This window comes from Leuciscus leuciscus (genome assembly GCF_965113295.1).
Source record: "Leuciscus leuciscus genome assembly, chromosome: 7".
Lineage (NCBI taxonomy): Eukaryota > Metazoa > Chordata > Actinopteri > Cypriniformes > Leuciscidae > Leuciscus > Leuciscus leuciscus.
The window spans coordinates 28815020-28866512 of NC_138731.1; the positions used below are offsets into that span (position 1 = coordinate 28815020).

Below are 51493 nucleotides of genomic sequence, written 5' to 3' on the forward strand. Positions count from 1 at the left end.
CATGGGGAAGCTGCAAACCCGTAAATCTTTCGTTCATCTTCGAAACACAAATGAAGATTTTTGTATGAAATCTGGGCATTTTCTGTCCCTCCACAGACAGCTTTGCAAGTGACAATTTGACGCTTCAAAAAGTTCACAAAGAGATTGTAAAACGAATCCATATGATTTGAGCGGTTTAGTCCAAATTTTCTGAAGAGACACGATCAGATGAACAGATTGGATTTAGGCTTTTATTCACATATAAACATTGAATTTGCTGTCATAGAATGTCCTGTTTGTTAGTTTGGATGATACGGTTAAATATTTCCTCCTTAAATCACTTCAATGAACTACCAACCAGCCAACTAGCTACTATCAAGTTGAGTAGCAGCACACTAGAAAAACTCAAGTAGGCCTACGTTTAATCTGTACTTCATTTTAATTAGCTAAACCCGGACAAAGATCACTGACATACCAGCCCACAGCATGCCATGCTAATTCTCATTCATATTCACACTTGCTCAGACTGGGGACAAAACCAGGGGTGCTTTCACACAAAATGATCAGAACTGTCAGCAAGTCTTGAATTAAAACACCCTTAGAGATGTAAAAAGCTTGTCACCCCAGCTTAACAAAGTGTTCTGAATTGTGCATCCCCACTAGGCTTTGAGAGAGAGAAACAAATGGAAAACAGCCAAAGCAAATCTAACACATGGAGCTCAAGTTTATGAGTGTGCACAATATTGCTTGAGGTAAAGCAGGTGCTTTTCTCTTTCTCCATTCCAACATACTCTAACGTCACATCTTCAAATGAATAATTTAGCATTCACTAACCTGTGTTTCATACAATTAGAAATGCCACACTGTCCTGTCCTCAACAATTAGAATAAATGAGCCCCTTCCGTGGTCATAAATCAACTCATGGCCTACCGTTAGGAAAATGATTATTAAAATATAATTGTCAGGTCTTAGACAGCATGCATTGTGTAACTGTCCTTTACTCAGCCCTGCCGCTTACGATCAAGACGTTCAAAAAGGCCATTCACTCAAGATGACGCCGCAGTTTTTCAATTAGGGCAAAAATTTGACTTGAAATTTTAATTACTCTCGCACGTTGTTGCTAATGTGAGCACGTACCACGTGACAGGCAGGGTTTGAATATTCCCTTGTGAGAATATCCTGAATTGATTTTCATCTGGTCAGTGTAGGACAAAGTAAAGCCATGATGTTCAACACAAATTCTTTGTTTCAAATGCAAATACAAAGAAGCAAATTAATATTGATCACAAGCGTTAATCAGACATCATGTCTTTGAATATAGGCTAAGTCACAATTCAATCACAGTAAGTCAATGATGTGATATCACAACGGATTTGTTTATGTTTACACACGTATTTGTATCATATTTTGATCTTTACCTCTAAGATCCTGATCTTGATGACAACCTCCCATTAATAAAATGAAGCAGAAGAAACCTACAATTAGAAATACTAAAACATTTCTTCCTCATTCTGTGACATTTTAAGGTATATACTGTACTATGAAAGTTCATTAAAAGAAACTGAATAAATTAAAGAGTCTACAGTTTTATTCCTCAGAACAGTAATACATTTTTGCTTCAAACCTTTTCATTTACCACCAGTTGACCTCAGATCAGGTCAGCTACTTTTGTTTGTCTGCACTATCGATCTAACCGCCTACATGCCTGCATCATTTTTGGATGAGGATTTTTTTCCTCTGCCTCTGGGAAAAAAGGAGGGAAAAAAGAAAGTGAAAGAACAAAAATCAGAACACACACACACACACACACACACACACACACACACACACACACACACACACACACAGACACACACACACACACACACACACACACACACACACACACACACAAAGAAAAGGATCCAACCATTCATTTCGGCCCCTTTCATCAAAAATGAGTGTGAACAGTCTGAACACTGATGATTGAATTAGCGACAATGGTCGCGGCGAGAGCCTTAGCAAAGGACTTCATTCCAGCCTCACCACCTTCATCTTCACTGAGCCTAATGCACTTCTTCCACTTCTTCAGGCCCCACTCCATCCTTTAACGTGACCATTCACATATCATGCCATTAGCCCGTTCTTTCCTCTCATTTTCAAGACCCCTGTTAATTCGTCCTATTTCCATCATATTTTCATTACACAGAGCATATATCAGTGAACATGTCCTGACATGGAATCACTCTTGGACAAGAGCCCAGAATAACTGGGCATGACAATCAATGGAAGAAAAAAAAATTATACTGATAATTCAAACACAAATTTTAAAGTGTGGCTTAAGTGTCCAAATTCTTTTTGGACACTATATGCCTATGATTATAAGTAAATGAAGCTACAAACAGAAAATAAACAGGGAGAAAAATCATTCGGTGAATGTGAATATAGACTCAAGAATATGGATTACCTAAATTCTGTATACTGAGAAATTCAGCATCACCAGTGCTGAGTGAGAGTCTACATACTCACAGTGGAAATGAGAGATGGCAGTGTCAGGGCCGCTTGTTTTTGGATGTCACTGTGACAGTCTCATTGGGGTGAAGGGGGTGCATATCCTCTCTTTCTGTCACAACAGAATTTGTGTCACTATCCCACTGTCAACAGGGTGAGTCACCATAGCCTAAGATACTTGTCTGAACACAGAATGTATCAGTGACTCAAAACAGCTGCCTTACCATTTTTTCTACATTCATGTATTTCATTTTGAAAGTTTGGGCAGCACACATCAAAGGGCTCATGCCTTTTAAAAAGTACCTAAAACAATCCATTTTCATTAACATGGAGTAAAGGTTTTAGATGGTAATGCCAAGATACTTTGAATTATAGCATATTATGAAAGACTGCCTTATTTTGTATGGTACTCCAAGGTATAGGCTACCCAACACAAAGTTGGAAAACATATTTACCTGCTGCATGTGCAGGTGTCAACCTTAATGAATGCTTTATATCGCTGGGAAATGATAGTAGGTGTTGGCATGTTTGTTTCAATTGATTGTAAATATCCACTTCATTGAGCGCTTTTTTTGTTCTTTGTTTTCTAAAAGGTTGCGTTACTGTTTTATGGAGTGACAACATCCAAAGATTTAGTAAGTTGTTTAGTAAGAATGAGAAATCGCGAGCTGGTTCAGATCAGCTCTGTTGAACCCATTTGACCAATTCAATAATAAAGAACCGACCCAAAAGAGTGACTTGAATCGGGCATCTCAAGTCCTGAGGATGGCAGGAAACAAGGGACAGAAAACATGATTGCTGAAATGTGAGAGAAAAATGGCAATCCCCTTTTCCAGAAAAGGATTTATCCGTAAATTAATGGGGTTTGTACAGAGAAATTGGCTTGGCAATTCTGAGTATTTGCGATCACGTGGGAGTACACGTGGGAGTTCACTTATGTTTTTCCTAAACGAAGCGAAATGCTTAAGTAAATATATCAAAATATATGTTTTTATACGTAGGTTTGTTTTTGTTTTTATGTTGATCTGGCATTAAATGCAACAAAGTGACTGAACATCATGGGCGGCATCCGAAATCACATACTTCCCTACTAGTAAGTAAAACAGCATGTGAACATTGTGAATGTACTACTCTCAGATTCATACACAAATTATAGAACACGCTTTTTAGTGGTTGCGGAGTAAGTACTTATTTAAAACAAGTAGGCCTACCTACTTAAGAGAGTATGCGGTTTCGGACGCAGCCATTCATTTTCTGTGTGAGAAGGGCATTTCAGCCCACATTGTTTCAGCGTTATTTAGACAGTCAGCATTGTGACTGACATAACCAATAAAACCTTTTGAATTGGCTGTGCCGGGGTGGTTTGTCTGTCTTGGTTTGGTGGGGGGGAATTACACATTTGTCTACATGAACAGCAACAACCGTTGACAATGCAACAACATTAACCAAATTTGATGAAGGCCCTGTCTAAAAATGTATTTTGCCAAATTGCATGGCTTCGTAGTTAATAGACATGGACTGGAAACAACAAAAGTCCAATTAAGGCTTTAAGACCATTACGAAATAATGAATTTGAGGCATTGGAATTTATTCAGAGGTTAGGTGGAAATGACCCAGTCAACGCAATCCACCCTCTTTCACATTTGAATCACAAACAGCACTGTGAGCCCCAACTATACCTTTTACTAATTAGATCAAACTTTCAGTTGTCCATAGACAACAGCTGATTTAGTAAATCATCCCTCCAACATTTTTTACCAAAGTTCCATTAACATCAGTGCCCATCACAAGCCTTATGTAATTTACGACAGCTGATGAAGTTCCCATTTATCCAGCAAAGAGAAGTCTTCCAGGTCCAACCCATAGACAGGTATAGGGCACTTGTAATCGACTTAGAATTTACATAGGTCACATCAGTAATTGAGTAACAATGGTGCCAGAGACTTTGAGAGAAGGAACAGACTCCTCCCTTCAGGGACTTCTTTGATTTGCATATAAATGGGCGGGTAAACGCATGTCTGCCATTATCAGCCCGCCTGACTGGCTAAGAGGAAAGGTTAATGAGTGCCTGCCCCTTTTCGATTAGCATGGCAGCATGTGTTCCATTTCAGTGCAAAAGACAAACGTGACAATAGGTTGAAAAGAAAACATTTCTCTCATTCAGAGGCAATAAATGATAAACAACTCAAAAGACAAAGCAGAGAAAAACAATAGTAATTGTCTCCGATAAGACCTTGTTAACGTCAAAGTAGGCGTACCTGTGAAAAAGCAAACCAAGACTGCTAATGATGATCAGGATTATGCTTCTTACTGTTTACATTTATGCATTGAACAGGCTAGGCCCAGCAGAGCAGGCATTTATTTCAGATTAAGCAGCTGTTTTCACAGGGAAATCATATACCGATCTGTAATTCCAAAAGCTAGAAGGCCAAGTGGGAGGAAACGGCTTATTTTAGAGAAGCTATTCCAAGGATGTAGCTCTTTGTGTTACTGTCATTTGGTGCCTATGACTCACAGCTTTATGAAGTCATTACACAGCCCTCAATGTACGAAATGTACTTTGTACATGCAGAATGCATTGGCCACGTGGCAGTTTGTTTGGTCAGTGTATGAGTGCATTTATTTATTCAGCTTTCAGTGCTATGACAGCTGGTGCAGCTTAAGTAGCTCATCTGAGTAAAATTAGACCGGCTCCTTAAGTTAACGTCAACTAAGTTGGGCTACTGCAACCAAACAGACACTGGCTGCATCCGAAAACGTAGGCAGCTGACTTGTTGCCTTGCTGCCCTATCGGCAATGACTTTGCAAGCAGAAAGGTACTTTGCACATGAAGGTACCTCACAAAACTGATTTTGACAGACTTCTGAGGCAGCCTAACGGTTTAATGATCTACAGCAAAATAGAGAGAGATTTGGTGACAACTACGCAAATATTGAATTACTAAAATAGTAATTTCTTGCTTGACATCAAAAGTAATAAACATTTGTCAAAAACTTACATTTACACATGCACAAACTGACCACCAGCCACAACTTTCAGATGCCATCTTTCCTTTTTACCTACTCTGTCACCGAATGGAAAGCACAGGATTGTGGAATATCAAAGGCAGAGAAGGATACATCTCTGCTGCCTTCAAAAATCGATCAGATAAAGATATCTCAGGAGACGGGAAGTGAAGCTTACATTGGATTGGGACGTGCCTTACCAGCTAACAGGGAACGTTCCCATAACTTTCACTAACGTTTTGTAAAACTTATGTAAATGTTAGTAAAAAACTTTCCTGAAATAATGTTTCTGGAACGTTCTTAGAATGTTTATAGAGTTAAAATACATTCTCATAACGTTGAGAGAAAAACGTTCTTAGAACAAAGTTTTTAGAACGTCCTTGTGATGTTATTTGATCTTGACTGATGTTCTCATAATGTTGAGTAAAAACGTTCTTAGAACAACGTTCATGGAACGTCCTTGTGATGTTATTTGTACTTGACTGTACTTCACTCATAATGTTGAGTGAAAACATTCTTAGAACAACGTTCATGGAACGTTCTTGTGATGTTCTCATAATGTTGAGTCCTTGTGATGTTATTTGTACTTGACTGTACTTCACTCATAATGTTGAGTGAAAATATTCTTAGAACAACGTTCATGGAACGTTCTTGTGATGTTCTCATAATGTTGAGTCCTTGTGATGTTATTTGTACTTGACTGATGTTCTCATAATGTTGAGTGAAAAAGTTCTTAGAACAACGCTCATGGAACGTTCTTGTGATGTTTTCATAATGTTGAGTGAAAACATTCTTATAACAACGTTCATGGAACGTTCTTGTGATGTTCTCATAATGTTGAGTCCTTGTGATGTTATTTGTACTTGACTGTACTTCACTCATAATGTTGAGTGAAAACATTCTTAGAACAACGTTCATGGAACGTTCTTGTGATGTTCTCATAATGTTGAGTCCTTGTGATGTTATTTGTACTTGACTGTACTTCACTCATAATGTTGAGTGAAAATATTCTTAGAACAACGTTCATGGAACGTTCTTGTGATGTTCTCATAATGTTGAGTCCTTGTGATGTTATTTGTACTTGACTGATGTTCTCATAATGTTGAGTGAAAAAGTTCTTAGAACAACGCTCATGGAACGTTCTTGTGATGTTCTCATAATGTTGAGTCCTTGTGATGTTATTTGTACTTGACTGATGTTCTCATAATGTTGAGTGAAAAAGTTCTTAGAACAACGTTCATGGAACGTTCTTGTGATGTTCTCATAATGTTGAGTCCTTGTGATGTTATTTGTACTTGACTGTACTTCACTCATAATGTTGAGTGAAAATATTCTTAGAACAACGTTCATGGAACGTTCTTGTGATGTTCTCATAATGTTGAGTCCTTGTGATGTTATTTGTACTTGACTGTACTTCACTCATAATGTTGAGTGAAAATATTCTTAGAACAACGTTCATGGAACGTTCTTGTGATGTTCTCATAATGTTGAGTCCTTGTGATGTTATTTGTACTTGACTGATGTTCTCATAATGTTGAGTGAAAAAGTTCTTAGAACAACGCTCATGGAACGTTCTTGTGATGTTTTCATAATGTTGAGTGAAAACATTCTTATAACAACGTTCATGGAACGTTCTTGTGATGTTCTCATAATGTTGAGTCCTTGTGATGTTATTTGTACTTGACTGTACTTCACTCATAATGTTGAGTGAAAACATTCTTAGAACAACGTTCATGGAACGTTCTTGTGATGTTCTCATAATGTTGAGTCCTTGTGATGTTATTTGTACTTGACTGTACTTCACTCATAATGTTGAGTGAAAATATTCTTAGAACAACGTTCATGGAACGTTCTTGTGATGTTCTCATAATGTTGAGTCCTTGTGATGTTATTTGTACTTGACTGATGTTCTCATAATGTTGAGTGAAAAAGTTCTTAGAACAACGCTCATGGAACGTTCTTGTGATGTTCTCATAATGTTGAGTCCTTGTGATGTTATTTGTACTTGACTGATGTTCTCATAATGTTGAGTGAAAAAGTTCTTAGAACAACGTTCATGGAACGTTCTTGTGATGTTCTCATAATGTTGAGTCCTTGTGATGTTATTTGTACTTGACTGTACTTCACTCATAATGTTGAGTGAAAATATTCTTAGAACAACGTTCATGGAACGTTCTTGTGATGTTCTCATAATGTTGAGTCCTTGTGATGTTATTTGTACTTGACTGATGTTCTCATAATGTTGAGTGAAAATATTCTTAGAACAACGTTCATGGAACGTTCTTGTGATGTTCTCATAATGTTGAGTCCTTGTGATGTTATTTGTACTTGACTGATGTTCTCATAATGTTGAGTGAAAAAGTTCTTAGAACAACGCTCATGGAACGTTCTTGTGATGTTTTCATAATGTTGAGTGAAAACATTCTTATAACAACGTTCATGGAACGTTCTTGTGATGTTCTCATAATGTTGAGTCCTTGTGATGTTATTTGTACTTGACTGTACTTCACTCATAATGTTGAGTGAAAACATTCTTAGAACAACGTTCATGGAACGTTCTTGTGATGTTCTCATAATGTTGAGTCCTTGTGATGTTATTTGTACTTGACTGTACTTCACTCATAATGTTGAGTGAAAATATTCTTAGAACAACGTTCATGGAACGTTCTTGTGATGTTCTCATAATGTTGAGTCCTTGTGATGTTATTTGTACTTGACTGATGTTCTCATAATGTTGAGTGAAAAAGTTCTTAGAACAACGCTCATGGAACGTTCTTGTGATGTTTTCATAATGTTGAGTGAAAACATTCTTATAACAACGTTCATGAAACGTCCTTGTGATGTTGTGATGTTTTCTGAAACATTTCCAAAATGATAGAATGGAATGTTCCTGTAACGTTCACATAAACCAAGAAAAGAACGTTCTTAATACATTAAAAAATATGTTTTCAATGTTTAAAAAACATTCAGAAATAACTTTTTCCTAACCTAATGGAAATGTTAGCAAAACGTTCTGACAACTTATTTTTGTTAGCTGGGTTGATGCCTTCTTACCTTGCATTTTTAAGATTTCGGACGCAGCCACTGTGAGCGGGGCTGAGATAATCACAACCAGCTGAGGACAATTAACTGTTTGAAGGTTGTGCCACCAGTAAAGATGAGCTACAACTCCCACATGATTTCTCTGGTCTTTCTTTGTAGGAAGTGATTTGAGTGGGCTTCCCATATCTCTAGGGTCACATCATTACTTGCATTCATTCATGGGCTGCATCTTGCTTTCATTGTCCTTGAGAATCCATAGCATATCCTTACTGTAAATGCACGTCTAGGGTAATTCTTTGTGGCTATTTTGGAATATAATTCTAGTGGCTAAAGTCTACACATTAGGCTGTAGGCAATACTGTACAGTACCTACTGTTTTTGCTTACAAATAAGAATAGAAAGAATCCTAATTAACTATATGATTCTGGTTAATAAAATTACACAGACTTGAATTCAGTGTTTTTAAAGGTGGCATGAATGCAATCCAATAATTGTCCTAACTATTTATTATATAGTTATATATAGTTATAACAACAATACTATACAAACGGGGGAGGGGAGGGTGGAGTATATTATAGTTTTATAAAATACCACTGACAAAACACATAATTTGTATCCAATTACACGTTGCCATATAAACAAGTCAGTAACTCAATTTAAGTCAGTTAGTTAAAAGCTTTATGTGTTCATGTTGACTCATTAGTCAATCAAACTCTGGTTTTGTTACAAGAAAGTTAATAAGACTCATTCTAATCAGACTACTGGTCTCTGTCTGTGTCATGCTGTAGATTCAGAAGAGGTGTTGTGGCGCTGCTAAGTAGTGCAGAAAACTGCAGAAAAAAAGATTATTACTGCACTCTGTCCGCAACAATGTAAGAATGTGTGTAAGAAACCATCAACCCAACAGCATTCAGGTTAACGGTAGTGCGTTGCTGAATGAATCTGTGTTTTAAATACATTTTTTGAATGATTAAGTCACTCATAAAGATAGTCACTTACTTCGTGTCTGAATAAATTGCTGTTTTTGAATGAGTCATTTGAATGAATGATTAAGTGATTCGCTTCATAAATGAATGAATGAAGGAGGCATTTATATAGCGCTTTCATATGTACTACTGTACACCCAAAGCGCTTTACAATCATATCAGGGGATCTCTCCTCAACCACCACCAGTGTGCAGCATCCACTTGGATGATGCGACGGCAGCCACAGTACAACGGCGCCAGTGCGCTCACAACACACCAGCTATAGGTGGAGAGGAGAGGGTGATAGAGCCAATTCAATAGAAGGGGAATTATAAGGAGGCCATGACTGGCAAGGGCCAATGGATGGAATTTGGCCAGGACACCGGGGTTACACCCCTACTCTTTACGAGAAGTGCCATGGAATGTTTAATGACCACAGAGAGTCAGGACCTCGGTTTAACGTCTTATACAAAGGACGGACAGTCACTTGATACAACCTACAGATGTAACCTGCAAGTATTCTACATTAGTCTGACCTCACAACCTTGTTTAATTCAGTCATCATCTCAGAAATATATATGGCTTTATAATAAGATATTAAAAACGGTTCATGTTGAACACTTGAATTAGGATACAGTATTGCATGCAGTCTGCTCTGGTTGTAAAGCCTACTGCAGATATTGGTATTAGGCCATCTGGGTGTTCTATGGATACATACAATCTACATAAAGTGCAAAAAAAAGAAAGAAAAAAAAGAGTATGAATATTATGGCTGTGTGCTTTTCTTACATATTTAGTGTACTTTGTCTATGCCTCATTCTTCCCATCATAAATCAGTATAGGTGAATTAGTGATGATGATTTATCAGCATATGACTGTCTGAACACCTCTGTGAATGCAACAGATTCACAAGCGAAATCTCTTTAGACACACTGAAGGGGATGAAAGGAGACAAGCATGCACAGCTTTTCCATTCAAACACACCGAGAGCACATCATCCCAGTGGCATAGCTTTGCAAGGTGCCATTTTCATTCCAAACTCTGTACCCGCATGATATGAATATGATAGGCAGCGTACAGATCGCAATACTCCTATCATCATCCAACACGACGTTATTATCTTTGTCCATGTCATTATTAACATTATCATCATTTACATAATCATGATAATTATAAATGGCTTCTGTCTCAGTGAGGGAGATGTTATGAGAAGATTATAAGAGATGAAGGAAAATGAGGACATCTGTTATTATTATATCCTTTGGTACATTTGATTCCTGAATTGAATTACAAGGAGAGAAATCAACATGACAGTGGAACGGAGCTCCACCAGATCCACATGCCCTCCCTCTTTCAATTTAGTTTTTTCTCACTCTTAAGTCTAGAGGGAAGGATTGTGTGTATTACGCAGTGTGAATTACGATTACTATTACAGTACATGTAGTACTGACACACATGCACACAGAAAAACACACTTTCACTCTTTAGGCTTCCTCAAACGTGATGCTCTAGATATAACATCTCCACTGAGCTCATCACTGATTTCAATCCTTCATTTAAATGTAGTCTGGATTTTAAATGAAATGTTTTGAAAAATGTATTTTCAATATTTTTACATAATATTTGTTATTAAATAAATATTTATTTTTATATAATAAAATATGTTTTTATGTTAATATTGTATAAAATCAAATGTGGTCTATCTACCCTGACTAGGTCTATGTTTCTGTTAATTTTTGTGCATTTTGCATTATTTTAGGGTTGTTTTAAGGTTTGGACTATATACGGCACTGTTTTATATTGAAACACATTTTAGTTCTGAATGTGTGTAAAAGCTTAATCTTATTTGACCCCTCCTTACACATCTTGACTGACAGCTCCTCTGTGATTGTGATGCATCTTTATCTTATTAAATTTTGACTTGCTCCTCAAGCTATTCACAAGACTTGGAATGTAGCAGACAGGTCATATAGACTTTTTTCTTTTTTGGTCTTTTGCAGCTTGATAGACACCGTTTGCTATCCATGTTTGTTGCATGGAAAAGATGAGCCTTAACATTCTGCAATAAGCATACAGGTTTGGACATGAGGGTGAGTAAATTATGAAGAAATTGTTATTTAAGAAATCATTCCTTGCTCACCATGCCCTTCCTTTTCTTATAGATGTTTGTCCTTTCATGCATCATTTAGTTGATATGGGATAGTGTCAAAGGCAAGATTCAAGGTTTGATGTGAGACCAAACAATCTCATGCCAGAAAGCTGCTACTTGAAACTAGAACCTATAATTTCCTGAGTGATAAAAGACATTTTTAGTATTTGCATTTTTTATTTCATTCTCCCTATACTAAAATGCCACATAGCAACACTCTGCTTTGTCAGTTTTTATCCCTTTAGGCGTGCGTCTCTGTTGAACGCATTGAAATCCATTACCCATAAGTGACGTTTATCTTTTTCTCCCTCTCTGAGTGGATGTGCTTTTACTGGATTTTAGCATATATAAAACATGATAATCTCATTACACTGTCACACATTAAATCAAACCGAAATATTTCCATGCTTCATGTGAAAAGAGAAGCCAAAAGTATATTGCTTAACATCATCTAAGCTAATCAATCTGATAAATTTCACTTTTAACTGTCCTTTTTTTCCCCCTAAGAAATGGCACCTGTGATCCAAGTTGGCCCAAATTAAAAATGAAAAAACCCACGTCTCTTCCTCACACAGAACTTACAAATGGCTTCAGGAGACTTGAAATATAAATATTTGTAATTATAATACAAAATGTATTTTACTGTTATGTTGGTTTTTGATGTTTTGGAGCTTGACAGGCCCAGACCTCATTCAGTTTCATTATATTGAAATTAATTCACAGTTTCTGATCCATGGGAAAATATGTGAGGGTGAGTAAACAATGATAACATTTTTGAATAAACTGTCCCTTTAAGAATAGTATGATCTGAATTGAGCCAGCAATATATAGGCCTATCTGATTCTATTTCTATATTTTATCATTTAAAATACGAACATTTTGGGGATGATCAAGTGATATGCAGCGTTGCATTACTCATGGTTTCATCGTAACCCTGGTGCCTGCATCAGCATTTAGCATTTTAGAGGTCATGGGTAAATAGACAATAATCCTGAACAGTCTTTCCGTATGGCTAACCTCTAACAAGAAGAGGTGTGGCTTGAGGAACAATAAATCACATCAACCACAGCGCCACCTTCAATCGCCCAACCATAAATCAGGGGGGTCACATATGCACATGCCACCAGATGTGCATGTCTGCATGCATGTGCATGTTTTATATGTGATTTAATGCTGGAGGTTCATAACCGAAATTGCAATACAAGGACATGCGCCTGCTGCAGATCAGCTTCTTTCATTTCATTTATGACGTGGATGCGTAATAAGGTTCCTTATTTAGTGGTCCCCTGCCCTGATGTGTGAAGGTCTGACTAATTATTATATTGATCAGTAGGTGGTACATTCAATTGCTTGAACAATGAATCGATTGATTGAATAATTGATTCAGAGAGACAAAACCATATAGGTGTTGGACAGACAAGTATAGATTAGTTAGATGAACAACGAGTTTAATTTAGGGATTTATAATTCTTCAATCAGACTAGAGCTTGTTGAATGCATTCCTCTGGAACTTAAGACTGTAAGGAGACTGTATATAATTATATTTTCAAATGTCTAAATAAATTAAAAAAATTACAGTATTCGACATTGAGTATATAGCCTACTGAGGATGAAAGGGTGTAATCAACTAATTACTTTCAAGCATTTAATTTCATTTATTCTCATTATTTTTCTTCTTGCTCTCACTTGTGACCTCATAAAGATTTTTAAAAGAATTTACATGAAATGTAAGTAGGCCTATTAGATATTGTAATGGAACCTGCAGCACTCATAAATAAACCCATAACATAGCCAGACGTATCACTCAGAACTCACTGTTCTGTACATCCCAAATATCTTTCTCTTTTACTCCTGTCTTTCAGACACAGCAAGTACGAGCTGACAGGAGGTATCAAAATGATTAGTATTGCTCAGCCTCTGGCAGATGCTGCTTTCAGAGAGATTCGGTGGCGAGATCGGCTTTGACATCAAAAGCGTGAGTCTAGCGCTTCCTCTCGACATGAGCACCGTTCCACTGACTCACATAATTGCACACTGACATCAATTAGACCTTAATGAGGGCGCCCAGATTAGATCCAAACAGAGAAAATATGAAATGTGACCTTTCATGGACTGATAACACGTTTGTGTTTTGCTGGAAGAAATAGATTGGACACTTGCCCAATTTGGGTTTAGTGGCAATAATATTTACACCATAGAAAATTAGAGGCAATGTGGACTCTTTCAGCTTAAACGTTGTCAGCAGCTGTCAGGGTACAACCTTAGTGACAATTCTCATAATGCAATCAACTAATATCTTTTTCTTGACTATTTGATTGGACCACCAAGAGTTTGAATCAGAAAAATATGACAATAACGTAGCACACTTCTATCTGAAATGTTTCTGTATCTTTGTATACCCCATACAATTGTACATGCTATTGTAATATAAACTACTAGAAAGTAAGGTACAGTGTATACTGCATAGTATGCTAGTATTCCATTCTGAACATAGCCTGAGTTTTAATTGATCAAACTAACTAGCCTAATTGATAGACAGCTTCCTGTTCAGAGGGCGCTTTGTTCCCTCATCAGGATCCAATAGCAGGAACTGCATGTTTATGATAGAAACACTTCCCCCAGAGCAGAATACAGCTCCCATGAGGCCACACAATGATGTCACTGCTCAGAGTTATTGTTGCAGAAAACCAGTTTGGAATTAGTTCATTCAACCCCAGATGGGGTACTTTATGTGTTTTCATATTGAACACAGAAACTGTAGCGGGTTGTGTTGTTCATGCCGTAAGTTGCAATGGTTACTAGCATACTCTTTTCCCTTTTCAAATAAAGCTCATGCAAATTTAGGTTTGCAGTTTGCAAATAATTACACTTCTCACCCATAACCTCCAGAAAAACGGTCCCTTTAATAAAATTGTACAAGCTGCTTTGGATGTTCTTGCCAAATGCCAGAATATCCACAATTCAGTCTTTCCTAAAATTACCTATAACATTAAGTGTACATGAATATTTAAATTGTGTAGCCAATTTTGCAATTACTTTTTAGCTACTTAAGATGACTTTTAGTGGATGTAAATAAGATCTGCTCAACCACACACAGGTATATGTCATCACATTAACTATGAAAATGATTCTCTAACATTTCACAATCATAAAATATAACTCTTGAAGTCAACTTTTTTTTTATCATTTGAATCCTAGCAAACTTTATTTGGTTAAAAAAAAAAAAAGTTGTTGTTTTGCTTGAAATGTGTATTTGTTTTCTCTTTCTTTCAAATAAATGCCACTTGCTTTGATATGTTGTTATCTAATGGAGTGACATTCAGATATTTTGATGTATGGCTTTTTTGGGCCACTGCACGCCTCAAAACCAGACATGATCCAATTGAGAGGGAGTTCAATTCAAAGAGAGGCGATCCTGAGTGTGTTTGTGTGTATGAAACGGGATGATATTGCAGAAACTTCTTCCCTCAGGCAGTGTAAATCACCACACACAGTGTGTTGCTGGCCAGCAGGTGTGTCACCAAGGACAGACTGCATGTTGTGATACTCTAAAAGGCACAGACTCCTGGGAGAAAGCAATAATGCAATAACACACACACACACACACGGTTTCGCTATCTTTGTGGGGACTCTCTGTGTAGTCGTAATGGTTTTTAAACTGTACAAACTGTATATTCTATCCCCTAATCCTAAACCTACCCATCACAGAAAACATAAAAAAAAGTATATTTGTTAATCTATTTCCATCATGGGGACCGCTGGCAGGTCAATGTAGTGATTTCAGGTTTTACTATCCTTGTGGGGAATGTATTAACTTTTGCATTTCCTGAAATAAAAGATCAGTGCTTACAAGCTGGTAAAAAAGTTAGTTTTTGTTGTAATAATAGCTGTGGTTTTAGGTATAATAATAGTTATGAAGCTACATAAACAGACAGGAAGAGAGAAATGAAAAGACAGGAAGAGAGAAAAATTGACCAAATCACAATTCACTGTGAAAATAAAAGTCGCAATTCAGTACGCATATCACTGTTGCATTTTGAATGCTTTTGAATAATTAACTTGTTTTTATAAATCTAAAAGTACAAAATCGTAACAATATTGGGGTTTTTTTTTCTGTATTTTTTATAAATAATCTAACCAAACCACAAACTTTTGAAAGGTAGCGTAGGTATCTCAACTATGCCCTTGTTTATTATGTAGGCTAATTAAGCAAATAAGGTGGACATAAATATTTGAAACATGTTTGTGGGGATATATAATTATGTTGTTGCAGTCAACACCCCCGTTTCCAACTCACCCACAGCTTTCCATGTAAGAAACATTAATTAGTGTGTTTGGAAGTAAACAGAAAGAGAGGTAAACAATACACCGTAACTAATGACAGAGTGGCCGTGAGTTAAAGAGCAACATGTTCAGATTGGACACAGCAGAAGCAGCCGCAGGAGACAGCTAATGGCTTTTAAATGACTGACAGATGACAGTGTGTGCGCTTCCCTAATTGAATAGAGAAGGCCATCAGATCCGAAAATAACCTTCATGAATTCATCTCTCCTTTGTGTTCTTCATTAAAAAAAAGATGTAAAGGACGAAAGAGTGATAAAACGGGACTAATCTGCAAAGCAACCAATAAATAAATATTGACCCATGAAAAACTGCTTAGATCTACACACTTCCTATAAGCATGCAGTGAATGGTGGGTGTTTTTTATTTTCTCATTTCACATTGCAGCACAGTAATATAAATGTACACTTCTGTCCATAAGCCGATTCTGACTGAACATTTATATGCTAAAATAAAAGACATCTTACTTAAAGGGATAGTTCGATCAAAAATGACAAAAAAAATAAAAATTAATAAATTACGTTATGCCGTTCCAAACTTGTATGACTGACTTTCATCTGAAGAACTCTGGGGTCAAAATAGGACTCTATTGCCTTTCATTGTATGGAAAAACAAAACAAAACTTATGTTTTACAGAATAAATATCAAAATTTCTAATCATTTTTCTAAGTGTAAAACTTTTTACAAATTTGTGAATGCCTCTTTACTACATTGCTATATAACAAGAATAACACTACAGAAAGTTGTGTACTAGATGAAACGCAATATGTGTTAGGTAGACATAAACACATTAAAAAACATGAGGCCCAGAACACCCTGACCTCACAAACAGTGAAACAATCGAGAGTTCTCTGAATCTTCCATCTGAGAAATGGCTTTCATTTACAGCTGAGGAGGTTATAAAAAAGGGAGTAAAATAGGTGTGCTGAATTTGGCTAACAAATAGATTGGGACAGGGTCAGCCAATTCAACCGTCTGGCTGAACACAGAAATGGTACAAGGAAAAAATTATTTACAACAACAAGGTCAGCTAACATTATATAAGACTCATAAATATGTAAAATCCAATAAAAGCCTTTTCATTTGAGATTCATTTATATGTTAAACAGAGGTTTTGGCATGGTAACGGAATTCAGCTGAAACGTTTCCTTGTGAAAGTTAGCATACACAGTACACACTTCTGCTCTCTTTTTGGGAGTCTCATTGGTAGACCTGATCACATTTGTTCTCACAGAATTCTGCACAAAATTATATATTCACAATGTTACTTGCATCAGGGGCTCCAAATATAATTTCTAAAGTCTAAATGTTCACAAACCATGTTTTTGTCCACTGGCATTCTGGAAATAAATATTATTTGTTGGTTGAGTAATTGACACCAAGGTGCATAAAATAATCTTTTCCCATTTTTTCTCCATTAAATACAACTAAATTCAAAAATAATGAAAAGATATGTTGGTTTTTTTTTGGTGAGGCTGTGACAGCATTGAAATTTTTCTTTAATTTAATATCAATAAACTATATAATCAGTATAACATTTTAAGTGAAAAGGTGAAGAAAAAAAACATGCCTTGCAGAACTCGAGCTGCGTAAACCCAGTTAAAATGTAATAAAAACAAACAGAGGGAAAATGTTTTCCAGTAGGAATTGAGAATGATTCAATGGAGACAACAGCATCTGACCTTTTATAACCGCCGGTAAATGTCACAAAATTGTTTATACTTGACTAGTTACCTCAAAATAGTGCAAAAGCTCAAATATTTGTCATTCGCTTTCTGTCATAGCATTCTTTTTTTTCTTCAGGTTTCCAAAACATTTTATTTCAAAGATTAAATTAGATTTTGAAACCCATAACTTCCAGTTCATTACCTTTAGACCCGCCCCCTACATTTAGACACACCTTCTGCTCTGATCTGAAGACACCCATAGTTGACTCCACACTGCCAGTTTTCTCTCTGGCTGCGCGTCTACGCACCACAGATTTGATCTCCCGCATCGTCTCATCCGAGCATCATCTCATCCACAGCTGCACCAAAGCACATCCCCGGAGACTCTGTTCCCAATTCAATTACATGATCACACATAAGAGGTCAATTCAATTTTTGGGGGGAAACAGTCAATGCAAAAACCACCTGCTGTTCTAGACAAAATAAACACAGTAAAACGTTATATAACAGCAGGATGAAGCTCATCTTTTCATTCATCTTTGGGGTTGAGGTTGTTGCGTGCATGCACAGATTCATGAATAAACAAACTGACGTTTTTACACAGCTTTTTATTACTATAAAACAAACTTTCAACAAACATACTTTATCCATTTATGGATAAACTGAAGTAAGTAATGTCCACTGAGGCAGAGATCAGAGAAAAAAAAGTGCTAATTTCTGCTGTGAAAGGAAAGTAATCACTCTTAACCATATCTCATCAAAACTCCATTTAATATCACGTCAAGGCAGTCAGTCGAAAAAATAAAATTGCTTGTCTTTCAAACTGCAAATCCTGTTAAATACTGTTGGAAAAAGACACGAAAGCAAGAAGATGCGGAAATTTCTCTGTAGCTTTGAGAAAAACAGAGTCTGTCACTTTCTGTCGTTCAGAAGTAAATCATGTCAGAAAAGCCTGAGAACCCTTCGGTTTGGGGTTTTCTTTTGAGTAAAACCGTCCTAGAGGTCACCGCAGTAACACTTATTTGTTTGGAAGTCTCTGAAAATGGCGAGACCACAAACATACTGAAAAAAGAAGCAGTGCAAGTGTGTTTGCCAGTGTATGACACTCTTGTTTACAACCGTGATACTGCAGTATAACTGGCACCAAAGAAGTTTTGTATATGAATATGACAGAGGGTTGAGTAAAAAGAACAGTCAAAGGGTATAACACTACATTTCTCAGCTCTGGCACGTCGCACAACACCGTTTGAGATTAAGTGTGCAAAGGAGACAGATCGAAACTGCATCCTGTGAAAAAAGGGCACAAGCAAGATGCAGAAAGAAAGAATGTTATGCAGACAGACATGATGAGCTCAGTAGTACATGTCCTGGAAGAGATTTTGGCCCATCTCAATGTACGCCTCTTTCTCCTGGGCGCTCATCTGTTCCACCAGGTCGGGTCTCTGGCTTACTTCCCTGTAAGAGAAGGGTCTTCCCCCTACCATAACCACAGGGTCATCCCCGACCTCCTCAAACTCCTCATCATCTTCGTCCTCATCCTCTTGTTTTCCTGGCCGCAGAGCTGTAGCATTGTGCGCCATGTGGATTGGAGCCTGGGGCAAAGAGTCCTCATCCGATTCGCTGGTATCGCTGTCAGAGTCGCTGGCGTTGGCCACTGGAACGGTCGGTCTGGAGACGACGGCACCTCCTGGACCGACTCCGCTCCTCTTCTCGTGAATGAGTAAAGCCTGCATTACCTCCTCATTCTCATCCTGTGCGGCTCCTCTTCCAGCCGTGCCCTCCTGGGTTTCTATGGGGTCCTCGCCAGCTGGTGTGTAAAAATTTGAGGAAAAAGAAGAATAAAAAACCCACAGCAAATTCAGATGCGATCTTTTTTTGTTTTAACTTTTTTTTTACTATTCTTTCCTTTCTAAAACCAAACTATAGCATTATATAAGAAACAGGCCATAATTTAAGTTGTTTTTTGATGACAATCTTTCCTTCCATCCTAGTTCTCAAATTCCACTCACACTTCCATACATTCAAACCTATTATTGACTACAATTCCAAGAATCATTGAAGTTTAAATTGGGTTTCTTTTCAGCCTCCTTTAAATGGTGTTAAATATGCAAAATGTATATTTTTGACCATATCATGATTTGAGCGGGTGGAAGTCAAGACTTAGTGAACAACAACTTTAAATCTGTATATTTCTCACAAAAAGCTATTTTATGGCTATTGAAGACTTGACAGTTGTCATGTCAAGCTGCGTAGCTGGACGTGACAGCAGACTGTTGCAAATCTATTTGCTCTACAAGTCAGAAGTAGCGCAAGCTCTGAGTACATCAAAAATAGAATTGGGCATCAGTTTACATTTGGGAATTTGTCGTGTCCAGTGTAGACAGCATCACTGACTATAATGGGTCCTATTTGCTTTTGTCATGTTGTTTGTCATGTTTTAATACATTGTATTAAAAGAGCAGCTTGGATATTCCGCTATATCTCTTTTTGTGTTCCACAGAAAATCAAAGATGTTTCGAGTGACAATAGTGTGAAATATCCCTTTCAACCAAATAAAGCCCTCACCCTTATCCCTAGTTTGACTATGCATTCAGACCAACAAGGAATATGAATAAAAAATAAGCAGGAAAATCATGAAATACATAAAAACAGTGTTAATATGCAGCCATGACCAGAAATAATGCTTTCATAATGATACAATATAGTTAATGTGACTCACAGTTCTTCAAAGCATCCGCGTCGCTGTACGCCCCCTGCACCGTGCTTTCTGTCAGCCATATGGGCCTCTCTTTGGGGGCTTTGCCTTCAGCGGTCTGACCAGGCTGAGACTCCTGGTCTTCCATGCTGATGACCACATTCTGTGTGTAGAGGTCATACGACGAGCCTTTGGTTTTCCATGTTTCTCGATCAGCCCCAGCAGCTGCTGCTGCAGACTGGGCGGCCCGCTCCCGACTGTGAAAAAAGCAGAGGTGAATTACTAAAAAGTTATGTATAACATAAACCTGACTTATACTGGGCACCCTTTATGAAATTTTTTTTAAATTAGCATCCACTAAAAGTGGAAAAATGCATCAAAGCAGATAAAGGGTTAAAAATAGGTTAAAAATAAATGGTCTATTTTTGGGATATTTTAGTATGCTTAAAGGTATAGCGGAGGATCTTTCCAAATTTTAGATAAGACCCGCCCTCTCCACTTTTTGAAAAGTTTGATTGATTCACCAGAATGATTGACAATTAGGAGGACCAATAGTTTAGACTACCCACCAGGAAGTAAAACATCCTCCGCTATACCTTTAATATTTCGATTTAGCTTAATTTTTTTTTTTTTTTTTTTTTTTTTTTAGTACTTTTATTTAGAAATTTTATTTCAGTTAGTTGCCAATGCAACATTTCTATTTTTCATTTAAGTTTTTCATCTAATATTTATATTTCATTTTATTTCAGATTTATTTCAAATAACAATAAAGAAATTATTTAAATAGTTTTAGTTAACTATAACCAAAGTCTTCTGCATATAACTGGCCACTGAACTCTGTGCTGACCTCTGTTTCAGGGCTGGGATTTCTGACGGTTCGGGCTCCAGAAGGTCATGAGATAAGTTGATGTTCTCCGTCTCTCGTAGCAATACATAGATGGGCTCAATCTGCTCATTAAATCGTGCCACCAGAGTGCGGGCATCTTTCTTTGGCACAGCCGATTCGTCTTCCTCTACTTCTGTTTGACAGAAGGTACAGCGGAATGTTCCTGTGTTTGAGAGGAAAAGGTCTTAGATACAAAATATCAAGTGTTGAAACAGTAACAGTGTTCATCATCCATGAGCCTTAACCACCTCATCCACAATGTTTGGTGCCTCTGGGTAACTCTGTTTAGAAGTAGGAGCCTAGAAAATATTTTCCTGTCAAGGGGCTCCATATCTCCAGTTCCCAGTTAGCCAGGGGCTCCAAATTCTAGGATTCCATGTCCCCTTTTCCCACAGAAATGGTGCCAATTGCGGAGCTGGAGCCAGTGTTCAATCTGGCCCCCATCCTCTGGCGTTTCCAGTTCTGGGACAGAAAATTTGACTCTGCCTTTCAAACCTGCTGGTCTCAAACCAAGGACCACTAATGTCAGTGGCAAGGGGGGTGAGATGTTGTCTTCAACATACAAAGTTTTCAAACCAACAACAAATCAGTCTGGCTAGAGGTGTATACTTGAATTGGTCAATACTGACAATTGAGTCTAAAATAAAATAAATATTTTACAAATACAATATAGTTCAAAAGTTTGGGGTTGGAATTATATATATATATATATATATATATATATATTTTTTTTTTTTTTTTTTTTTTTCTTATGCTCACCAAAGCTGAATTTATTTGAATTTTTTAAAAACAGTAAGGTAACACTTTATTTCGATTGGTCCACTTTAGACATTCTACTAACTATAAATAACTTTCCAAGTACATTTCTACAAACCCTAACATAACAGTAAACTAATACTCTGAGAGCTAATTGACATGTAGTTGCTAAGTTATTTATAATGTAGGGCTGGACTGGGACCAAAAAAATCGGCCCGGGCATTTTGGCCCAGACTGGCCCACTATATGATCACAAACACCACCCATCTTTGCACGCCCTTAAATATATGCATACCAACTCCTATTCCTTAAAACCACTAATGTTATGAGTGAGTATAGGAACGAGTGAGAGTTAACAGATGAAATAAGTAAAATATTGACATTTTATTAATACATTTGAACTACACTCCACAGTCATGAATCCTAAAAGGAAAAGCTATAAGCTGCATTGGTTTAGCAATACCAGTGTTTCTCACAGGATTTGTGTTAAATCTGTGGTGGGTGGACCTCGGGTCTTCTAGGGGGGTTGGGGGGCATGCTCCCCCGTGAGAAAATGTTGTGCATTTTAAATGTTAAATTCATCAATCTGGTGCACTTTGAGAGTTCAAAATTAAAAGCTCCTCCAACCCATATTCAGTGTGCAAATTAAACAGAGAAATTCAAACCTCTTTTAGTTACAGTGTCTATTTACACTACTACATAATAATAGTTATAATATTAATCCAATGACAGTAATAGCCACATTTTGTAAAACAAATGCACTAAAAAATAAAGGAAACTTTCATAATTAGTTTTGTACCAATTTCTGTACTTTAAAGAGATGAGCACATGATCTTTTATTTTGGCGGAAAACATGGTTTACAAACGCCTCTCATTAAACTTCTGGTGAACTGCGGTAATCGTCAACTATATATGCAGATGTGCAGATCTGTAACTGGGTTATGGGTTCCTGCACTCATGACAGAGCCTAGTGTTTTGAAAGTAGTTCTGCTTACCGCGGACTCAACACTCTCATCTCTCTCCTGATCCTCCTCACTATCCTCATCATCACAGGAGCTGATGAAGGGCAGAAAACATATATTTTGACACATTTTACAGTGTCTGCTTTAAGGGCCTGTTTCTATTTTTTCACGCTATTTCTCGGCACATGGCATGATGTCATGGCAGTAGAGACGGCAACTATAACGATCAGTCCCACCCACTTTTGCCGCTTTTCCACTGCATGGTACGGCTCGGTTCGGCTCGGTACGGTTCGACTCGGCACGGAACGGTTCGGCTCGCTTCGCTTTTCCACTGCGTGGTACGACTCGGCTCGGTACGGCACGGTTCGGTTCGCTTTAGCTCGGTTGCTTTTCCACTGCAGTTAGTACCGCTTCAAAGTGGGTGGGACTGATCGTTATAGTTGCCGTCTCTACTGCCATGACATCATCATATTAAATGCGAATTTTTCATTCCGGGTTTCCCCATCCGCTCCTCGGCAACCAACGAGAGGAACGTCTGCACCTCGTCCACTGACCACGATTCAGCCATTTCTTTTTTTTAAGTTTATACAATTTTTTTGAAGCAAATACTTTTAAAACAGGCGCTACAGCGTTGGCTGTTGTCTACTGGCTATTTAAATCTAGGGTTTAGTGTCTCGTGTTGTAAATACAATGACGCTGGTAGTGATGATTCTGTCTGACCAATCAGTGATCTGCAGTGTTTCCACGTCACATTTTAGTATCGGTACGGTACGCTTGGAACCCCAACAGAGGTGGTACCATTTAAAGCGAGCCGTACCGTACCGTACCATGCAGTGGAAATGCGCCATAAGTGAGCCGTACCGTACCATGCAGTGGAAAAGCGCCAAAGCGTGCCGTACCGAACCGTACCATGCAGTGGAAGAGCGCCATTAGAAGCGGTACTAACTGCAGTGGAAAAGCAACCGAGCTAAAGCGAACCGAACCGTGCCGTACCGAGCCGAGTCGTACCACACAGTGGAAAAGCGAAGCGAGCCGAACCGTTCCGTGCCGAGTCGAACCATACCATGCAGTGGAAAAGCGCCATAAGTTAATCACTGTTCTATTTAAATGGGCTGTTTTAATTGAAACGCACGCGCGCACACACGCGCGCATCGCGCGGTGCACACAGAAACATTCAGGAGCACAGAAACTTATCAACGCTGCCGTGACTTTTAGTAATAAAATAGCTTTGCTACTGAATCGCTACATTATATTTCTCAGCAAAGAGGGGGTTGCATCACTATTTTGAAGCAATTAAACTCACAGCTTCGTTATTAATAGAGAGAGACGCTGAACAGACGCAGATACAAGTCTCTCTCTCTCTCTCTCTCTATAATTCAAATAAATGCAATAATTCATTTACTCGAATAAATATAATCTTATTCACTACTTTATCTCTGTGTCTGATTCAAAGCTTGCAGAATTCTAGATTTAACGAGCTGTAACTGATGAAAATGACCAGCAATTTTACCCTTCCAATCAAATATTGCGCAGCAAACATTAATAACAGATTTAAGTTGTCAATGCTGGCAAATGACTATGGTATTGCGGGATAATCCACGGCTAGCTGAGGCAACCACCCTCCGCTTCACATCAGGCAAAATGAGAAATGCATATGCATACAGTATGTATATGCATTTCTCATTTTGCCTGATGTGAAGCGTATACACACACACACACATATATGCATACATATATATAGTAACAGGTTGTGGCCTAATTATAGTTACAATTGAATGCCATCTAGAGGATGGAGCTAAACCCACTGCTGACCATCTAATATTATTGAAAGAGGAAAGAGGAAGAACAATCACAGACACAAGGACAAACATACACAAACACACACTCAGCACCAGCCTTCACTAGCGGTTCCACAGCAAGCGAATCTGGTCTGGTTTGCCATCTGCTGCTGAAGTTATTTACAGCCTTCTGACAAGAACACACACAGCAGGGCCCGGTGTATGAGTGTGTGGTGTACACCGGCTACTAGCTGAATATAAAATACACGCCTTGATATATTTTACAAATGTTTACTTAGCATTTAATGGTCAGTCACAGATGGTGCTGATATTGTGAGCTACTTTTAATTGTAGCTTTTTACTTAGAATGTCATTCTATTCATGTTCATGTTTTGATATCACAAACACACACCAGCAATATGCATTTTACGCTGAAATAATCTCATGTTGTTGTGCTGAGTGCATGAAGGCTTCCGAGTTTCTGGCCTTGAGGGGAATCGAACGAGTAAACGATTCACCGCAATTTCCATTTTAAAAGCTTTGCTGGAAAGTTGACAACAAAATCTGTGAAAGCGCTACTGAAAAACAATCACCTCCAGCTAGGCCCTTTTACTACAGATGTCTTCTCTGCCAATACAGGAGTGGAGGGCGAAAAAGAAAACAATTTGATGAGCACAAAGAGAGAGAGAGGCTGTTAAAAAGAAAAGAAATAACATTCGGGTGAAGGGAAGATAAAAAAAAAGAAAAAAGTCTTCATCACATTTGACACAGCTCCAGAGGAAATATTGACAAGCCCTGTCTGCATGTCCTCACACAGAAAAGGAATGAAAAAGCACAAGCGATAAAGAATGCTGAGATAACAGGCTACATTTTAAATGTCTAAATAAAGATGAGGCGATATCAAGACGCATTTTTAAACACATGCAAACATCATGTAGTGAAGGAATAAGGGCTTAAAATGGCAGATGTATTCGGGACCATTCGTTTTGAATGCATTCCACAGCACTGCCTTTACATTGTTTTTCCTATGTAAACATGCACTAGCTTGACATGTTTGACCGTTGCGCTCACTTTTTCAGTGTCTTGCGCATAACAAAGGGATTCTAAAAACATGTTGCTCAAGTTAACAGAAGTTCAACATTTAGGGTGTGTTCACACTTGTAGTTCGGTTCACTTGGTTACGTTGGTCTGGACCAAAATAAAAACAAACATTTTAAAAAACCTAAAGACATAGGGATATGTTCACAACCTGATTGGTTGGCTTTTATTACGTATATTTTGCGACGGAATTTACCGAAAATCCAAAAGAATGCTGTTTGCTAGGCTAAATGCGCTCCTTTTATGTGCGTAGCCTACATATGATGGTATTTTGACCAGCTAAGAACTCGTGAAGAGAGTAAAGGAGTCAAAATAGCGCCAGGCATCCACACCGAACTGTGATGGGCAACATCGCGACTATGACAAGAAAAAACAGGTATGCTTGAGTAGTGTGTCTTTTAGGTTTGCATCTTGTGACAATGTCATTTACATGTCTTTGGTCCATGTTGCGTTAATATTTAATTCGTACCACACCAGAGTTAGTTTGGAAGCGGACCAAGACCCATCTTTTCAGCGGTCTTGTCCCTCTTGTTTGGTGCACACCAGGGTTTGCTTTGGATGGCAGCGTTCATACTTATTTAAATGAACCGCACTAACAGAGCAATCGTACCAGGGTTCGTTTTAATCGATCCAATGCATCTCTAGATGTTTTGTTTTTTTATTCAACTACCCTGCTTCTCGCATTTTTAAACAAAAACACTCTGCTTTTCCAATTTTTCCGATTTAAACGTGATTGAACATCTTTGACTGTTGCGTTTATTTTTATAAAAAGTGTTTTTCTCCATTCCACTGCCCTGTGCTTCTCATTTTTAAACACAGAAATGAGTTTTGCCATTACACTTAGTTTTTTTGTGTAGATCTTTGACCGCTGCACTGCATTTTGCACAGCAAGACGCTGCTTCTTTAACATCTTGTACATGAGCGCTGTGTTTTTAAGATAACGTGTCAACGCGTCCTGGCACCATGCAGTCTTTTCCTTTCTGCTGCACTAAGTCTGCCTTCTTTAAACACAAGAATGTGTTCTGTATTAACCAACATGGGGTATCATCAACATGGCGAGAAGCAGCAAGATGCAGTTTAGCAGTTAAAGGGGTCATAAATTGATAAATGTGTGACGAGACACTTATCTCACGAGACGAGACTGGGTTCACGAAGACGAGACGAGATTTTTGCACAATATTTTATAGAAATCCTCAATGACAAAGTTCATGATTGGAAAAAATAGTCTGCAGGTGCATTTTGAAATGTTTTAAGTAACTAATAACGACTAACGTCAGCAGACTCGGACTTTACGTGCTTTAACTGCGGTCAAAAGGGGCACAAAGCCTGTGCTTGCCCGACCCAAAATCACAAAAGACTGTGGTGAAATTACTGTAAAAGCTTGACGCACAAAGATGAAAGTTGCAAACGCAAAAAGAGAGAATGTTAAACAAGCCGCTGATAAAAAGGACACGAGGGTAGCCAATGTAGCGACGAACACACATTTGTCTTTAGAGAGAGAGATTGCGAATTCTACAGTGTACAACGAAAGGGACTAATGGTTGACACTGGTGCGACATCGCACATTATTACAGACATATTCTAAAAGTTTAATGACAAATTCCAGCCGGAGAAACACTACATTGAGTTGGCTGACGGGACCAGAGCGAGCAGAGAGGCGCTGAAAAGAGGTGATGCGGAGGTGTGTCTGATTGACAACGAGGGACAACAGGTAAAGGCGATGCTGAGGAGCGTGTTGTACATCCCATCGTACCCGCAGGACATCTTCTCTTTTAAAGCTGCAACGACGAATGGAGCTTCGATCAACTTTCAACAAGGATGTAATGAACTCATTCACAAGAGCGGTACTAAATTTCACATTCAAGAATAACAGACTGTACTATCTGAACATTGTCAACGAGGACAATGATAGTTGTAACGGATGTTATGACACTCAAACCTGGCATGAGATTCTCAGCCACTGCAATTATGATGATGTTTCCAAATTGCAAGATGTAGTTGAGGGAATGAAAATCAAGGGAAAGAATAAGATTGATAAATCGAACCTAAACTGTGAGGTTTGCACACAAGGTAAATTTGTTCAGAGTAGAAAAAGGGAACCTGACACACGAGCTAAAGCTGCACTTGAACTAGTGCACACAGATCTAGCTGGTCCTATTGGCCCAGTAGCTAAAGACAGTTTCAAGTATGCGCTGGCATTTACTGGCATTTATTTTCTAAAAGCTAAGAGTGACACTGTGAAAGCTACTGAAAAGTTCCTCGCTGATACAGCCCCTTATGTGACTATAAAGTGTGTTAGATCAGGCAACAGCACAGAATTTACGGCAAAAGAGTTTCAGTCTCTATTAAGCAAGAACTGTGTTCGACATGAGACCTCAGCATATTCACCCCATCAAAATGGGACTGCTGAGAGAAATTGGAGAACGCTATTTGAAATGGCAAGATGTATGCTCTTAGAGAGCAATCTACCCAAGATGTTGTGGACGTATGCTGTAGTGGACGTATGCTGTAATGACTGCTGCAGTAATTCGCAACAGGTGCTACAATGGCAGAATACGGCAAACCCCATACTATGCACGGACAGGGAGAAAACCTGATCTTTCAAAAATGAGAGTTTTTGGTTCAGTATGTTAAGCATACAAACAGGAGAAAAAGAAAACAGCCCTGCATACCTGGTCTATCCAGACACAGGAAAAGTTCAAGCACAGGCTTGATAGATTTGTAACAAAATGTGTTACTGAACACCAGACACAGACTGACATTTCAATGTCAGATGATGATTTCCATGGGGAAAGATGTGTATCCTCCCAGTCAAAAGAAAATGTGACTGATCAGAACCCAGAAGAGACTGTTAGACCTCAAAAGGAAACTAAAAATCAGGGTGGTGCTCAGACAGAGGTAGCTGATCACAGACTGATTATGTTTCTGATGTTGAATGTGATGACCATATTCTGACCAATGTGGACTTCTGTTACAGAGTGTGTGACGTACCACCACAAACATTCAAGGACGCTATGAGTTCAAGTAAATCACAGATGTGGGCTAGGGCCATGAAAGTTGAAACGGATTCCCTTAAAGGGATACTTCAGGATTTAGCATTAAGCTTTGTATTAGTAGAAAACCTGTAGTATTTTCGAATTACCGTGCTTTCCACCCTCATATCCCCCTGAGATGAGAGATTTATGTATTTTTTGTCTAGAAAAAATCCTCCGATGACGCAAAAATCTTAATTTTGCGTCATCGGAGGATTTTTGGGCCAGAGGCTAAAGACTACAGCCAGTAGTAGGGGCTGTCCCGCATGTTTTCAACCCGCCCATAGAGGGTGGGATCTCCCTCACAGAATGTACACATAGTGTCAGCCATCTTTTTTTGGAAGCTAAGCTAGCAGGCTCTTGTTCTGTGGAGAAAGCTGAGTAGTAGGGGTTACCATACTCTTTTTCCCGGACATGTCCGGCCGTCGAGATCGTCCAAAATGTCTGGGAATGTCTTTTGCTTTCTGCAGTCGCCATTCATTGTTTACATGCACTCCTTTTGTTTCAATCTAACTGAATTCATTCCGATTGGTGAATCTGAATGTAGTGTTTACATGAACGATAAACAAGTGATCAGTTGATGTGCGTTTTAACATTGCTAAGAAAATTCCCACTCCTCCGTGAGAGATACGAGACCGGTGCATCTCAGTAATCACGCCACCCGCCACTCATCGTTCTCCCACGGCCCTCAGTCTCGTCCTGCTCGCCACAGTAAACATAATGAATGGCGACTGTAGAACGCAAAAGCCGAATCCCGGACATTTTGGGCGATCTCGAAATCCTGGGCACTCGTCACGGAGACTCACTAGTAGCCTAGCCTTGTTGTTTTAAACTGCACTCTCTTACCGGTAGGCGTGGCTTGGGAGTGGCCTCCTAGGGCAGCGAAGCAAGTGCATTCTGGGAGCTGTTGTCTTTCATCCACATAAGCCAAAAATAAATTTTCTGGCTTTTCTCAGTCTAGAAAGCTCCAAATTCAAAAATAATTTCACATTTCTTCTACATAAATGACCCATTTTAAATACACATTCATCTTTCCAGAGGTGAAGTATCCCTTTAAGGAAAATGACGCATTTACTCTAACTACACTACCTGAAGGTAAACATGCAGTGGGGGGTAGATGGGTCTATGCTGTCAAAAACAATGCAGATGAGACTGAGGCATGCAAGGCCAGAAATATAGCAAAAGCTGAAGTGATGGGTGTAGATTACAAAAAGACTTTCTCACCAAAAGCAAATATCACTTCAGTACATGCCTTAATGCAAATGGCAGCACATTATGATCTTGACCTCCACCAGATGGATGTAAAAACTGCCTATTTGCATGCTCCAATTGACTGTGAGATTTACATGGAACAGCCAGAAGGGTTTGAAGTGAAGTCAGACATAGGTGATAAACTAGTCTAGAACTAAACAAGTCACTGTATGGTTTAAAACAGTCAGGTAGAAACTGGAACAAAATGTTACATGACTACCTCAGTGAGAATAATTTTGTTCAGAATTCAGCTGACCACTGTGTGTACAGTAAACAAACTGAAAAAGAGAAAGAGATTGTAGTAATCTGGGTTGATGATCTGATAATTGCAGCCAGTACCAATGATTTACTGAATTGTGTGAAAAAGATGCTGACAGCAAGATTCAAAATGAAAGATCTGGGAAAACTCAAATATTTCCTAGGAATTGATTTTCATCAGAATGAAGGATTCGTGAAAATGAATCAGAAAAGGTACCTTTTAAAGGTACTAGAGAGATTCAATATGTCAGACTGTAAACCCAGGTCAACACCATGTGAGCAAAAGCTTGACTACAACAGTGATGATGATCCTGTTGATCCTAAAAGGTATCGTGAGGCAGTGGGTAGTTTGATCTATCTGATGACATGTACTAGAACTTATCAAAGTTGGATTGCCAGTAAACTATCTCAATATCTGTCAGTCAATATATATTGGGAGACAGACTATTTGTATTTAGCAGAGCTCATGTTTTACTTTCACTTTTGGATTCGTGATCGCACGCACTCTGTGTATAAGGTGCAGCGGTGCTGAGCGCGCATTCTACAATATAAGACATTTCTCAAACGCTTAGGTTCTGTTGCGCAACGAATCAGTTTTCACTGTCACACGATCAGTGAACCGTGATTCCTGCTGCACTGTGTGCGATTGAAACTCGTGCTGGATGAGCAGAGCAGACGTTTACAATAGTTTTTATTTTTATAAAAACAGCAAAAACGACAGTGGAGGCAGTGGGCACCGTAATGTAATGTGAATGTAGCGGTGGCATATTCTTTGCTTATTTGTAATTTCACCCTCAGGCTCTGTCATGGCGATATCGCGAGACAGATTTTCCCTCGACGAGAAATCTCGTCACATTTTAGTCTCGCGAGATCGTCACACCCCTAGTATTTTGTCACTTTATGACATAATAGTGTAACGAAAGATCGCCTGTGCAATATCAGATCAACCTACTTCTACATCACATCTTTGGCCACACCCACTGGCACGTTAGTCAGACAAGAAGGACAGAAGAGAGATGGAGGATCACTGGACTAAATTCACATTACCTTTCAAAAGGATCTTAATGCTAGGAAAGTGGTTATTTATTTATTGCATGTTAAATGGAGGGAGACAAAAAGAATCACTGACCCACAGCTGCAGATAAAGGGAAGTTATAGTAAAATAGTAATACTAGTAAATAAAATACTAGTATATCAAATAAAAGGTATCCGTTTTTCTTCCCATGTCATTGGAGGCTCCCCAGCCAACAGTAATTTGTAGAGAGAAATCAAATCCAAAGGCCTGGACAATTAGTAATATGACACATGCACACACTCCGGTTGTTATCTTTGTTTTTAGGCAAAGTGTGCAGCAGGCCGGCACATACACACATTGTCGCAGTGATCTAAAGGAACATGGCGCAGCGCTGTTAGCGTGGTGGCATACATTAAGGCTTCTGTCGGTGAGAAGTGGGCTGGTGTCTTTGTGTTGATAGTTTTTGTATTATCTATGAGATATGAATAGGTCTGGCTTAAATTACATAGCACTCTCACCAGTGATTCAGAGCTCTTTTGAAAGCAGGACGGCGCATTGTTCAGTTGTCTACGCCAAAGAACAAAAGGACTTTTGTGATCATCCCTTAAAAGATGAATACAGCATAATTTCAGCATTTGAGAGAGGATAAAGTTTTGTCTGTGCAACAGTGACAAATGCACCACATTGATTCAAATTACAGCAGAGATAAAGCAATAATAATAATTAAAATACAAATACAGTAAAAAAATTGATTGTTGTTCTTCTTTGAGGAACTGTATATGACTGTATATAGAGAAATGTTCTGGATTCAATACAAGTTAAGCTCTATAGACAGTACCTAAACCCCATTCAGAAAGGATTAGTTTTTCAGAACATCTGGAATGATCATCAGCAATTTGCACTGGATAAGCAGTGTCTGTAGTAAATGCCCAGATGGGCGTATCTATAGCATTTATGCAAAGCCTTTGGAAATTACTGATCAACCACAAAACGTAAGTATTAACCACGTACCATTGAAAAGTTTGCAGTTGAAACGATTTTTTAGGGGCCAAGCCCCAAAAGGGAAGTAAACTCTATTGTATCCTATAGTTTTCTCATTATTCCTCCCGAATGGGAGTCTATGACGGCCCTATGAACGGAACATGAGAAAATGATGAAATTTGGCACAATTGTAGAGATGGTAATGAATAGTGATTTGACCAATTTTGGAGTCTGCAAAAATTCACTTTTCGAAAGGTTATAGCTTTTGAACACTTTGTTCTATAAAAATGACTTTTCATTCACCCGATTCCTCTCTTCATGCTGACTACATTCATAATATTACATTAAGACGCTGCCCATTACAGTATTGGCCATTTTGAAAAGTACAGTATTCCATTTTTTCACTACTCCTCCTTCAAATCTTCACCAATTCTTAAAAAAATTGGCTCAGATGATCTTTGGACCAAGCCGCACAGAAATGACGGAACAGATTTTGTTTATTCATTTCTTTTCAAAAGTTATGATGTAGCAAACTTAAGGTCGACCCGAAATTGGTACAGAGGCTGTCTCTCGGCCAAGCTTTGATAAATCGAAACCTACAGGTCATTAGATGTGAAAAATGGCTATACTAATGCTAATAACTTTTGAAAAGTTTTTGTCTATTGTCTATGGATTCCTTGTGTCATAGCGAAACCACCAACTTTTTATTATTTATTTATTATATAACTAAAATACTTAACTTTTATTCAAGCATGCATTAAATTAATCAAAAGTGACAGTGAAGACATTTTTAATGTTATAAATGATTTCTATTTAATAATTACTATTTAATAAATATTAAATATTCAGAATCAGATCTAATTTTCAAATCTAAATTCAGATTTTTAAGAACATTATTTTCAAGAATATGTATACTTCTTAAATTTTATCTTAAGAACAATCTTAAGAAAAAAAAGATAAGAACATTCTTAAGAAAAGTAAGTTTTTGGGAATACAAAATATTCTTATCTTTTTTTTCCCCTAAGTTAGAAAATAAGAAGAAATTGGCAGTTAAGAAGAATTATATTCTTAAGAATATTTTGTGAATTCAGCCCATGATTTGGTGTTTAAAAAACACTGTTATTATTATAAATGTTGAAACAGATATGCTGCTTAATATTTTTGTCAAAACTATGATATATTTTCAGGATTCTTTGATGAATATACATTTTCAAATAAAAGCATTTATTTAAAATCAAAATGTCCCTCTTAATGATGTTAATGCATCCTTGCTGAAATAAAAAAAATTGAACAACAAATTTTATGCAATTTTGCTAGTTCAATAATTCTAAATAAACAAAATTATCTGTACTTGGTTCAAGGTTGCATAGCATGCATTTAAATAAAGTGCTCACTGAATAAAGATATCTCTGTTGTGAAGTACATCTTTTAATTTCCTGGTCTCCTTCTATTGATCAACATACACTTCAGAACTATAGAAACTAAATTGTAATGATTTTTAATGATACTGATACCGATAACTTGACTTTGACACCGGTTCCTGAACGATACTTTTTTCGATACCAATTTTATGAAATCCCTTTTAACAAGATTACATTACATATTACCCGTCACCGCACGTCACTCTCGGATAACCGAAAATGCTGAGGTGATGTGACTGTGACGGCTAACAGACTGAGACAGCAGACAAACTGTTAGTAGTGACAGCAGCTGCAATCCACCTGTCACTCAAGTGGACACGCCCTTAATTATGCAGAACTTCAAGGCTTAATATAATTTAAACAGATGAGTTATACAAAATAAGAAATAAAAATAAAAATAAATAAAAATCACCCCTCTATGGGATCCCTGGTCAATGGGATTGCAGTCACTTCCATGCTGGATTCAAGAGAGAGACCGGAAGATTGCAGCTCGGTTTTTCCTTGATGCCTTGCCACAGTCAATCATGCTGCGTGTTTATTGTCTCACCGATGATGACGAGACTAACCCCTTAGATATCGAAATTTGGTACCGAAAGACAAGAGATTATTTGATACTCGATGGTATGAAGGCAATTTGGTCGATGTCTAAAAAGTATCGAACTCTAGTATTCCCAGCCCTACTTGCAGACTGGAAATGAGATTGCTTTCTGACGGCAAAAAGAAAAAAAGACTGCTTTGTGCTTTTACCAATTATTGATAGCATGAAATAGCAGATGCCTAACATAATATGAATCGGTAATTGAAATACCCATTTTATTTAACCTCTGAAAATTGGTGGTTACGGCCCTGCTATATGCATACGTGCGACTCAAAGGAAGGAAGGCTACAGGGAGATAACAGAAATGAGACAGAGTGAGGATATGCCAAGATAGGATCAGCGAGCGACTTGTACCTGTGCAAGCCTGACCCTGTCGGATCTCCTTATCTCCCCTAACACCTCACCAATCACAGAGATTTTCATAGATCAATTTGTTTTGCTCAACGAGGGGGGACCTGGATGCGCTTGACCAATCAGATCAATACACTCTACTGTTTTAAGACGCAACTAAACCACCTAAGCATAAAAAGGCAGCACAGGGTGAAAACAGCCAATTCCAAAACATCCACGTTTAAGCCTACTCAGAGGAGAAACAACACTGTGTATCATGAAACTCATATTTACAAAATCCTTTCAGGTATACTGGTCCAGAAGAGAACATGGGAAACAAGTGCGTTTATAATGGCAGGGTCTACACAGGGTTAGGTATCGTTGCTATCGTTGGCCGTTCCGTTCTTCTGCTCTATCCTCGCCAATCCTCCTGATGTGTATCCTAGCAACAGCTTTGCCTCCCTGACTGCCAGTTTGCTTTCAGCAGAGGTGAGGGTGAACACGTGCCACGCGGTCTTTACCTGCCTTTCTATTCCTCACACACTAATCACTCACCTCTGGCACTGCTCTCAGCCCTCCAACTCTCTCTCTTATTCCTGTCTATTCCTCTCATGTATCCATCACTCTCTGAAACACATACTTTCTATACAGAGAGGAGTTCCTCCTGTCTATCGGGTACAAGATGCTTTTCATATCCCCTATGCAACAACATATACAAATGCAGGTAGAGCTCACAGATGAAAGAATGACATGAAGTCAGGGAAAGAGACAGAAGAGAAAGATAAAGTTCATATTAAAGGAATATGGGTAAAATGTTCTTTGTACATCATCTGTGATATGGCTGTTCATATTAATTTCAACTTCACAAAAACACTTACAATGGAAGCATAGCAAGCAGCGTGGCCACTAATACAGGTTTTTTTCTTCTTCTTTAAGACCAGGGGCCTACACCATGGAGCCGGTTTAGGTGGCTAGCCAGGTGTTTCAGTTTAGTTTGCGCACACCCTGGGTTTTAGGCACTATGAAAGTGGTTTGGCTTTTAGCAGTGTTCATCGCCATAGTAACTTACGCTCCACGGCTAACCTGGTCCGGGACAGGTTATGCTCCAGGTAAGAGGTTGCAAACCGAACTTGGACCAATCAGCTGTGAGCAAAGGATAAAGTCGCTCAACCTGTTTCTACTCCAAATTAAAGGTCACTACATAGCAAATGATTTTTAAAGACAAAATCATCTGGCTTTTAGTAATGCTTATTTAGAATAATAATCATTTTGTAAGATATTATTTATGTAATTGTACCCTTAACTGATCACACATGTACAATTTTAGTTCATCAATTATTATTACGCAGAGTTTAAATGAATAAATATATAAAGGTAATATAAATACACTTTAGAATCAATAGATAAAGCTAAACAATGACTACATGTGAGCTTAAATGTTCAATTCTCTCTATACCTTTATCAACTGTATAAACTAACTTCACAACTTTTACTTGCACTGATATACAACTTTTTCTTATAGGTGTCCTTTTTCATAGACAGCTATTTTCTTCTTGCTGTGTAAATTTGTTTATTATTTTAATACTTTTATTTAATAAGTGAATTGCGCTGCTTCTCTCGCGAGAAATGAATCGCAGTTTCACTCTTTCTCAGCATGTGATTGGCTGTTCACTACTGATTGTCACACCTAAACTCCTAAACTCAGGATCAAAGCCTGAGTTGACAGAGAAAGTTGATGATTAGCATCATGGTACCAACAAAGCCTGGTTGGATTGGTTTGGTTTTGTCAACTCGAAACTAATCCTGAGTTTGTTGTTCAACTACCATCATGGTACAGGCTCCAGTACTGATATCTCAGAGAGGGTGGCTGAAGGCTGATAATATATAATTTATAAATAAATATAGACAATAAGATTGCCTAACAGAATAGAATAGACAAAATTGCTCAGTTTAAAAGAACATTGAAATGGATTACACATTACAATAACACAATTCTCTTATTTTCCCACAAAACCCTAACATAGCGCAAACATTGTAGTCTGATTTTGTCAATAATAGTGGTTGACCTTTATGTTTATGAATCACTTAAAAAAATAACATTCATTTGGGAATCAGATTAAACATTTTGTATAGTTGTCATTTGTCATCACTCTGTATGGTTGATTCACTGAAAATGATCGGCTCTTAGGAATCATTTGTTCAGGAATCAAACTGCACTGGTTGCACTGTATGGTTTTGATTCACTGAAAAAAACTGGCTCAGAGTAATTTGTTCAGGAATCACCATTTGTTAAAATTACACTACACTGATCAGGCTGAAGAATCAGCAGATGTAATGGCTCAGTAGTACTGAGGGAAAAAACAGTTTCATTTGTTCAATTCCTCATGACTCCTATCCCTAGCACACCACTGGCAATAGGCTACACAAAATACGTAATTTAATTTAAAATATGGAATAATACAAAATACATAATTTGAAATATGGAATAATTTTACAGTGCACGTTAAACTGATTATGACCAGCTAAAAAGCAAACCTAGTAACTTCTGCTTGATAACTGCGTTTGGATACCAGAAAAAGACATTATAACAACCACATAATTCTGGGGAGCAACTCAACACACAGAAATTATGTTGTAACACTAGAATTTTTTCCATCTACAGCAGTCTCTTTAACTCCTATTACACACATTTTATTACTGAAGATTTTCTTTAATATTTCTGCAGATTTCTGTTAAAGCCCTCTGGTTTTCTTGTCTAAGTCCATTAGCCTACAGTAAACATTTCCTGTTTGTTTATATACACTGTTGTTTGAAAATCACCCAGAATATTCCTTTAAATGATGAAACCACATTAATGTCATTTCATTGGGCCTAAGTCAATACCCTAGACACTTTGCAAAACATCTTTTAGGTTTGGGCCGATAGATGATGCCATCATCCATCGCAATGGCTGACAGTCATCACGATGTTGAACTTGAGCCGCTGATGAGATGTAGCCTAGATGAAAATATCTGGTGGAAAATTACAATGTTACGTTTTAACACCCGTTTTTCTGGGTTCAGTCCATTATAAAAGCTTAAACAGGGATGGCTAGCAGTGCACTAAGCTTCACAAATACTCCATCTCTGAAACCATTATAACGCTAGTCACGTCAAGAGCAGCACTTGTGTGTATGTATGTGTGTGTGTGTGTGTGTGTGTGTGTGTGTACTTCACTAAGTACATAAATCAGCAGCTGTTGAAGTCAGAATTGTAAAACAGTAGGCACAGAAGCAGAAAGGCATGATGATGATGATGTCAATGCGATATGCTAATCCTTACAGCCGTCTCTATGAGATTACAGCCTGTTTATTTTTAAACCTATGAAAATAGTTTCATTTTCATTCCTGTCTGTTATTACTGTCTGCAATCTGACGCAATTCAGCATCAGTCTCCAAGTGAGGTTCATTCTAATCTGTTGAATGCATAACAACTTTTGACCTCTGCTGCCATCCTGTGTCTGCATACAGTTCTGCCACATTGTGGATCAAGGATCTCAACTGTATTAAGCACTTGTTAAAGGGTTAGTTCACCCAAAAATTTCAATTCTGTCATTAATTACTCACCCTCATGTCGTTCCAAACCTGTAAGACCTTTGTTCATCTTGTTTCCCAAAGATGAACGAAAGTCTTACAGGTTTGGATGGACGAATGACAGAATTTTCATTTTTGGGTGAACTAACCCTTTAAGAGAAGATACCAGAGATCAAGCACAGACCTATTTTAGAAACATCTTTCCAATTCCTAATGTACATGGGTTTAGGATCTTCTAGATGAATCACACAATCCCCAATTTTGAGATTAGCTAGGTATTAAGAAATATAATCAGGATTCTTCCTACAAAACCACACTTAAATTACGCAATTAAAATACCAATTATAAGCTTAAAGTTGTATTGTCTACATGAAAACTCCAGTGAGCGCAAGTAATATACTTCTTGATTGGAAAGCTTTTTCTAATTGATTTCAACATTATGATCACACAACTGTTGTACAATAATATATTTTATAACTCCTCATTGCTCACTTACCCATCACCTAAAACATTTCAGAAAATATTTTTTGCTCCATGAAAATTACATATTTTTTAATGCTCACCAAGGCTGCATTTATTTGATTAAAAAGCAGTAAAACAGTAATATTGTGAAATACTATTAGAATTCAAAATACTGGTTTTATATTTAAATATACATTTGAAATGTAATTTATTCCTTTGATGGCAAAGCTGAATTTTTCTTCAGTGTCACATGATCTTCCAGAAATCATTCTAATATGGTAATTTGTTGCTCAGGAAACATTTTGCATTATTATCACTGTTAAAAGCACTTGTGCGGCTTAATATCTTTGCGGGAACCAAGAAATTTTTTTAGGATTCATGACGAATAGAATAGAAGAGTGTTAAAAGAACAGCTGTTATTTGAAATAGAAATTATACTTTACTGGCACTTTTGATCAATTTAATGTGTCCTTGATAAAAAAAATCATACTGAACCCAAACTTTTGAATGGTAGTGTATAAGCAAATAAAGTAACGCAGTTCTGCCCACTAATATAGCTGTAGTTTTTCCTATACCGTACATGAATGTACCATCATAAAGATCCGCCCTAATGCCACATTAATTAAGTATTTTAATAAAACATCCTAGAAGGAGAGCTTCGGCTTACATGTTTACAACTTTCGAACAACAGGAAAACCACAAATAAATACAATAATTCAGCTAATCTCCCACTTCCCAACTCTCAGTTTACCTCTCATACTCACCAGTCATGGGGTCAAACAGCTGGTTGGCCTCAAGGTCAGTGAAAGTGTTCATGCAGCAGGGGCAGCGGAAGGAGGCTCTGTTAGTCGAGTCGCGTTCATCCGTCTCAATGCGTCTGCGCATGTGGTCCAGCTTGTACTTGACCACATTAACCAGCAGCCGGTAGTTAATGAAGTAGTAATTGTGCCGAGTCGTCTTGCCGTCAGGCGCTGTCTCCACGCGCATACGGCATTTGACAAACTTGTCAGCCTTGAGTGTGTTCAAAACTGAGCGCAGCTGCTTGCGGTCGAACTTGAGGAGCTCCAGCATGTCCTCTTCACGTACGCAAGGGTTCCTGATCAACACGTCCAGCGCAAGAGCGTGCTCAATGCCGTAGAAACCCCGGACAACTTGCTTGGCCAGACGTTTAAGAGAAGCAGGGACCTCTGTGAGCAGATCTGGCTCAGTCATGATGGAAGGGAGGGAAAGATGGAGAGACAGCAAAAGCAGGAGACGTGGAGGTATTTCAAGACAAAGAAAGTGTACTCAGGAAGAACAGGAGTGGATTATAGGCAGGGTCAGCTCAGGTAGATGCCTTTGGGTTACTAGGAGGTAGGTCTGTAACAGAAAAAAAAGAGATAATTTGTACATATAATCCAAAAACTGTATGTGCATCCAAATGTCAACAGTTCTATTTGTTAGAGAAAATATAGCAAAAACTGACACTTTACAGATGTTAACTTGCCTTGACCAGCAAATCTTATAAATGGCTATTTTTACCAAAATACTTTTATATTTGTCAGAATTTTTTTTACATTATTTATTTATACTTATAAAATAAATACTTATTTTCATGTAACTTCAAGACAGCTATAAACTCATAAACACATTTTATGCTGTAACAATGACATCATTAATGCAATAAATTACTGATTTACTAATCATTATTATTTTATTGTTTATAACTATAACTCCTTGTAACTAATGCCCCCATGAGAAGTCATTCTCACAATTTCAATCTATGATCAATCTATGTTAGCCAACTTGACAACACCTTAATGACATTCAAATCAGTTAAATTCACAACGTTCAATTTCTTTATCTGGGAGGCCATTTGTTGCTGATTGAAACATGCCATGCTGGACCAAGATGATCATCTGACAAAACATACAGATAGCTAAGAACCATAAATGACCAGTTTGGACCAGCTAGAAACCATTAAAAGAACCAGAAGATGGTTTTAGATAAGTTTTCATAATAATAACAATGAATCATGTTAAAAGATAGCTTAGAAACAAATGTGAGGGAGCTAATTTTAAGATTAATATCTTGACCCAGTTTCAGCCACTGTAGTTTAAGAAAGAAGAGACACTTACTATTTATTAGTCACAGAATTTATCTAAAAGTACATAATAATCTGAATGTAAGAAATAAATGCGCTGAATCTAACTAAAACAATCTGACAGTAACGTTACAGCTCACTGCAGTTTAATATTAGATTATCGAGATTCAGTAAATTGAAACATGCCGTTATATTAATACCTCCAATAAAACAAACAGCATAAAAAGCTGAACGATAGGAAAAAGGCAGCTCAAACCTTAAATGTTCCTCCTGTTTTTGAACAGAACAAGTTTTCTAGTTCAACACCATGCTAACGATCAGCGGAAGTAACGCACAGGATGTTGCTGAAAAGTCCATAGACAATTCAAAATATTTTATAATAATTATATAAAATGTTATTATTATGTATCAATTATTGAAATAAGTTAACATTTTAAATATATCAAATAAATGTTCGTATTTTAGCTCGAAAAATATTAAAATAAATAAACGGGGAAAAAACAAACAACAAATATGTATTAAATACCTATTTTGCTGTGTCTCGGTACCACTGTGTAATATACCGACCACCGGGATGCATGCAAAGGTTTATATTTTTGACTCCAAAATTATTTTGCATTCAACCTTACTTATGTAAGGTTATATTTGAAACGCTTTTGTTATATAGTTTTGTGCACACACGCTTCCGCTGTGGTGCTTCCTTGTTGTTTCTACGGTGAGACATCCACGTGTGTTCAGAGTGATGCCAGTAAACAGCAAGAGAGAGCAAGGAAAAGATGCTGCTGTGAGTTCCCCAGTGTTTATATTCTGTTGGGTTTCATTTAAACAGGGCCAGCTTAGATCCGTGAACTTTAAAAAGGTCAAATATGGCAGTGAAAATGCCACTAACAAAATATTATCACGTAGTGTACTATGCTAACAGTAATGTAGTAATGCCATATTTTTCTCATGTACCATATAGTGCCTTGAAGTATGTTATTCAAAATACAAACCCCCCCAAAATAAAACACTTTTCTGAACTTAAAGGTGTACATTATCACCCAAAAAGGAAAATCTTGTCATTATTGTTCCAAACTCGTATGACTTACTTCTGTGGAATACATTTTCCCACTGTTCTTTTCTTTCACGTTTTCACTCAGGTGCAGGGGACCAATGACAGCAGTGTGGTCAGTAAGGTGTCAGCAGCGGCACAGGGCTACTTCCACGATGACTACCTCAAGCATTTTGTGTGCAAGGTGTCAAGAAGAGCTCCACTGATTAATAGGTAAATGTTTAGGAGACAGTTATTGCTCTTTTAGTGATTATATTCTCATACAACAGTTTTTATATATGTGATGTGTGTATATTTTTTTTGTCAGAGGTTATTATGTGCGCTGGAAAGCAGTCGATCATTGTATGAATCAGTTTTTCCATGCTACAAACTCCAGCTCGAGGAGACAGGTGGGATGAAATATCCATGTCTTGTGTCTATGATTTTTTACTGTGAAAAATGAATGCCCTGATCATATCCTTCTCTTAATCTCAGATTCTGTCACTAGGAGCAGGGTTTGACTCCCTGTTTTTCCGGCTACATTCAGAAGGAGCCCTTGGAGGTGTCACAGTTTTTGAGGTTGATTTTCCAGAAGTTGCCCGACGCAAGGCTGACTTGATCAATAGCAATGCTTGTCTGAAGGACACATTGCCAGATTGGGAGGCTGTCTCAAATCAGCAGACTAGTAGGACATTCACTGTATTTATTACAAAACATACAACCACTTAAAATATACAGTATATAAACTATATTGTGTGTGTGTGTATATATATATAGGCTATGTATATATATATAGGCTATGTATGTATATGTATATTTGTGTAAGCACATCTTCCAAAGTGAACTTCTGCAATTCTGTATTTTGTCTCTAAAATGTAATAGAGTTTAGTTAGAACATGTTTCTTGCCCATGTGTAGATGCTGTGTTCATCAGAAGTGGTCATTATAATCTCATTGGTGTGGATGTCAGGAAGGAACAGATGGTGGAGGCGGCTCTGAGCGGAGCTGGGCTGCAGTGGGACACTCCCACACTCGTCTTGTCAGAGGTGGTGCTGACTTATATGGAAACACAATGGTGAGGATGTGAATTCAGCTTGGTGCAACAATTAGCACATGTGCTCCTAAACCACTGAGCCTTGGTGCTCATTCCATAGATACAGTACCACCTGCAAGATATCCTGATCTCAATGCTTCTCATGTGTCTCCAATAGTTTTCATATATTTTTTGTACTATACCTGTTTGGCAAAAAAAGAGGCCAAATTAACTTTTAAGCAAACTGATTGGTGAATTTTTCACTTGCAGTTCTCTTTGTTTTGTTTTGGTGATTTCCTCTAGGTCAGATGCTGTGATTGGCTGGGCTGCCAGGCTCCTCCCACAGTCTATGTTTGTGATGTATGAACAGATCCACCCAGATGACCCATTTGGCAGGGTCATGCAGAACCACTTCCTGAAGCTCAACTCTTCCATACATGCTCTCAAACAATATCCACACACTGTCGCTCAGACACAGAGATTCATACAGAAGGTATACCTCAAATTGATCTATCTACCTACCTATCTACATACATACATACATACATACATAAATACATACATACATACATACATACATATCTATCTATCCATCTTAGTATGGAGCCATGTAATAAGTGGGATAATGTCACCAGTTATTATCCAGAATAAACATCTTCAGAGTGAGTAAGACCTGACCTGACGTGTCATGTGTATTTTATGATAATGACAGGCTCACTTTATATAATAACTTATGGATATTTTGAACTACATTTTGTAAGCATAAATTAAATGATTTTAATTAGCTTATGTCAATTTTTGAAGATTGCCAACATTGGCCTTATTTATGTTGAATGCTGAAGATTGAAGAGGGTTGAAGAGATACAAAGAAAGATAAATCATACATGCACTATTGTTAAAAAAAATAGGTGTCAGTGTGTGTTTTTACTGATTAATAATTAAATTCATATTTGTATTCAGCTAAGATGCATTAAATTGATAAAAAATGACATTTTCTATTTCAAATAGTAAACATTTTGAAATTATAAAATAATTCCATTTCAAATAAATGCTGTTCTTTTGATATTTCAATTCATCAAAGTATCCTGGGAAAAAGCAGTTTCCCCAAAAATATCAAGCAACAATAATAATAAGAAATGTTTCTGGAGCAGCAAATCATCATATTAGAATGATTTCTGAAGGATCATGTGACACTGAAGACTGGAGTAATGATGCTGAAAAATTCTGCTTTTCTGTGACGGGAATAAATTACATTTTAAATGTATAAAAATTTAAAGAAAATATTTAAAATACAATTTAAATAAATCTTTTAAAAACATGAAAAAATCGTACTAACTTTTGAGCAGTAGTGTAGATAGATCACACTTGTTTTTCAGTAAGACAGGTAACTGATCTTTATTTGCCACAGGGCTGGGAAAAATGTGTCTGTCTGGATATGAACCAATTCTACTTTGACCTTCTTCCTGAAGATGAGAGGCAGAGAGTCGAGGGACTGGAACCTTTTGATGAGTTTGAGGTGAGGGAACGGCCCCATTCCCAGCAAAGACTTTTGAATGATCCCAATATGACCACTGAATCTGATTAAATGCCTAATCCTAGACCTGTGTTTATTTAATGATATCAGGAATGGCACCAGAAATGTTCTCATTACTTCATCCTTTCAGCCTCCAAAGGCTCTGTGACCAATCAAGCCCTTCTTATGCTACCGAAGTGTAAGTATTTGGTGAGATATTTGTGTTATGTGTACAGTAGTCCACTAGCAGAGGTACATGTGCTCTGTTCACTTCTAGCGCCTTCCATCCCACACATGATTCCTCAATGGGCTGAGCATCCTCCTCTGGTCATTCAGCCCATGTGTGGGTCTCCATGTATAGAGGCTGTCGGTATGGCCTCTGCCGTACTGGCCCCTGGAAACATCCTTCTCACCGGAGGCTGTGGGAGAAGGGGAAGAGACACCGTAGCAAGGGTCCTGATCAAAGAGCGGGGAGGCTGGAAATGTGCCTGTGTGGAGGCTCATGGAGACAGAGGTGATTTGATCATGCACATTTTTTTTGCCAGTGCTAATGGTTTCCTTATTGGAATTTAGCTAAAATAAACTGTTTGACTTGCCGGTTAGTTTAATGAACTCACTTTGTCAAGTCAAGTCAATTTTATTTGTATAGTGCTTTTCACAAACACATTGTTTCAAAGTAGCTTTACAAAAAATCATAATGTTTATAATACCTTAATGCCGTATTGTACATATTTAGCAGTTTATAGCTGGGAAACATATAGCATATTTAGCAGTTTATAGCAGTTTATAGGATGGTTTACATTTCTTGATGATATAAACAGTTGATATTTGGGATATAGTATTTATCACTTTATGTGAGTGCACTGTATTTATGCTGATAGCACTGGACATATTTATAGTAGTTGCAAGTTGATTTTATTAATACATTGAGGTGATATGAAAATTGGTAAGGTTCGAAAGGTATAAAATATCTACGTTTTTTTATATTGTTTATGTTGTTGTTCAATTTATAACAGTCTGGTGCAGTGACAAGCTTTTTATGTATGTATGCATATCGTAATATTTCTTTTTATTCTTAATATTCCTTAGTGGTGAGTCTTTATCAGACGTTGACCTCTATCCCTGGTGGTGGAGTGATCCTCTTTGGTGGCAGAACTTCTCCACTCAATCCAACAGGCAGCGTTGTGTGGGTGACCTTTGACCTTGGTGATCCGCAAAGTGCTGTACAGCTATCATTTAAGAACATGATTTGTACAGGCACTGGTCCAAAGCCACGATGGAGACACACATCGACCTTAGTATGTCATAATGGTGAGTTTATATATTTTTTACAGTTTTTCATTTGCATTGTAAGGAGCAAAAAACTAACTCCTTCTTAACATATAATTCCAGATAAGACATTTCTATTTGTGTTTGGAGGACGTACAGAGAAGGATCCAGTTCTAGGTGATGCACATTTCCTGTGTTTGGAGGACAAGCACTGGACTGAGGCACGTATTAAAAGCTAATGAAAACATACATACAATTGGACAATGAGTCGATTGTTCGCAGATGTTGCAAAACTAATGCCGTAATACACTAAGCAAAACAATACATAACACAATTGGGTGAAGTTGTACATTTAGAATTTTAATATAAGCAATTTAGCAGTACTTTGAGGTGTTGAAAATTGTCATTTCTCTTGATTCCATCCATTCCAATTTTTACTGATTAGTAGCGTACATGGATTGACCAATCTGCGAAAGGGTATACTACTGTTTAAAAGTGTTGTTTTTTTTATGTTTGAAAGAAACACTTATGCTCACCAAGGATGCATTTATATGATTAATACATTTTATTAATGCCTCTTACCTTTCTGACTTCTTGTGTGAACACCAACTAGTGAGAACTCTGCCAACCAGGGTTTGTTAACTGTTCCAAAGTCAAAGTTAAAATCTAGGGGTGAAGAATCTCTTCTTATTGTTATCAATGTTGAAAACAGTTGATAATTGAAATTTTAGTGGAAGCCATGCTAATTTTTGCCATGATTCTTTGATGAATAGGAAGAACAAAAATGTTGTCCAAAAGAACATTTATTTAAATAAAAAATATTTTTTAACATTATAGATGTCTATACTGTCACATTTGCTCAATTTAATGCATCCTTGATGAAAAGTATTGATTTCTTTCTTAAAAAAAAAAAAAAATCTTGTAAGAGCAGTATAATGTTCCTGCCTATATTTTGGAATAGCCTTCATGTCTGGAGGGTGATTGTTAGAGAATCTTTTGTGTGTTTCAATTAGATTGCAGTTGTTGGTGTCGTTCCGGAAGCCCGTCATTCCCATTCAGCTTGTCCCTATGGAGGGGGGCTTGTGATATTTGGAGGTTTAGGGAAAGGAGGAAGACCTCTCTGTGATGCTGTTTACCTGAGACCCACATCATCCGGTTTCTGCTGGGAGACACAGAATTTACATCCACCTCCAGTGCCCAGGTTCAAAACCACTCGCTTATTTTTTATATATGTATGTATGTGTGTGTGTGTGTATGTATGTATAACATACATACATACATACATACATACATACAGTGGTGCTCAAAAGTTTAAATACACATTGCAGAATTTGCTAAATGGTAATTATTTTAACAAAATAATAGGGATTATACAAAATGCATGTTATTTTTTATTTAGTACTGTCCTAAATACTACATATTTATATATTTAAATAAAAGATGTTTACATGAAGTCCACAAACTATATGTGAAAACTTTTGAACAGGATGAAGATGTCCAACTATTTCTTATTGTTTAAATGCAAAAAAATTATAATAATTTAGTACTGACCTTCGGAAGTAAAAGAAGATAGACTTAGAAGAAGACTTACATGTTTCCCGGAAAACAAATTAAGTACAATTTACCTTGATCTTCAAATTCAAAAAGTTTTCACCCCCGGGTCTTAATGCATCTAGTTTCGTTCTGGAGCATCTGTAACACACTCAATTAGTGTGTTCACATTTTTTTTTTTTCTTGCTGTTCACGCTTTAAGACACTTAAAGAGAAATGTAAAGAATGTGTCATAAGAAAGATGTGTGCCACCTCTCAGTGATCAAATCACAGTCTTGGCCTCTGCTTTCAGATATTCCCACTCGGCCCATGTAATTAATGAGAAGTTGGTTGTGGTTGGTGGAGTTTGGCTTCAGGCTGATGGAGTACCAGGAGTTGCTGTTATAAATCTGAACACTGGGGGTTGTGTGGAGATCCAGCTGGATACAGTAAGTTACTCTACTCATGGACTCTAGCAGTGGTTAATGGCTTAAAATAAAATGGAAAATTTTGGCTCTAAAATTTCATTGGATGAGCCACTCAATAGGCATATTAAAACGTATATTTTCGACTCTAAATTCTGATTGTTCTCTGCTGTTGCAAAGTCCATACATGCACAGATTCTGTTACAATGCAGGATGTTGCTATGTTGCTTGGCAACAAGTTAATGCATAACAAACATCACTGTAATGATAAATATTAGGATATATGCTATATTAGTGTCCACACCAATAGACAATAACATTGTTTATTCTTAGCATGAGCTGCAGTTGTGTTTGCATATTTTCAAGCTGGATGGATTTTGATTGGCTGTCTATGATTTTATTGTTCATCAGCTGGAAGAAAATTACTCTGAAAGTGATTTTAACTATACCGTTGCTCTGTGTTGTCAGAATTGTGGTGTGGACTATTCAAGTGCTGTTTACTTTTTTTTTTTTACAATTCACGATTTTAAAATCTTTATGGTTATTGTTCTTGGTGTGAACAGACCTTTAGACTTAGTCATTGCTGTTTTATAAAGGGTCTTCGTGGTCATGGAAAATCTGGAAATACTGGGGAATTTTAAATGTGTGATTTCCAGGCCATTCAATTCTTAAAGTCAGAAAATATATCTGGAATATGCCTGGATTTTTACTTGTATATTAGCCACCCGAAGACAAATAATGTATTGTTGTAATTCCTGTAGCTGACTAATTCATTTAAAATTAATTTAATGATCCCCATTTTTCCTATTTAAAAAATAAACTAATACACATTGGGAAACCCATAGTTTTAAAATGCATAGCATAAATATTTGTTTGTTGTTTTGTTCTATTACAGTCGTCTGTGCCTTGGCCTCTTATGCTGCATTCATTCTGCTCTGAGCTGCTGGACTCTGAGGGGACTGAGGTGGTGCTCATTGGTGGAGGAGGAAACTGTTTCTCTTTTGGAACTCACCTTAACCTCCACCCTGTAACTGTGGATCTAAGACCAATACTTTGCTATTTAAATGAGTCAGATCACAAGTAGTGGGTCTCCAGCCAAACTTTATTTTAGCCAGAACTTCGATTTGTGTCACAGCCAAATAGCCTAATTATTGTGACATAGGAACATCACTCCGTGAAGCGACGGAAAGACTGCACGGTGGGACAAACTGCGCCCCAGTCCACTGGTTTGCGATAGTTGCCTTTCTCCAGGAAGTACTGATGGCCACGATAGTTGGGATGCTCGTAGAAGATCCAGTAACCATCAAGAACTTTGCAGGAATGGACCTCTCTCAGACGGAACCTCTCCGCCACAGATGGACAGTCTTCAATGGACTCTATGGCCTGGCCTGTGAAGTCAGGCTTGTCGTACAGCTGAATCTTGTACTGCATTCCACTCGTCTGCATGGGTTAGATGTGTTTGGGAAAGGGGTGGATATATTTGGGTTTGGGGTTAGGATAAATTAGTCAAAATGGCAAAAAGACACATGGAATAAGATGCTTCCAGTTTTGTGAATGTCAATAAATAACATATAAAACTTGAAGACTTTCATAAGCATGTTTTGTAAATTAATGTATATTTTTATCTTGATTTGACCTTTCTTTAGTATCCGCTGATTTGCATGCGGAGAATTTTCAAGATATATATTTAAATGTTTTATACTATTGATGCCTGTGATATATTCATACAGGTCTTTATGGCAGAAACCGTTCTGATATTTTATGGATTCAACATGTCATACATTTTTATATGGAGTTGTGCTAATGTTAGAGAAGATGGCCTGTAATGTCAAAACAAACTAAATTAAAGACCATTATATTGACCTGAAATGCAATTTAGTCCTGTGTGTGGTCCATTGATTAAAACAAGATGAATGTTTGCTTACATTACACATACAAGTGTGGTCTTTTAACTAAGACTGAAGTAAAAACAGCTGGCCATATGGAAATTGATCTATTGGCAAAAGCCTTGCGGCCAATTCAGTTAACCGGACATAACAGTCAGAAATGGTCTATGTATGACCTTCCACTACTCACACTATCCCATGGTTTTATTGTGCTTTAACCTAGTAAATTGAATTCAATTCTAGCACAGCATTGTGAAACAGCTTGATCATTATGCCAGTCAAAAAACACAGCAAATCATGTTCCACATTATAAACCATTGAAGTATTTAAAAAAGCTTTATGTCAGTAATGCCCACTGCTACAGTAGATGCAGAAATAGTTTAACTTACGACGCGGATTATCTTGCAGGAACTGAGACAGTCATTAAGTCCCATCCAGCCCATGTACTCAGGATACTCCCCCCTGGTTAGCAGATACCGGTTACCCGTGTAGTTGGGCCGCTCGTAAACCACCCAGGTGCCGCTGTCCACACGAATAGAGTTGCAGTGGCTAAGGTAGGCATGGAAGTCGGAGCAGTCGCTGTCACACTCGTAACGGCGACCCTGAAAGTTCTTGTCCTCAAAAAACACAATCTGAAAGACATTAAGATGATATTGAAGGGCATTGTTGTTCTTGAACAGCCAACTTAGCATCATTTAAAAATTGTTAATATATGTTTTGGCCATGTTTATGCTGGTTTTGGCTGGATACCTAACATGCAATGCACATTTTTATTTTGTGTACACAATTTTTGGTATCCACTGATGTGCTATAGTATGATCAGCTGGTCTACCTGCAACATTAACAAGCTTAACAATCATCTTAGAATTTAACTAATCCAAAATGGTCTGAGCTGTAATTAAAAACTTTACAAAAAAAGAAATAAATAAAAAATATGTAGCCTATTGACTGCAAAATTAAACCTATTGACTGCAAGCCAAGAAATTTAGAAAAGTGAGTTTACAAAAAAAAAAAAAACCTTTATAAGTCAGTGTCATAATTTAGGCATCATTCAAGTTGACAAAAAAATTACACATTTGAATTTCTGATGATGTCATGAGGTATCAACAATATAGCAGCTTCTCTATTTGCTAGTTTTTTTCTCAAATTATTTTTTAAAGATTTTTAAATAAAATAACTTGTCAATGTAAAGTTAATGTAACTATCATTATATAACATACCCATAAATGTGCTACACAACTTAAAATCTGCCATTAAAGCTGAGGGGAAAAAAGCATTATAAACGTTATAAACAAATAAACATTAAAATAAATATTTAATTATGCTGCTAGGCTACATTTTTCCATTTTCCATTATATTCAAGTGATTTCCTACTCACCCTGCCCATCTTGAATATTGTATTATAGCTTGTCTGGAGAAGTTGTCTGAAGTCCAGAGTAAATGTTTATGGGGCTGTTTAAATATGCAGCTCCCAAAGTCAAAGTGAGGTGGAGGGGAGGGCCAGATATTCACTTTGTCATGAAAATGAGATCCAAAAATCGAGTCAGTGATTCTAGCACTATTCAGCTTTTTTCCAGAAAAGCAAATGGGGATTAAAGGATAATGACTAGCCTGGCACGGGCATTCATTCACCCTGGAACACCACTGCATCCCACAACTGGACCAACCTGAACCACAACAAATGCAGCACACTGGCCAGAACCTGATGCCAAGAGCAGTGCCAAATAAAGAACCCAGACTCATTGAATTGTCATGCATGCCATGCTGAATGGCACCCATTACCCTGGCTCAGCTCTTTTCAACAGCACAGCCACTGGCAAATAAACCAACTAACTAAACTAAATCTGGAGAAAATGTGAGTGGTTTGCATAGACTCATGAACAGGCAGTGATCAATTAGGTTTTAAATGACAAATCTACAGTGAAATATTATATTTAATAAAGTAACCTGGTACCCTGAGTCTGAATATGCACACTTCCCTGCTACAAAATAC

General features: G+C 37.6%; 3 protein-coding genes across 3 annotated transcripts; 1 reads left to right on the top strand and 2 right to left on the bottom strand.

Annotated features, from left to right (window-relative positions):
- Positions 1-18226: 18226 nt before the first annotated feature.
- Positions 18227-41168, bottom strand: gtf2e1 (general transcription factor IIE, polypeptide 1, alpha). Its single transcript, XM_082176404.1, has 5 exons — positions 41072-41168; positions 39497-40091; positions 21181-21382; positions 20358-20590; positions 18227-19445 (listed from the first exon to the last, which is right to left on the bottom strand). The coding sequence occupies exons 2-5, from the start codon at positions 39942-39944 to the stop codon at positions 18991-18993; spliced, it is 1338 nt and encodes a 445-aa protein (XP_082032530.1). The 5' UTR covers positions 39945-40091; positions 41072-41168; the 3' UTR covers positions 18227-18990.
- A 230-nt stretch (positions 41169-41398) lies between these two features.
- lcmt2 (leucine carboxyl methyltransferase 2) lies at positions 41399-48847 on the top strand. Its single transcript, XM_082176378.1, has 14 exons — positions 41399-41599; positions 41955-42079; positions 42174-42255; positions 42341-42530; positions 42763-42919; positions 43181-43370; positions 44286-44393; positions 44502-44589; positions 44668-44904; positions 45480-45701; positions 45783-45880; positions 46673-46860; positions 47503-47638; positions 48510-48847. Exons 1-14 carry the CDS (start codon positions 41558-41560, stop codon positions 48696-48698), a joined length of 2052 nt encoding a protein of 683 aa, XP_082032504.1. The 5' UTR covers positions 41399-41557; the 3' UTR covers positions 48699-48847.
- crygs2 (crystallin, gamma S2) lies at positions 48782-51227 on the bottom strand (the record flags this gene model as incomplete). The annotated part of the gene is made up of 3 exons (XM_082176442.1): positions 50879-51227; positions 49890-50132; positions 48782-49054 (listed from the first exon to the last, which is right to left on the bottom strand). The coding sequence occupies exons 1-3, from the start codon at positions 50885-50887 to the stop codon at positions 48782-48784; spliced, it is 525 nt and encodes a 174-aa protein (XP_082032568.1). The 5' UTR covers positions 50888-51227.
- Positions 51228-51493: the final 266 nt, after the last annotated feature.

Coding starts and splice junctions, on each gene's coding strand:
- lcmt2 (XM_082176378.1), top strand. CDS start 41,558: ATGCCAGTAAACAGCAAGAGAGAGCAAGGAAAAGATGCTGCT. Junction 44,905..45,479: donor GGAGGCTCATGGAGACAGAG/GTGATTTGATCA, acceptor AATATTCCTTAG/TGGTGAGTCTTTATCAGACG. Junction 47,639..48,509: donor TGGAGATCCAGCTGGATACA/GTAAGTTACTCT, acceptor GTTCTATTACAG/TCGTCTGTGCCTTGGCCTCT.
- gtf2e1 (XM_082176404.1), bottom strand. CDS start 39,944: ATGACTGAGCCAGATCTGCTCACAGAGGTCCCTGCTTCTCTTAAACGT. Junction 21,383..39,496: donor GCTGTTTGACCCCATGACTG/GTGAGTATGAGA, acceptor TCTCAAACACAG/GAACATTCCGCTGTACCTTC. Junction 19,446..20,357: donor CGCGGATGCTTTGAAGAACT/GTGAGTCACATT, acceptor TTTACACACCAG/CTGGCGAGGACCCCATAGAA.